At 40.4% G+C, this 72,089-nt stretch overlaps 2 protein-coding genes across 2 annotated transcripts; both read left to right on the plus strand.

Moving 5' to 3' along the window:
* Nucleotides 1–10,983: 10,983 nt before the first annotated feature.
* tp53i11b (tumor protein p53 inducible protein 11b) lies at nucleotides 10,984–23,021 on the plus strand (the record flags this gene model as incomplete). The annotated part of the gene is made up of 6 exons (XM_083893901.1): nucleotides 10,984–11,115; nucleotides 18,254–18,312; nucleotides 18,471–18,519; nucleotides 19,448–19,544; nucleotides 21,333–21,434; nucleotides 22,888–23,021. Exons 1-6 carry the CDS (start codon nucleotides 10,987–10,989, stop codon nucleotides 23,019–23,021), a joined length of 570 nt encoding a protein of 189 aa, XP_083750027.1. The 5' UTR covers nucleotides 10,984–10,986.
* A 6,391-nt stretch (nucleotides 23,022–29,412) lies between these two features.
* Nucleotides 29,413–52,054, plus strand: cd82b (CD82 molecule b). The gene is made up of 9 exons (XM_083893160.1): nucleotides 29,413–29,486; nucleotides 33,765–33,845; nucleotides 36,078–36,150; nucleotides 42,433–42,557; nucleotides 44,112–44,186; nucleotides 45,420–45,518; nucleotides 47,156–47,329; nucleotides 48,631–48,714; nucleotides 50,314–52,054. Exons 2-9 carry the CDS (start codon nucleotides 33,783–33,785, stop codon nucleotides 50,389–50,391), a joined length of 771 nt encoding a protein of 256 aa, XP_083749286.1. The 5' UTR covers nucleotides 29,413–29,486; nucleotides 33,765–33,782; the 3' UTR covers nucleotides 50,392–52,054.
* Nucleotides 52,055–72,089: the final 20,035 nt, after the last annotated feature.

Genomic DNA, 72,089 nt, shown 5'->3' on the forward strand with positions numbered 1-72,089 from the left:
CTTTAAACTTCATCGGCACTAGAAGTTTATTGCTCTGTAAACCAAACCTTGAGTGTGTGTGTGTGTGTGTGTGTGTGTGTGTGTGTGTGTGTGTGCATTACCAAGTTCGCAAACGTCATTCCTGTAATGATTAGCAGAGGATTATATGACGATCTCTGCTGTCCATGTTGATGAGACGAGGGTGACACTGCAGTGGATAAAAATCTAATATTTAATGTCAAAATACGTCATTAGCAACATGATGGATATTTTATGGATCTGTTTTTGACCTTCACTGAGCAATTATTTCTACATTCAGATGACACAGATTGATCCTTCAAATGAGTGGTCCTCATTCATCACTCAGCGGGGGCTGCCTCGCAAACCAGGTAGCTCCTTAGCAAACTCCTCGGGAACGAGTATCGATAATGACGTTGTGGTGATATTATTATTCATACAGTTTTATTTGTTGTGAGCTGGTATTTATTTTACTGCAAATGACATACAGAAGTACTTTCAAATATTCAGTCTGGTATGACTTCAAAATATCAGAGAGATTGCATTTCTGCACCATAACTGCTCGGGGCTGCAGGAGGTGAGGAGACGGAGAGCAGTTTCAGTTGCTGTAACACTTACTCATTGAGATGGGACGAAAGAAAATGTTCCCAGCCTTCTGGTTTTCCCTAGTTACATGAAAGCATGTCTGCTCTACTTTGAGTAATTGTAGATCATCATGCGCCCTTTTAAGATCTGAGAAGCAGAAGACTGTCGGTAGGAAAATTGGAAAGATGACATAGACGTCATGGTTGGTTGGTTAGAAAAAGGGAACACCACAATGTCACCTGCATTTCTTGCTGTAAAACTTACAATAATGATGACGGTATTCTGCAAAAAATGGTCGATCTGGCTTCTGCGACTCCACAAATCTATCGCAGATGATTAGCTACAAAATACTTAACAGACATCTGATATACTATGACATGCAATGTGTTGAAATATAACAATTTCAGGAAATCATTCTTTGTTATTGTCTTATTATTACAGACATAAAAAGGAACAAAGCAGGTTCAGTTGAGAAAAGATCATTTTATGACTCAAATGGACCAGTTGTTGGAGGGTTGGATTATTGTGGCTGCAGCTTTCATTAACATCTAATTGTGGGCATATTCTATACTGTTACAGTCATATACTCGCTGCAAGGCAGTCACATTTACCCATTTAGAAACAATTATATTAACATTTTAAGAAGATTATATGGCATACCACAGCCCAAGACCGCTATTTAAAGGGAAAAAAAAATATTCCTAGATGTATTTATTTGTTCTTTTTCATTTATGATCATCAAACTTGATAATAACGCCTCCAGAGATTCCTTTTTCTTTGGCACAAAAGTTCACTCACTCACAGTCAAAAACTGGTCAAAGGTCGAGGTCACAGTGGGCTTACAAAACAGATATTTGGCCTCTTGACTGTTAAATTCCTTAAGTCAACATGTTAAATTAGTCTGGGGAAAAAAAATGTGTCAACTAAAGCTGCTTTGTTCTCAACAGAGATATACTGCTGAGCTGTAACTCCAGTTAAAAAATGATTTCCCTGCAGGAGGGAAAAAAAACAGAGCAGTTGTTACTCATACTGATCCTTACCAGTTGCACGCCTCCTTTGATGCAGTGATACACATATCTCTTACAGATCAAGATTACATTAATATTTTGGTGTCTGTATGTATGCATGTATTTTTAAAATCTATAACAGATCCATCAAGAGAAAAACTCCAGCAGTGTAATTCACCTTAATCCACAAAGTGCAGCAACAGAACCCTTCTATTATAATTGTTTCTTCTCCACTGAACTGGGTGAAAATGGTTGTGTGTGCGCAGACTTTTATCCACTAACTACTGTTTGTTGTGCGTCATGAGAGCCTGCCTCATTACATCATTTAATTGGTCTTTGGGAACAGTTACCACGGACAACCAGCGTTTGATCTGGTATTTCAAACTTTGACTCTACAATACCAATGTCTTAGATTCTTTGGACTTATCGTAAAGTCAGTCCTGTGATGTCAATTGTCTTGAGATAATGTATGTTGTGATTTGGCCTCATACTGTTCACTAATGGTCTAATGCAGCCATTTCCAAACTTAAGTGTGCCAGTGCCCATTTTGAAATCTGTAAATCATTGAGGCTGACTCAAACCAGTCCAAAAACAATATTGTTGTCTTCCATGGGACCAACAACGATAAAAATACTACACATACTAGTGTATTGCTTTGCCGTTTCCTAATAATAGATGTTCATAGCTTTTTTCAGATTTGGCAGATATTTTGTTCCATTAGCAAGAATGAAATGGAGAATGTGCTCATAACCTGCCCTCCTGAGTGATTGTTCTCATCTCATATCTTTGAATCATAGTGACACCATAATTACATGTCATTGCAGAGATGAGCAAATCCACAACGGCCCTAATAATTATGTAAGTAGTAATAATTACTAGTTGGCTGCTTCTCGCAGAAGTGTAGCGGAGCTGGAGCTTTGTTGGAGTGAAGGCGGGACCTCGGTCACATCTCTTAATCTCAATGTGTGCTGGATCCCTGCTGAACATCGATGGTTTTGCTCCTTGGAGGAGTTCTCTCATCTCCTCACTGTGTGTGTGCATTAACTGTCAGCTCTGCTCTACCTCAACACTACTTTGCTATTTGTGAGTTGGCTTCACAGTGAGCCTGTGATGTCAAGATGACTCGTGAGATTTAAAAAAAAAAAAAAAAACTGTTGCTCCTTGGCAATTACTTTTTACCACTACAGTGCTCCACCCCACCCCTTCTCAAGTTCTTTGCTCCATATGAGCATTTTATGAGTTTCATAACGGTATTTAACAGTCATAATACTCCACCTGTGTGTCTGACACACCATTCAATATATATTGTGCTTGTTTATTGTCCATAAAAAGTGCGAAGCAGTGCCAAGTCATATTGGATATTGACAGCATACATTCTTATTCTTTATTCACAACACCCCTCTTTCACTTTAATTGTACTGGCCCCTTTTTTCGCCAACAGAATGAGCCTGGTAGTTATTTTACGCTGCCAACTACTTATGATATATATGTGTGTGTGTTTGTGTGTTAAGAAAAGTTTACATTAAAGGAGTCAAATGGTTTTTGCATATTTATTTTTGCTGCCACGCAGAAGGAAATACATTCTAGCTCAGTCAGAATAATCAGAAAGTGCTTTATATGTGTATTATTAAATGTACAGTATTGACTGGTTCAGAATGTGAAGTACAAAATGATGTTTTCCAGTATGTTGTTGTCCTCCTTGTAATTGATATATAGAGGAGAAGTAGCGTTAATGTAAGGGGAGAATTGATGGCCTGCCTTCATGATAATGAAGAACCCACAGGGAGTCATCAGAGACGCAGCTGGACTGCTGTCTTGTCAACCCTGTCATTAGCCACTATTCTTACAGTTGAGTGCAGTGGATGAAGCTTGCAAAAATTGTTCAGACATCTGCATTCTGACTACCATTTGGTTGTCATACAGATTGTTTTATAGCATATTTCCATGATTGAAATCCTTGTTTTAATGGACATAGTAGTAACATCTCTGTACATATATTACTAACGGTGATTACTGGTTTTCTTGGCTTTAATTATGACTCCCCAGTGGTCACCACTCTTAACATGCTCACATTATCACGGCGAAGCAATTCAGCCAACATAAGTGTAGATTTCCCTCGCTTCAGTGTGATGCAATAACTGAATATTAGACGGGGAGACTCCGCATCATAGGAATCATTAATATGAGTTCATTCCTTGTGAACGGTCCCCAGATGATTTAATCCGTTTGTCTCGATACAGTAATCCATTGATGGTAACTGAGGAGCAGTTCTCCACGGACGGTCTGCATGTACAGATCGTCTCTGTGTTGTATAGAATACAATTTCCAGAGCATGTATCGGTGGCCTGTTCTGGCTCAAGACAGGAATCCACTGCTGTCTCCATTGCCTGTTGTTTACTGCCAGCTGTGACCATCACTGCCTTCTGTATTCATCCGTTTTCTCTGACCTTTTACCACAACTGAACCTCATTTGTTATTATCATGGCATTAGGGCCAGCAGCAGCAGTCATGATGGGAAGATATAGTGTGAGGATATTATTTATTATATTAGTTTTGCATCAGTTGATTTATGGAAATTTTAGCCACTGGACATCTGACATCAAATGCAACTTGATGATTCCATCATCCATTACTGTGTTTGACTGTCATAACACAATGCTGCCAGTTTAAGTGGACTTAGCCCAACCCTGACTTTAACTAATTCCCATATTTCTGGTTCTGGTTGTGGCAGAACTATGTTGATTCTACATTTGAGGCTACATTTCCTTGCGATGATGTATTGGAGTCATAGGTTGTATATAAAAAAAAATTGGTCTTCTGGTGTGAAAACAAACTCCTGGTGTGAACCCTTTAGATTCACTATTTTGATTGGTACATTTTTGAAAGAGGAAGTTTACAGATCTGTTGTATGATACCAGCTGTCAATTAGGGCTGCCACAAATGATTATTTTGAGTCGACTAATCACTGACTATTTTTTTTTGATTAGTCGACTAATCGGATCATATGTAAATTGAATGTATATCACAGAGTTTATCACACCTGCATGCAGCTGCTCTTATATAACAATCATTAGCTTTCAGGTTGAAGTGTTTAAGGTATATGCTAACTAAAAATGAAGACAATTACAGTTACAGAAAACACATGAAATATGTGTGCGTCATCACTAATGTTAACGTTTACAGCTATCAGTACGAGTAAGTTAGAGCTCTGTTTACGCTAATGTTAGCAGATTTTAATATACATAATAGTGACTAGTCGACTAATCGTGTTAGCCCTACTGTCAATCACACTGGTGTGCTCTCTTATGTCATACTTTGTACATTTTCCTGTTAATGTGGACATCATTTACACAATTGACTTCATATTCTATTGAAGAAGACCTGCAACTTGCGATTAAGACCAGTAACTCCTCAGGTAAATGTTTACTGACATTATAAATCAACTGAGAAGGAGGCACCTTTTCCCTTAGTCCTTAGACATTCAAACAGAGTTCTTTTTGCAACCAGCATAATCACCCCCTGGTGACAAAGTGATATCTCTGTCTTATTGGGCTCCACTTTTCAAACCGAAGAACGTCCAATTTCAATTGAAGTTTATGGCTTTAATTCATTTTATCTTGTCTGCTCTTGTGGGTGGAATAATAAAGAGGAAGAGAGCTGTCACAGGAAATCTTAACATACCATGATGCACAAACTCAAGTGGCGGCAGGATCAGCCCACCTTGTGCATACCTCACTGAGTCATTCAGCTCCTCGTAGCAATGCTTGGGTGGACATGTAATGATTCTGAAGCTATAATAAGGTCATATACCTCGCAGTCTTCATTGAATTTCCCTGCTTTGCAATCCTAATTCTGCCATGCTAAAAGCTTCCCACAAGCTTTTCTTTACACATTTTGTTGTTCTGGAAATGAAGTCTTCATATTTTAATATGGGGTTCAATAAAAGCTGTAGCAATATCGCGCAATTGATTTATACAACAATTACAAAACCCTACAGTACAATGCCAAGACGCGGTCGGTGTCTCACATTAACTTGACGTATTGCAACTTGTTTTTGTGGGATGGATGACTACATTTGTGAACAAAGACTAGACGAGTCTTCATTCTCCACTCTCATTCTCTTCCATGGCTCTCTGCCTCCATACCATCCCTCTATCTTCCAGACACAAAATGAAAGAACTCATAGATCATACATACTTGCCCTTTCATCCAGACCTCTCTCTTGGGTGAGTGCGCGTGTGATGTGTAGGTGAGACATGGGGAATAGGGACAGGGCTTAGAAAGAGAGCACAACAAGTGAAACATTTAGATATTTGGAGTTAACAACAGATAAAGATGCATTAAATGCAAAATGAATGCAACACTGGATCCAATGCATGTCATATCTGGAAGATGTTGTCCATGTTGATGTTTTTGTATATGTCCCACAATAATACTGTAAAAGATTTGCAGTTTGCATTTCATCACCCCAAGTATTTCTGTCAATTAGTTTCCCTTTAAGAAACACTCATGTCTGCCACACTGGATGTGTGTGCAGTGCTCGACAGCTGCATCACAGCTCTGCTGTGTCTCATACACCTCTGTTGTTCACACACGGAGCTTGTCTGCTCTGTACTCGCTGCAGAGCAGCTGCTGTGTTACATAGTTTGCATTTAGAAATTGCCATAATTTATATATTTTTAAAATGCCCCTGTACTCTAGCTAAATGCCAGGACTTTCAGTATAGAGCTGTGCATCTGCAGTCCTGCAAAGGTTTTTCCACATTTTTCACCCACAGCTATGAAGTGGAAAATAAATTTTAAAAAAGCATCATCACAACCTCACATCTTTTCCTTGTTTCCTGATTTAAAGCATCAACCTCAGGGGAAGAGGGGGTGGCTTTAATTTGTTGCACCTGTGACACAAAGAAGCACCTCCTAAGCACTGTAAGGGAATATCGACTCCAACAAGTGTCAACGACTCCTGATCTTGGTTTCCTTGTGCTCCTTTTGTCCTGTTAGTATAGGTACATTCGAAATTTCCTCCTCAAATTACAACATTATCTAATGCATCATTTATTTAAACATACCGTGATGATAGTGATGTAAAGTTGTAACTAAAACAGGCGAATGGAGGTGTGTGGTTACACAGAGAACAGAAAACTTGCGGGAGCATATATTGAAAAGATTGAGTAACTCGAGTGATAGTAAAAATCAGTTGTGCTCAAATGCTGATTCTACTGATCAAAATAAACGGCTCACATTCACACAAGTGTATCGTATCACGCGTTTAATGCGACTGTCTTCTGAAAATGCACACACGTGACCACGTTCCTCCGCTGATGTTCGGCTCTACTGTGCTGTCGGTGTACGTGGATGAGAACACTCATGGCCACATGGATTCCAACATGACCGTTGAACATGACATCGCAAGAGCCTGACATTTCATTCAGGGTTAAGTGGCTGCACTTCATTGGGTAAAGGACGTGTTGTCTTCATAATCCATATTGACCTACCAGAGTGTCAAACACGGTGGCAGAGGGACTTGGAGAAGATTGGTCTTATGCTATTTATGGAAAAAGCGGAGGAGATGAGCAGGCTGTAAAGCCACCTTCTTATTTTGTGTAACACATTTTCTTCACAGTTGATTCTCTACACCCACACATTGCTTTGTTCTTAGATTTGGTGAATTTATCTATACATTTGTCGCCAAACAGATGTATCACAGGGAGTTCTCGCCATTTTCAATATCTTTTTTCCCTATGTTTAGCAACTTCACAACTTCATTTCCACAAAACCTGTGTAAAGAAAGGTATTGTTTGTCACTGGTATTATCACTGATAGTCTCAACTTTCATTACATAATCCACGTGCACTGACCTGTGTTTTCTGTGAACGGTGTCAGGAATGTCCTTGTGTTTACGGGTTCTCTTGCCCCATCCCTTCAGACTCTTTAGGCACTTTGCAAAACTGGCACCTACTGTACATCTTAGGGAAAATCGTTTTTGTTAGAGGGCAGTTTATGGAAAAAAAGAGGCTTTTAAAGCTGTGCTATAGTAACACCTATTTAAATAGCTTGTTTCCATTTGTTAGAATATTGAGCATGTTGTGTTGTTGCCTGGTTGCACCTATTGTTTTTTTCTCTCCCTGTGGAATTGTTTCCTTGTACATAAGACAGTGGTTCAATAATGGCTCCTGTTTAACTACACTAGGGAACTACCCTGTGGAGTAGGGCCAATCAATTTATTGAAATGAATTTGACATCACCATATAGCTGAGTGCAATATTCATATTATCTTCATCATTTGCACATGAAAGGGTGACCTGACATTTGCTATAACCTTTCTTATCCACCCTTGTTAGACGACTCCTATTGTTCTCAACTTGATTCAGCTTGCATAACTGTTGCAATTTTAATCTCACCTGCCAAAAAATGTACTTGTATTTTTGGTATTGTATCTTGTATAGGGACAACATGTTATCCCCACTCTGTATCCACATTTGAAATCTAAATATCAAGACATCTTATGGCAGGAGTGCAAGCATTTTGCCTCTGGGCTAGATGTAACCCATGAGACAGTTTGATCTGACCCACAGGGCTGTTCATACGTACAGAACAGCAAACAGATTCCCATGACAACATCAAAACGTAATTTTTTTTGATAATTTCCAGTTTACGTCTGTTTTGTTCACTGAGTGAACGCCACATTGCACAAAGTGTTTTGTGTCAACACAGAGATGGATTTTGATACAAAATATCACCTTCCAAGAGAAGCAAAAACATTTTGAAAATAAATGTTTTTATGAGGATACATTCACAAAGAAGAAAGTCAATTGTGACTGAGTTTAGACCTTATTTAGAAGGCAAGTGTTTGGAGTGCTTTTCAGTCACGGTTGAGCTGCTTTTTGTCTGAAAAAGAGCCAATGATGAAACAACAATCATAACTAAACAGACTTTTTTTTTTCCCTGCCCATTTTTTTCATGGGTTTTGTAAGAGCAGAATGACTTTGCAAGCCACTCTCACTGCATTCAGTTTCTCATCTTGCACAAATGCCTACTAAAATATATGAACATGTTGGTGTGTTTGTATGAAATCCTTGTATTTGGCATGTTTTCAGGCCATGAGAAACATGCATTTTGCTATGCCTTTAAACAAAGAACCAGAACCAATAACCAAATACTTCCAGTTTCCCATTTTGAGAAGAAACACATTAAGTTTGTGTCTACGTTCAGTAAAACCTTCTGCTGCTAGCCTTTTTCGTTTTTTACTGAAAATGATGTGCACTTTAAAACTCTAATATGCTCAAAATTGACTGATCCTAGAGAAGCTGTGTTCAGCCTGAGGATGAATATCCCCCAGTCTTAAAGTCACACTCTTAAGATGCCACTCGTTTGGGAAAATGTGTCTCTAATCCAGTTGACTGAAAAATATCAAAGTCTCTTAATTTATCCTATAATGTCACTTATTGCAGCATTTAAAAGATCAGCATAGTAGCAGCAGCTCACAGCAGAGACCTCATTACCAAAGGTGGTTTCAATCATGAAAGGTACTTTGCTTTCAATAATGAAGAAGCGAGCAGTCCATTGTCAGTTGCTAGGCAACTGCATCGGAATTACTGACAAGTCAAGGAACACTGGTAGGGAAAGGCAGAAACATGCAAGTATTTTGGAATGAAAGAAATGTGCAGTTTACCAGTGCATTCACTAACGGCTGTTGGTGATTATCACAGACAGGGTTATTGAGGTGGGGCAGATTAGGACAGGAATTTGCAGGACAGGTAAAGAGATTAGTTCCCTCTCTGAGCCTTTGGAGGAAAATTAAAGACATTCGTCATATAATTGTAGGCACAAAACCATTGTTTGGATTGTAAAATTAATGTTGAATTAAAATAACTTTATTATCCTTTTATAGAATATCATTTACTCATCAGTACTATAATTTAAGAGGTTTATTTTGTCCTTCCAAATGTTCCCTAAAAGACATAGGATCGTAGGACTATAATATCAGTGTGAAAACAACCAAGTTACCTGAAACGTTAATAACTTTTACTAATTATAAATCAAATTGTTTGCATTGGAGGACTAACTGTGTTCTGTCAATGTGAAGAGCATTCTGTCTGTTCCCCTCTGTGTGCTTACTTAATGTGGCTTATAACGATGACATGAGACTGCTTCTTAAGCTGCCAAGATGGTGTAGTGCAATCAAATGCTTGTAAGTGTTGATGTATCAACCTCTTACGCCATGATGGAAAATGATAGTTTCATGTGTAGCATGACACCTTCAGAATGGAGTCCTGTTCAGTTACGCTCCATCAGGTTTGCATCCACACTGTGGAGGCATCGACACTTTTGTCTGTATGCACTTTTTAAGGTGGCTGTCTTTTCTCAATTGATATGAATTATGAATTTGTATTATATATTCAGTGTTGAATTATTTGAAGCGTAGGATACACCGCATGCATAATTCGCGGACAGGCAAACGTCAACCACAAGACGATGATTCATGTGACAATTGGGACAGCCCACGTCGTGGGATGCATCTTGACAGCATTTGGACAACGAATGCACACTTGGTGGATGCAGCCTAATGTTTGCACTGCGCTGTGGTTTGCTTGATGCCTGCTGCTGCAAAAACCAGCTCCATGCTGCTGAGGAGACTGAGAAGTTTTAGGAACAACCTCTTCACTGCTTGCTACCACCTTGCTGGTCTCTCTCTCTCTCTGAGGTAATGCTGAGCTACAGTTCTGCACCATTATGAACCACGGAAGCCCAAGCCGTGGTTAAAAATCAACATAAACCATTAATGAATCTATAATTGCAAGGAACATCTGTCTTTTAATCAAACAACGTTTCAATGGTTCGCTTGACCGGCTTCAAACTTGGCAGGTGACTTACAAAAGCCTCCAGGGTGTGCAGTGCAGGCTGATGTGGTTTGGATAAGAACGATAAATAAAACAAAATAATAGCAGGCACACATAAAACGGGTTCTGCACTAGTTCAAATTCATTCATTGAATTGATTTATTGCCCAGCCCTAGTTGGCTTCTCAGCTGACCTGCAGGACATATGGCTCTTGCTTCTTGTCCAACCTGAACGGAATGTTTTATTGGTTAGTTATTTGATCCTTTTTGTGTTATTAAGTTTCATAAGTCCACAAGTCCTCAAAGGGGATTAATAGGTTTTCAAACACTTCTCCCAGTCTACTGTGTGCTGTTGTGGAGTGTCTGCCTTGTAGACCATGAGAAAAATTCACAACAGTAATGGAAAACCTAAAATGATACCATGAGTTTTTAATAATAGCTCCCATTTTTTCCCCCCCATTTCTTTCCCTATTTTCTGATTTCATTTTTGGCCACACAGCTCTTGCCAGTGCACATTCTCTAACCTCTCTTTCCACTTCTTTTTTTAGGTGTGTGCACCATGGTGTCTAAACCTCACCCTCCTCTAATGAAGAAGCACAGTCAGACGGACTTGATAAGTCGCCTGAAGAGTCGGAAGATCCTTGGAGTTGGCGGTGAGGATGATGATGGCGAAGTGCACCGCTCAAAGGTCAGATTAATGCACGTGAATGTATGCCGTTCAATTTCAGTTTGTGAAACAAATGCAGACAACAAAGCAACTGTGTTCTAGTTTTAAAAGTGAGCACCTGTTAAAGTATTGCAATTCAGACGGGGAGGAAAAAATTGCCGCAGTGTAAAAGCAAATCAGCACTCACCCACTGATGCAGTCATTTACCCCGTGAAGAGCTATGGATTACTTTTAAAAGCCACAATGGGCTGCTAATTGGTTCATCACTCTTAGTGTCCCATTGTGTGAATTTGCTCTCTATGCTTCAGTGAATATAGATCACATAGTTTCACAGCTCCAGTGAAATCAGCCCGGCTCCTCTGGGAAGACTCTGTGCCTCTTGCATCTCGTAGAGACCGTATACAGCGATGTGTTTACCAAAGCACAACTGCTTTATCTATGTGAATGCTGGTTGAACTAATTTCATAGTCATGCATTCCGAGCAGCACAGCTGTAGACTGCCACTGATGTTTTTTCTGTTGTTGTTCTCTTTCAAAAGGCAACAACAAACATTTTCCAGATTTATTTTTAAATCTGGTTGGCTAAGAATGAGCATAGAAACACTGAACTATTCCTCACTGAAATATTAATCAGGCAAGTGGGAGCAGATAACTGAACAGAACAGAAGGGAGCAGGCATACGGTGGTGGCTGATAGCCTGTGGTGTGAAGTCAGCCCCCTCTCTCAGACCTCCTGAGTGTTTGTTTTCTCTGGTAACGTTTTAACAAGGAGCTTCACCCAGACATCTGCCACTTTGATCTCTCTCCTAACATTCAGTGTAAGACGGATACAAACTCCGAGAGAAGATTTAAGCATGGGTGGACTCATTGTTTGTGTTGTTGTGAAAACTCGGCTCCTCTGTTTAGCCTTTTTTTTAGAAATCAAGCTGTTGAACAATGTAGCTGTTCACCTGTTCTCAAGCATCGAGAACATAATTACATTTCTGTCACAAGTATTTTCAGTGAAAAGACTGCTGGCATCGAGAAGTGAAGTAAGCTGCATGGAGTTGATTTGTAGGGGAAACACTTGACATTATCCTTGTGGTGCCTGTAAACAAAAGAGGGAAGTGCTGCTGTGGTCCACTGACTGGTTTCTTCCTGCTTCTTTACTGTTTAGAGATAAGAAAGCTGTTCTTTTTTACTTCAGTGCGACAGAGGATTTGTATCAGTGCTATGACTGTATTGGAGCAGCTGTGCCTTCTTCTGACAATGACTGCAACTACTACTGTGTCATAATAGTGAAATAATATCCCTTGCAATATATATGTGCTTTTGTGTATAATTGTTCTGGATTTGCATTAACCCCCAGGACCTACAGTATGTAGTCGCATTTCAACATCTAAATGTAAATATTAAGTCCACTTACGGTAAATATTTTTATTCTATATAATCTTTGTTTTTTCTTAGTATATTGTAACTTTAATATCTTAGTATAGGGCAGGGGTGTCAATCTCATTTTAGTCATGAACGCAATTTGAACTCAAATGGGCCAGACCAGCAAAATAATAGCATAATAACCAATAAACAACAAGATCTGCACATTTTCCCCATTTAATTTAATTTAACGTATTATAAACAACCTGAAACTTGAGAAAAATAAGCGCAATTTCAACAATAATGCAAAAGTTTACCATTTACACAACTTACAGTGGGTCTACAAAGCACAACACATTTAGTCACAGGTATCTGAAACGGACAAATATTTTTTTTATAAATGATATAGTTTACTATGTATAAAACTATAGTTTTTCACATTATGAGCTGACTGTAATCATAATAGCCTTGAAGGTCTGAGGACAGAGGATGTTACCAACCCTGTGAAGTCCCGTGAGACAAACTATGTTTTTTTAAACTGTGGGCTATACAAATACAATTTGATTGATTGATTGATAATTTTAACAAATTCATCCTGCAGGGCCGGATTGGACCCTTGGGTGGGCCGGTTCTGGCCCGTGGGCTGCATGTTCGACACCCTAGTATAGGCTGTGAATCTCTTTGTTGGAGTAGCTGTTAAGAAAGCAATTTCCCCCCAGAATTAATAAAGTATTTCTTATAATTCAGGTTCTTTAACACGCTGTTGCACTACTTTAGTAGCAACATTCAGGCTCCGACAGCTAAATCTCAAGCATTCATATAAATGCATCAATGTCTTGTGATTATATTGTCTCCCAGACAATTACCAGACGGCATTATTTATTCTTGTTGTGACTTTCTTTGACAACATACTCGGATGACATCGAATGACAAATGAGATTTGACTTCGCCTGGGTATTTTTCCTGCCCTCTATCTGAAAATGTTTACTTCGTTGACTGAACGTGGCTGAATGAGTAATTGATGACAAAGCCTGGCCTTGGCTTAGCAGCTGCGATCAGGCATCGCTCTCTCTGCAAACAGCATTGTGTATTTCTTCCTTTTCCTGTTTCTCCTTCTCTCCCCATTTGCCTTCCTCTCTATTCTGCTCTAAGCCAGTCCTTTGCCAGCAAGTTGATGCTCAGTTGCCTTTGAGTATTTCCTATGCCAGTCATTCATATGAATGTGTTCCCATCAAAAATAAAACACTAAAGCTGTTGTATAGGCCAGCTGATTCACATTGTCACATGGTGACGAGGTGATGATCAGATATTGAATAACCGAGAGCTCATATCAGCCCAGAAATCCTGGGCTTTTTACCACATATTTAAAAATAAAATGAATATTAAACACGAGACAAATTGTTCTCTCTGCCACAGTCTTTCACTCGGATGTGTTGGCTGGCTTTTACAACACGGAATCAAAGGAAACCAAATAAGTGCCATCTTCGTTCTCATTTTCTTTGTTATTATATCTATTTTTAGCAGCAGGGGTAGAGCTGTGAGGAGGAAAACAATAATGAAGCAGCCGTATGCTAGATTGAATTCTGTGTAAATGGTCTCTTCAGTTCTGACATTTGACAATAAATAATCATAAATCTCAAAATGATGACACCCCTCATCCCCTCAGCTCCATTCCCTAGTTCTCTTCTGTCTCCACCATGAAAGGAATGCAATTTGTCGATGATTACATCACGAGTGTGTTTTATTTTATTTAGGTTTTATCTATATATTTAATTTACACATAATCTTTGTTTAAAACATACAAATTGTTATCAGATTATTCAAAAGCACTGCTCAGAGGCTTCATCAATGATCAATATTCCATATGGGCTGTCAGTTTAGCTCCACAGCAATCATGCACAGATGTCCACCAATTAGTATTTAATATGTTATTAAATTGTTGCGGCGTAATCAGTGAAGTCATGCTCTGATAACATATATGTTCATTTACATCATCTAACGGAGGAAGGGACGAGGCTTCCTCTGCTTCTCTCAAGTGCATCCACTAACATTGGTCTCTAGCTCTTATGCCACACACACCTTTGGAACTGGTCTCATGTGTGATGGTTTTAGTAAAAATCAACTGTAGACACACTTGTTTTCATGTAAAGACTGTCTTTTGAGAGAGAGGTTTGCCAGACGTCTTCACAGTAGCATGAGCTTGTTGATGATGCAGTGGCACACTCTAATGTTGTGGCTCATCTGCTGCTACAGCGGCAACAGATAACTCTTCATCCACCTCCTCTAGCCTCACCTGTGCCTCATTGCCTTCATCATTTCTTCTTTTTAAAGGTGACATAGAGTGGTCCTGTTGCACATAAATGTTAGTTATGGAGGTCTACTTACATATATTAACTTGTTTTTATGGTCAAAAACCTCCTAGTTGCTGTAAACTAGCCGATAGAAATCCTCTTTTCTGACTGTGTTTTTCTGCTGCGAGATTTCAGAGTGAACTTTCACCCCCAGAAGACAGAGTCTTGTGATTGGCCAGTACTATCCAGCACATCCGTTCTCAGAAGCGCAGCGCCCCCCTCTGGAACGGCGGATGCACTGCTCCTCATTATCAAAACATTGTTTTAACAGTGTTTAAAAATAGCTTCTTCACGACTCCCCGCCACAGTCCCTTTTATGACTTTAAACCTCAGTCAGACCCAGAGTCAGGAGACACTGTTGCTCGTGAAACACCTCCACAACGGACGTTATTCTTCTTCTGCGGTTCAATGTACGTAACCGGATGTGCCCGGACTACCGCCTGCAGCAGGACAATCGGTTGTTCAGGAGAACCGCTGCTTACGTAACTATTACGGGATTTTCAGTGATCTCGTTGAGCCCCGAGATTACAATAAAACACAACGTTCTCAGCAATGGCTGAACTGTTTGTTTAGAACCGTCAGGGCTTCATAAACAAGGTAATGACGCAGATACACACCAAAAAAACAGCGATAATAGGAATTTCCGCTCTAGTTACGCTTTAAAAATGCTTCTTGTGTCCATACAGGCCCCAGCTCTCACCTTGGTGAATTAGCCTGAAAGCTACCACCAGATGTCAACATTGACAAATAATTGGTTGAATCTTTCTATTGTTTATCCTCACTCTTACACAAAAAGCCAATACCTCTGAGAAACCTGTCTTCCTAGTGTTTTGTTAAAATCATGTTGACATCTCTTGTGCTTACCAAGCTGAAGGCTTCACGGTTAAATAATAGTAAGCTCCCTGTAAACACTGCCAACTGCAAAAATATTCATCTTTTCTGCCTTAATGGTTTTCATGCTCAAGTGTTTTGTTTTATCCGGTGTAAGTAGTGGGCTGACTGTGACACAGGAAAGGTTGTTAAATGAAGAGACCGATGAACACAAATAAGCTATACCTAAAGGTTTTTGCCGTACTCCTTTACGCCATTTTCATGGTGAAGCACAGCTTGATACTTTATGGCTATATGAACGGTATTGACAAATATATTGACAAAGCTGCAACTAACAATTATTTTTATAAATGATTAATCTGACTATTATTTTCTCGAATAATCGAGTAATCATTTGGTCCATAAAATATCAGAAAACATTGATAAATGTTGATCAGTCTTTGTCAAACCTGGAAATGATGACGTTCTCAAATGTCTTGTTTTGTCCACAAACCAAAATTATTCAGTTTTAATGATTTCTTAAAAATATTTAAGAAGCTGAAACAATCAGAAATGTTCAAACTGATGAATTGATAGTTGACAATTAATAACCATTTAATCAAGTAATTGTTTCTGTTTCTAAATAGCATTTTCAATGCAGGACTTTTACTTGGAATAGAGTGCTTTTGTGTTTTGGTGTTATTACTCTAACTGCAATTAAAATGTATGAATACCTTGTCTTTCACTGTGACATGTTAACTAGCATATTCAGTGGGATAAAACTCTGAGGTTTCCTTCCTACAGGGTTATTGTTACTGATAATAAGAATTGTGAAAAACCATGTGAACATGATATATGATGTGTCAAAGAACATAATCTTTTCTGAGACTCTTATCGTACCATGAAAGTCTCAGCTGCAGCCCATTCAGAGCCAGTCAACAGTTATAATTTCACTGTGTGTCGCCGTCTATTCAGCACAAAAACGGGTTTATTTTTTCCACTTGTCCTTTGTGTGGTTTGACTGTGACCGTCTGTTTACCTCCTGGTCTTTGAGTCATAGTCTGAAACTAAATGTCTCTTTCTCTGTTTCCTATCTAACGCTCTCTTAACATCCGCAGCAGTACATTCAGAATTCAGCAAATAAAGTAAATTGAGTTTTGTGTGATAAATAAGAGTTTAAAATGTACCTGTTATTATAGTGATTTAACCCCCTGGCTTTTGGATTTTGAGCTGTGGACAAATTCATCTTTTGATTATTCTTATAGCAAATTGTTTCCCATAGCTTTAATTATTATTATTATAGTCAATTATTCAGATAACTTGATCACATGACCTCCAGGTCAGGGTCAACAGGCAACAGTGATACAAAACAGGAACAAGCAGCAAATCCATACATATTAAAGCTTGAACCAGCAAGTTGTTGGTATGGTTTTGATTTTAATTAATTTATCAATTTGAAAAGCTCTTTGAATTACTTCTTATTTTTATTATATCTAATATTTAATATATTTGTATCTGTCTGAAAAGCACTTTGAATCACCATAGGTCTGCAAGGTGTTCTATCAATAAACTTCCTTTGGTAATTGAAGTCTGAAGCATTTGGCTGGTTTATATTTGTTTTTGTGAGACGTCGATGTTAGTCGCTGATAGAGCAGCATACCGACGGAATCAAATTTCTGATTATTAGCATTTAATCTTCTCACGTCTGTGTGAAGAGATGCTTATCTTAACAGAAAGTCTTCCTAATATTGCTTCAAGATTATGTTGAATGCCTGAATGATATTTCACTGAATATTTGCCAGTTTCAGTCTTTGTATTACAGCACGGCACACTTAGCATTTCATTTATCCAAAGGTTCTTTCGCTATTTGCTTTGGGTTTCGGGCTTCGAAATTAAATGTTGTCGTATTAGTGTTGATAAGGTTAAGTTAATTTGTAGTAAATAACTCTGTTCTGACACTGCCTTCGGTCAGTTGGTTATTCTTACCGAATTAATTGCAAACTGTTCATGAAGAATATCCTCTTAATCTCCAGGGCTTCATTAAGGAGCTGACTCTTAGAGTCTCTAATTACCTCTTCAGTTGTATGTTGTAGGTCCTTCTCTGACACTCATCTTTTGTTCCCCCCTCCTCGTGGTGTAATGTGCTTCTTTCCAGTAGCTGGTTAAATATTGTCTGGCATCATTAACACACCTATACATCCAGCACACACATGGAGGTGGACTGTGTGAAATGTAATTCACACCTGCTGTAAATAGTTCTTTGGTTTAGGTGGGGGTTACCTCCGGGGTAGAGCATGCAGATGGCAGGAGGAAAATGGCCACTTATTTTCTGTTTCTAATTCTACACACATTTGACAATAGGCAATTGGGCATCATCACTTTCTGGTTTTCAATGAGCCAATTCAAATCAATTCAATTGCCTACTCTATTCACAGGTTGGCTTAATCAGACATTATGCTCTTTCCTCTGTTCAATTTCCCATTCAGCTGATCTGCCATTTAGGTTCATACATGTACTCTTCCTCTATGTAATATGTGGAAAAGTCTGTGGAAAAGCACATTTCTCTTAAGATGACATGATTCATGTTACCATTCCCTTCTCCTAAGTCATTTCCTTTTTCTTTTGTTGGTTCTTTGTAACCTGACAGATCAGCCAAATGCTTGGAAATGAGCTGAAGTTTGCGGTGCGAGAACCTATCGGCCTGAGGTAAGATTTCAGCTGCTGAGATCATCTCACAGTTAGCACAATAGACTGTGTGTGCGTTCATGTGTGTGTGTGTGGTACAGTTCAACATCTTGGTAAAAGTGCAATCAATACCAGTAGCAGGAAAACTACAGCAGGTCATGTAATGTCTTTCTTATTAGGGTGTGGATACTCTTCTCAGCAGTGGGTTTCACAGTCATGGCCCTGATGGTAAGTGTTGCTTTAATCATTTCACTACACCACTTAGACAAAAAAGTCTTTATTCATTCTAAAAAAAAAAAGACTTGTGTGTTTGAAGGTACAGTGTGTCAAATTTAGCAACATTTATTGATGAAGTTGCAGCTAATTGTCCGTTGACCTTACGCCTTCCCTTTCAAGTGTGCTGTAGAACATAATATCCTTCACACAGCATGAAAACTCAAAGACTTTTAGGCCCCCTTTACACCTGGCATTAAAATGCATTTTTTTGTGATTGAATTGCAATCAGATTGCACCTGACCACTTGTAAGTACAGGTGTAAATACACCCGAGATGCATTGGGAATGGATTATCTGCCGAATCGCTTTGGGAGGGGGTCGGAGACACATTTTGATCCAATCGAACAGAAGTGTAAATGCATCTATTCTCAGATGCATCTCCGAGTACAGCTAACATCAAAACTGCATTGTGATTGGATAGCAATTGGATTTTTATGTGTACACCAGAGACACAGGTCAATAGCAGGTGGAGTGTGCATGTGGTGGAGCGACATTGCTATCTAATCACAGAAAACACATTATAATGCCAGACGTAAAGGGGGCCTCAGTTTGTCCATTGTTAAAAAACGTGGCCTGAAAATGAAATGAAGTCATACAATCAGATCATGGGTACACTTCCATTTGTGCCAAATGAAAATAATGTGACCTACATTTTACACATTGGACCTTTAATTGGTGTAATGAATGACATTTAAAAGAAGAGTTTCTTCTTTGTCAGCTCATTATCCTCAGCGTTCAGGACACGCACAGCCCAGTGGCATTAACTCACAAACAGGAAGACTTTGTCAATGCTGTGGTCATTGTGGGGCTATTATGGGGGATGTTTGAGGAAGACAGAATGTTGCTGTGATGATATGACAGAGCTTCTTTTACCTTCACAGGCCTTGGTATTTCCCAACCAACTATATGAGGTGCTTTTTGAGGAGGAGCTCGTCACAACTAGCATCTCTGTTCGTCTTTATGGAGGAGCGTTGCTCAGTAAGTCTTCACTCCTACAAGGTGGGAAAGAAACACAGGACGTACAGTATTGAAGCTATTCATGCGTCCTCGTGCATAGCTGCTCTACAGTGCAATGATGCTGACGCACAGCATTTTCATCTTTATTGAACCTCCGCCAGGAGGTATATGTTTTTGCCGGAGTTTGTCTGTCTGTCTGTCTGTCTGTCTGTCTTTTAGCAACATAACTCGAAAAGACACAGATGGATTTGGATCGAGGTGTCCGCAATTGGACCAGGAACAATTTCTTACATTTTGGGTGTGATCCGTACACGCTGCGCGCCGGCACGGTGTATTTTGCAGGCACTGAGCTGCCTTGGCGGAGGTCTGCACTCTCCGAGTGCTTTTCTAGTCTACATACTGGCAAATAATAAACTGGTGTTCTGCTAATCTTGTGATAATTTACAGCAATGCATTTATAACAGTTTATACTCAAAACACACACAGATGATTTGAAAAAAAGCTCACATCATGCTGCCAAAACCTCACAACCCTGAATAACTTGATTCAGTTCTGGGCATCAAAAGGTCTCTGTGAGGGCATGACACAGATACAGAGACCAATTCTTGGAAATACTCAAAACAGCAGCAGCTCCAGTCGCCTCTGCTTCTTCTGAGACCACATTTACAGGGAACACAGTGGGAGATGACAGAACAGTGTTTGCACTCTACGTATGCTATGGAGGCTTTCATCTGAGAGGAGGTATCGTCTTCAAATCCGACATTCAAATCTTGCACCCCAGTCATTCAGTCACAAGCCAAGCCTACAGGACACACTGACTGTTCATGAAAGTGCCAGATAATTATGGCATGTGTGCTTTCTGCTCCCCTGTTTTGGAGAAATGACGTTGTAGATGTGGCTGCTTTAATTGCTGTAGCTTGAGAGAAGACTGTCAGGCAAGTCGATGAGTCAGTCTCCCAGTTGGTGATTGCAGGGTTTGTAATGGCTGTGAAGAAGCACACCATCCTGCGACAGAGGGGCAGGTAGATCACTAGTCATTCGTTGATTGGATAAGAAGCTTAGCACACAGATCCCCCCCCCCAAAATAATCTGTTTATTATTTTTCTTCACATCATGTGAATACTAAGGAGTTTCTTAATGGGTTCTTTGTTAGTTTTGTTTTTATCTTAACGAGATAAAATCTTAACAAATCAAAAATAGCCCTCTATAGGATTACTACATTACTGGGAGGGAGATATTAGGAAGATAGATAAGACATTAAACAAAGAGCACTGTAGGGGAAAATATGAATGAGCCAGCCTCCAATCTCATAAAGCCAACAAAAGTCAGCAGGGCTGTGGAGATTAGGAGGAAACAAAGGCGATGTCTTATGAGACAAGTGGTGGTAGACGTGGGAAGGATGCAGTCTCATCTGCCACACAGATGGAACCTGGCAGGGAGAGGATACAGTCCATCAGCACTCCCACCTTTCTGCTCACCCTCCTGCGTGTCCCCCGTAGCCTCACTGCTGTGTGTGTTGGGTTGGTGGGTGGTGTGAAATACACCGATCTGAAAGAATGGCAGGGACCGAAATGATTTAGCACAGGCTTTTATCAGAATCAATGAGTCGTGACGTTCGGCACAATCAGTAGACCGATCATTACCCTGTGTTTGTCACAGTTTGTAGTTTGACCAGAGCTGAAGGTAAACAGCAGTTTTATGGCGCAAGCACAGCTGAACTTGTAGTCCTCTTTACTTTACTCTTTATTTATTTTCATTCCCATGTCCCTGTGTCTTTTAATTCCCCCTTTATCACGTCCTTTTTTGCAGGCCTGGCCCTCATTATGTGGAATGGGCTGTATACTGCAGAGAAGATTGTCATCCAGTGGACTCTGCTCAGTGAAGCGTGCTACTTTGCTGTCCAGTTTCTAGGTAATTACACATGTCCAACACGTCATCGCACGCTATTGTTTGCATTTTTTATCCCCCTGACTCTTCGAATCTCACCCTCAGAGATTCACTATTCTAGTGACCTGAGTGGGGTTGAAACTCAACATGATTTTTTTTGCCCAAGCATGTATGTGTTGATACTGCCCCCCTGTGTTGAGTAAGTGGAGGCACATTCATCTCCAAGAACAATGCACATACACGGATGACCTATGACAGATTTTAACAGATGACATCCCATCACTGAGCTTATAAGAATTGATTTTTAAGATGTTGCTGATCACTTGTATACATTTCTCTCTTGCTTTAACCTATATTGACACTTGGTGTTCTGAATTTTGTGGCTTTGCTTTTGTGTTTACTTGTGTCAATTGCTGTTGAACAATATATCATTTTTGCAGCTTTCAAGAAAGAAAAATAAAAAACAGACAACGAAACGACAACAGTGGAACAATTATTAACAGGGTGTCCACGGGGTCTTAGAAAATATTAAAAGTTGATCAATCAATTTTGGGAAAATTAAGGCCCTTAAAAAGTATTATAAAAGTCTTAATTGTGATTTCATGGGGTATAACATTTTGTCCATAGAATTTGACTGCAAAACGTATGCATGAATGTATTTATTTTCCTTCCTGCGTTTGTTAAAAACAACCATGTGCAGGCATGCTCGCCCTGTGAGATCGTCTCGGGGCCGCACCTGTACATGTGACGTTACTCATCTTGCGACATCGAACGAGTTCCTCCTGGCGCGAAATAAACTCCAAAATCGTGAATACTTGATTCAAAGTGTTACTTGTTGTTTATTTTCTTCTGTTTAATTTATTCTTTCTCACTTTGTTCCTTTTCCAGCATATGCGTTCCTTCCTTTGTGTGGTTGTGCTCTATAGATTTAATTGCAAACTAAAATAAGTATATGTTGCTGATTACAGCTTGAAGTGGCGATAAAATATTTTGAAAAGGTATTGAAATTAACTTCTGGATTGACTGTTCTCCCTGAGCTCACTCAGCTTTTAATTGTTTTTAATATGTTGCTGATCAATTACAGTCAATATATTTCTCCCTTGCCTTTACTTGACACTTGGTGTTCTGAATTTGGTTTTTACTTTGTTTATGTCGTATTTTATTTGACAATTGCTGTGTTTTTTTTTGTTTTTTTTACACAATTATTAATCAAAATACCTTATTCTGTCTTTTTGTAAACATTATTGCATTGGTTGTTTTTAATGTAAAATACTTTTCTTACATCATTGCATTGCATTTTTCCATTTATGCATTGCTGAAATGACTTGTACCGATTGTACAGATTCAGATTCCAATAGTTGTACATAATTGTGCCTTTTACTAATAATTTTTTTTTAACATGTTTTTTTTAAAACATGATTTTTAAATTTTGTATATTTTTTTAACATAATTCCTGTTTGTTGCTTTATGATTACAGTGACATCCATCACTTTAATGGAGATTGGAATCCTGCCCAGTGCTGCCATACTGCTGCTCCTCAGTCGAGTGCTCTTCCTTGTGGTCACCATGGCTTACTACTACCACCTGGGCCGTAAGCCGAAGAAAATCTGAGCCACTTGTGTGGTACTTTTAGGCAGGGTCAGCTGAGCAAAGATTACAAACGTGGGGTCAGGAGGTTTGGATTTAGATTTGACTGGGGCTTGGTGCGTTGCTTTGCTCGTGGATGCCCCCTGTCCCTTTTTCATGGCACCTCACCTATTTTGGCCTCCAATATACAACAGATGAGCACAGTCTTGCATTCCAGACTCGACAACCCTCATGAGAAACCTCATTATGAAAGTGAATCACTCTTTCACTGGACTGTGAGGTCAAGACCCTCTTGACACACATTACGTATGTACAGAAAGAGCTAGGGGTATGTAGTGCAATTACATTCCTGTATTACTAAGTTCTGTTATTTAACATTTACAGTACAAAGTAAGTTCAAATGTCTGTTGTTAATGTCCAGCTTCATTATTTAGCGTTATTTGTTTGATGAAAACGTTTGAATTTGGACACTGCTTCTTAATCACATTCAAGGACCAAGGATTTGTGCTTTACTTTGTTTCCTGGTTGATGTTGTTTATGTGAACACAGACTGTAACGTAGTGAAGCTTAGATGTGTGCGCTCTTGTTTGCTTCTCTGACAGCTGCCCACTGAACACACTAAATGGAAATAGGCTGAGATTAGCGTAAAGATTCAGACACGGTCGTTTAAGTATCACAACGGATGAGTGACAATAAACGTTTCCTTACACTGCTGATTTTTTTGGTCGGCACACTGAGGAAAACTCAGTTTATTTTCTGAATCATACCCATCAATCATTCAGATTTACCCAGAATAAATACTGAATCATCCAAACGTGTTTTCAGGGAAAAAAAAAGTGACTTTTTTTTATTATTATTTTTTGAGCGGTATCTGTTAAGAGGTTCTACCAAAGTGAACAGGAATTGTTTTGTACAGAATATTTACTCCTCTGAGATGAATATATGTAAAGTTGTGAACTTTATGTGAAGCGACTCATAAGAGGGTTGTTCTCTCCTTGTTACGTGTTGCTCTGTTAGACAGGACTCAAGCCCAAGTGATCTTACAAAACAGTATTTAACATTGTGACCTAAACTGTAACGCTAGCGTCACAAGCTGAGCATGTGCAGGGTAAACACACCTGGTTCTTCTTCAGTGATGTAGCACAGTTTTTACATGTACCATTATTTTTTTTTAGTCTTGCCTTAAATCTACTTAATATAACAGTCGTCACTGCGTCCTACTTCTTGTGTATATATTACATGTAAATAAAAGTATTTACTATAGTATGGTGGTGTTGTGAAATGAACAGGGAACTTGATGTTTTCGTTAGTTGATTTTTCCAAAGTGACATTTGTGTTTTGACATGCATGCAGCACAATCCACCAAAAGAAATAGGTCAAACTTTGTAGCAAGCTGCCACCAACTAGAACGCAAAAATGTTAAGGGAGTTCAATGGATGCATCAGCCCAAAAGATGATGTGATGCCATGCTTTGAAGCTGCAGTGTGTAACATTTGTTGATTTTTGTTGTTTGTTTGTTGCCTTTGTTTAGTCTTCTTGAACAGAAAAGGGGTGATACAATTCGTATGCCGCATCTGACGGCAAGCTCTGTCGAGCAATACTACCAGACCTGACTTGAGATGGCGTTTGTGATACACTGGCATCCATCTGGACCAGTTTGTGTTTTTGAGCAGTAGAATTCACTTCTGAATCTTTTGGTGGGCGCTTCTTTGTGTTTCCGGTGCAATGTTGCTTTCTTGTCATCAAACGAGTCACTTCCTGTGTGCAGTGCAGCAATGTCGCCAGGCGATATACAGTAAGAGCTAAGCAATGCTGTGCTGAGAAATACTGAGTTGTGTGTAGCTGAAGGGCTTCATCAGCATTGTGATCTCATTCAACAATAGTTTTATTGGAACTGGCATTTGTTATTATCCTTTCCACACCATTTTAAAATGGACACAAACCATTACCCAAGCAGTTTGTTCAAAATATTGTCTAACAATTGTCTGCCCCTCAGATACATTATGTGACCAGCTTTGTCAGCGATGCTCACTCTGTTTTCTGTCACCATTTATCTTCGGGACCTAAGGTCAGCCATAAAAAGTCAGTCTAAAGATAGTAGACTTCTTTTGTAAATTAACTTGAAACATCTTTTTGGAGTTAAAGAGTGAACGTACAGTAGTGCCGGGCTCCTCCAAAGGTGGTCCATATCACAGCAAATGACCATGTTGAGTTCTGCCGGAGAAGGGAGTGGTCCTGAGGTCGCAGTGATTGCGGGTTTGCAGTTGTGCGTCCAGTGCCTGACTGCAGATGTGCTTGTTGCTCGGGTGAGCTTTCAGCTCAGATGGGGAACGTGAAACTTGGGTGAGGTCTACTACTGTATACATCTGAATGTAGTAATTATCCTTTTTTTCCAGTGTTTAATTAAATGCAACTCTCCTGAGTGACACTATGTGCTCCAACCTTTGGGCTTCTGTCCTGACGAGCATGGTAATTATGGAGTTCGAGAAAATGCGTTCCCTTTCCGTCGATACTGCAGGCCTCAAATCATCAGCCTTGTGAAATGTTCAAAAGTCTTTTAAGTCTCTAAGGTTATTTTCAGAGAGACTGGCAGTTTCAGGGGGCTGGGCAGCAGCAGGGAAGCAAAAGAAATGACTTTCATCCTCCTGGTTCTCTGACTTAAATTAGCGAAGATGTTACATTTGTAAATTGTGTCCTAGAGATATTTTTATGGAATAGTAATTTAAGCTTTTCATTCCTTCTGATGTAGATCCACTATGTACCGTTATGACAAGCATACCAGTCCAAGTTGTAGCATTGTGTTTTTATGTAGCCTATATTATATATGAACTATACTTGTACCTCAAAATGAATTGTCATGGATTTCCACTATTTAGTTTGAATAAAGAATGTTATTGTTTAGTTTTTTTTGAAGACTTCAGTAGTGGTGAGTGCAAATCAACTTTGTTCCTTGTTGTTTTTGAAATCTGAAATATATTGATCTGCGGATAATGTTGATAACTCGGTTGATTGTGTGACCATTGACTGACAGTTATGACTGAAAATGCAGATGATTTATTAGTTAACTTCAAGTCATGCAGCATTGTTCAAGTCATATAATGGCGGTGTAGGGATGATGTCATTTCAACAGTAAATTCTCCCATATATCAAGTCTTAAAATGTACCTTAAAATGATTCTGGAGTGATGTTCGTTACACAAACGTATTTTAAATGGTGTTTTAAAGGTCAAATGTTTAAGATTTAGGAGGATTTATTGGCAGAATGTGAATGTACCACCACTAAAGCAATGTTCAGTGCAAGTGTGTGATGTTATTAATCGTTACCACTGTTCCCTAAAGCACTTGGGATGGAGTCCTCAGTTTGCAACAATCTTGAGTCTTAACTAGATGTTACCAATTCTTACATACTGGACCTTTTTATATATATAGCCTATATACGAAAAAAAAACATAATTATTTGCATTATTTAGTACTTTCTACTCGATCAAAACATCCACTGTATCTCCAATTTATTATACAGTCTGTCTGTTTATTGCACAGCCATCCAACGGTTCACTTGACAGGTGTGTGCAGAGATGACTTCAGCTGTGGTTGAATGAAAAATGCGAGAGATATTGATTAAAAAAAAATCTGTCCCACATAGAAGGTGTACTGCACTAGCTTTAAATGTCCTATTGCATGAAATAAAATAGACAACAGACCGTGCTCTGACATGTTAACAGAGACACTTGAGGCCTGTTGTGTAATGTCGCCCTTTGTTTAGTGTTTTCTGTTTAGAATGTGATGGACCTGTTATAACATGATCATCGTCAGGTCTGACTGGTTTAACGTACCCCGACTTATTCTAGCTCGACTTTTCTCATCATCTGTTTTCCCTGCTCACCAACACACACACACACACACACACACACGCACACACTGGGCAAATGGTGAAAAGAAGGACTGTGTAGCACAGGAATGTATGCTGAAGGTTGTTTATAGGCAAAAACCTCCCCGGTGTCTCTGTGCGTGAGTTCTCCTCATACTTTCCACTTATTATATTGAGTCGTGGATCACTTCTTGGACATGGTGGTAAACAGACTTGACTGTTTAATATTACTATTATATGTTGGGGTTTCTTTTCAACAATATCCATATAACCCATTTAATTTCCATATGTGTTGTGGTTTCATCAATCTGATTTATTTTACAGTGCGTTTTTAACTTTCAGTCTTCTGTTTCATGGATCCTATAGGGTTTTTTTTGTGATTTGTATTCTTGACTGCTTGATAAATGAGGTCTAAGTGATATCTGGATCAAAATAAAAGTTCAACAATAAGGGCATAATGGTCAGTCCCCTGTGTAGGAAACGGAGGAGGAAGTCATTATGTTGTCACATATTCCTCCGTTTAGAGGAAGAGGAAGTATTTAAGCCCTTTGAGTATAGTCATAATACTGTGTTGAAATCTCACTTAAGTAAAACGTGTGTAAGAATTGCAATATTATTTGCATTTTCCCCTTGACATTGGATGTCTTGTGTGTGTGAACTAATCTTAGTAAACTAACTGGTCTAGGTAAGCTCCAAACTCAAAGTGTTGCATCCTTATTGGACATTACCATTCTGTCTGATGTGATTCTTGTTTTGCAGCTTGTCATGGCCCATTTTAAATTCTAAAGTACAAGATTAATAACGTGTGTTTTTTTTCCCAAGTACTCGGGCAGCCCACATGTCAAGAAACCTGCCCAAAATACTATATATTACCATTAATCCTCACACATTCAGTGCCATCCAATCAGCCCTCTTCCACCTCCCAACTCATTAAACAGCCAAGATCTCTCACAAATGCCATGGATCCCATATCATTCCCACCCTCCACACATCCCTCCACTGGCTCTTTTTAAATTCAATATTCATTTTGAATAATGATAATTATGATTCATAATATCCACTGCCCCTACATACTTTTGCACCATCCTATATTTCATCATTATTCCAAACGCACCTCCAGACCAGACGGCTTCAACCACCTTAGAAGTTCTCACAATTCACTGCACCAACCAACAACCAAAGAGAGGTGACATTTTTGCAGTAAGTGCACCATCACTATAGAACAGGGCTCTGGGGCCACTGAGCATTTAGTCTGACCGCTAAAGGGCCAGTCAAGTCAAATGGGGGGAAAAAAGCAACTATTGAGTAATATGAGCTTAAAATGATATCACAATATTGCAATGATAAATATTTAAAAATAGAATTCTGTGTTGAAAAGGAATGGTTTATAGTTCACATTAATGTATTTATGATGCAAAATGTATCTATTTGCTATATGCATATAGCCTTATTGACTTGTCTAACTTCATCAATCACTGTGTTATTGTGATATTGTTCTTTGTCTTTGGTTGTTTCTGTGTTTCAGTTATTGTACTTGAAAGGGAGATCTTTAGCTTAACAGGATTGTTTGAACAAATACACATCAAATTAAAATGACGTTGACAAGTAGTGATGGGTCGTACCGCGTCAATGCTTCGGAGCGTGTGTAGAGAAATCCTGGAAGTCTTTAGTGGATCGTGTATCGACGCTTGTGTTGTTTAGGGCGAGTGACGTCACTGATGACGTTTGAAGCCTCGGGGGTTCCTCGGTACCATGCGAAAGTATTTTTTTTTAGCGTTTGTTGTTTTTAAACAACAACAAATAAAGTCACAAGCGCAATTTATGTCACATCTCTGTCCCATCCTTTGAAAACACTGTAATACTTTCAACAAATATCTCATGTCCTATTGGATTTATTTAATTATTGACTTAATGATACTGGTAAAGTAAGCAATAATAATAAGTATTATTATTATTATTATTATTATTATTAATAATTATAATTAATTATTATTAGTTATTACTAGTACACCACTATTAGCATTACCCACATATTAATCAAAACATAATAGATGAGTGAATGAATGAACCACACAAAATCTATTTTATTTCTGTTGGCAGTGATTATTCCCATGTAAGGAAGAGGATTAGGGCCATGGAGGAAAACAATAATTGAGATTTGACTTTATTCTCAGAATTCAATCAAGAAATGAACCTTTTCACGAACCAGTTGGCTGGAAAGGTTCAAGGCTTCACGGGGCTTCATCTGCCCATCACTATATGACGAAGAAGTGAAGTGAAATATTAGCTACAGATGTAAAGTGACGTCACAGGACATTACAATAGAACACAGGGAATGTAACGAGCACCTCTTTGATGGTCTTTGATGGTCTTTGATGACTTTTATGTTGACAGGAAAGGGTTAACTAAGCAGTTCACCATGGCTGCCGCACGGTGGAGCTGTCAACACTTTCCCTCCCTCCCTCCCTCCCACCCACACACACACACACACACACACACTGACACACACGGAGGTAAACGGACACACGTCCTCACAACAACAGTGAGAGTTCAGTGAAGCAGACAGAACACACGACGGTCCAACTCGCACCAAAGTGAGTCACCATCTCTTCACAAGAGCAGGTTTGTTCCCTTTGTTCATCTTCACTTGTGTTCAACTAACTTTTTAGGAATCGAATGTGACGAAGTGTAAACTTGATGCAGACAGTTCGCTGTTTAGTTTAGTTCGATTTTTCTTGTTTGCGACTGACGTGAACTAGACTCACGTTATGTTTTTTTAGCGCTCGATAACTAAAGTTCACTAACCGAAGAACTTGTGTTTACACTTGTGTTTAAAATAGCGAAGAGAACGAAGACGTTTAGTGTCACTTTCGTTACGGTGGTTGTAAAATAACTGTAGAGACTGAAGAGACGTTCACTGTCTTCACTTCACTGAGACTCCGACTGTATTTTAAAGAGCGTTTAAAAAGAGAAAATACAGCATTTTAATAGTGGAAAACAGTTTTATCACAGTGTTTTCACACAGTAAACTTTAAACATCGTGTTCCATTCGCCTCATTTTAACTTAAGTTTATTATTGTGTGCGACTGCAACAACTTATTGATTAGTCCCCTGAATATTTAGATTATCAATAGGTTTGAGGTATTTTTTTTTAGAAACAAAAATGAGTTGTGTGATATTATTTCACCTTCTTAAATGATATAATCATATGATTTATTCATTATTTCTATACAACTTTATGTATAATGTCGTGGTCAAAACGAGACATTTGGGGTCATTTTGAGGTTTGGGGGGAAAAAACTGTTCTATTATTAAAATAATTAATAAATAAATAATTACAACCCTAATATTTTATAGGCCAGTGTGAACAGGTGCATATATCTATGTGTCTATATGGTAAACTGATGTATAGACCATCTTTAAAGTAAAGCAGATGATCTGTGGCTTCCAAAATTAATACAATTTATTTAAATGGATTAGAGAAATCTTTTGTATTATCTATTTTTTTAATGGTTTTGGCCAAAGTTGGCTGATGCTGTGTGCAGATGGTCAAAACTTTTTTTTTTTTATAAGAACTATTACACTACTCACAAAAAGTTAGGGATGTTTGACTTTTGGATTCAATGACTTAAGTTAACCTTCTCTAAACGTTTGAATGCACATGTCCAATTGTTCAGTGGTAGAAAATCACTGTAGCATGAACTTTTCATATGGATGTTCTTGTTGAATATCCATAGCTTTTTGTGAGTAGTGTGTGTGTCTGCTTGCAGTATTATCAAAAAATGTGTGAGACGTGATCATATATCGCTGTGGTGTCCTGTACTGTGTGTTTCTGTGGCTTCACTGTTAGGATTTGAAGAACATTGACTCGAGACAACATTCAGTTACCGTCGTGAATGTGTCGTCCTCTTCCATATCCACTGTCATAGTTTTTCCAGACAGATGTTGGAAGAAATGATCAGTAGACTCATCAATGACTCAGTAACAGAGTTTCAGAGAGAGTTTGTTATTTATTTGTGTTCAAAGTGTTTGCTTGCTTTGTATAAACTGCAGCATGTTTTATATTATTTGAAAAACGCTTTGGTGTTTGGTTTCTGTTGGTTTATGAGCGGAACATCTGCTTGTATCGGTGCGTAACTTGATGGAGATGTCTGATTGAGCTCTGTTTAGTCACGTTCCTGCCGAATGTGCAGATGCTTCGTCATTTCCCCTAAAACCAGTGGGGGATTTCACCGCTTAATGTCATAAGGTATTAAGAGTCCCATCGATGGGAAAATCCCTTTCATCCCCCATAATTCGTTGGAGCTTATCAGCTCTTCAGGCATTGACGAGGCTACAATTTTTATCTGACCCAGATAAGTGAAAATATTAAAATTAATAATAATCTGATACTAAAAAAATGATCATTTATTCCAGCAGAAATTGCTGTGTCGCTGTATGTGGTGAAACTACTTCCTCATCCTTAAATTCACAATTTCTTAGTGAAAATAATGAGTTACGCAATATCTGATACACAGACGAATGAATGATATGAATACAGACGTCAGGAGGAGGATCCTGGCATGACATCAAGGGCTTTAGTACCAGGACGATGTAGACCGGTTGATGGCAGCATGATGATCTCACAGACATGTAAATCAGTTTTATTATGTGATAATAGCCAGGTTATGCATGGATGTCCACACACAGTACAGCACGGCTGCAGTTCTCGGTCCATTACAGACGCCATCTGCCACTAATCCTGTCTTCATAATCATCGCAGTGCTGCCTTCATTTTGCAGTAATCAAACGCTCAGTTGTGTAATGATATCACACCTTTGTCTAATCACAGTGAGGGAAATGGTTTGTAAGAAGAGGGAAAAAATGGCTCCGTGAGGTCATAGAGTTTGGAAAGTTCAGATGAGTCATCATTTCCACTTTTCTCAGGGCAAGCTGTTGTCTTTTTTTCTGCTCTTTTTTTTTTTTTTTTAAATGTATTTTTGTACCATGACCTCAAGCCTCCACTGGTCTTTTCTTCTCTCGTCCCAATTCAAATAAACTGCATTGTCTCTTGATTTCAGCTGCAGTCTGAATACCACTGTAGCGCAGTTATATGCACAGTTAACAATGGCGCTGTACCTTGGAGCTGCTGTTTGGCTTTGCTTTGAATTTCCAGTGCACTTTTCAGTCTTTATTTTCACGTTGGAAGAGATTTGCCATTAACCTTCAGGGAGTCACAGTTAACTACAGTTAGGCAGAGGTAGCTAAACTTTAAAATAGCCGCACACATCTCTCTGCTCCATGTATGAGCTTGTATGTGCATCCTGCAAAATGTATTACACTCCTGATTTGACTGTAGGCTATTTATGGTTTGGTTCAACTTGTCTCCTATCCTCCCTATCATGCATTAAACAAATAATCCTGGACCTGCTAGCCCGTTTCATTTGCTGTTCAAAAAAAGATCCTGTGAAGCATTGTTAGGAATTGTTTTCATGTGGACAGGGCTTGGTCAACAAACAGTGGTAGTCATAACTAAGCCTTTTTAATCTGCACTGCTGTGCATCCAGACCATCAATCTGTGCTGTGCGGCATGAATTTGCGCTGTGTAAACATGATTTTTATTAGTATATAAAGGTGCATTATGTAATAAATCATAAAATCCTCCTAATATGTCACAGAGACTCAGGAATAATGTTCATATAACAAACTGAACTCACCAACAACAACAGTACAGACAAAATGTTAGCATTAAAAATATATATTTTTGCAGACCACAAATCATGTTTATGTTTTGAAATCGTGTTTTGGCATGTGGCGCCACCTACCACCATCTACCAATCATTGCAATCTCAGCTGACGAGCAACCACGGGTTGCCAGTTACGTCGGAGCCACAATGGCGGAGAAAATTAAACCTAAAAGACTTCGGTATTTTGAATTTGAGTGTAGTAACTGTTTTTGGCCACATTCTTACATATTAATACATGTTTTTTAATCCATGTTTGCATTAACTCTACCACACGCCTCTCTATAATTTAGACAAATAGAATCATGTCTTTGTATTAATAAACTAACAATATATGATTATAACTGCAATATAGTTGTGTGGGGGGAAAAAAGCAAAAGTAAGCATCATGGCAGTAGTTTTTACATGGGTGTTGTTCCTTTTAAATACTCCGCTATGTCATTTCCTGTCCTGATGATGCACATGTAGAAAGGAGATGGCACTTGTGATACTGCTGCTTCACTTTTTAGTTGTGTATGCATGCACACAGACACCCTGCAAAATCTTGCAGTTCAAGTATGACTGAGATACGGCTGCATGCTTTACTCGTAGGTTGTATGATTGCATCTCATTTCAGAGGTTGTTCATTCTTTGATAACAATATAGAGAATACGATGAGCCTACAGTTGAGATGTTCAAAGAAATGGGGAGGAGAGACCAGCTTGTCATCTGGTACACAGGCAGTTGTCTTTGTGGTATATTTTCCGTCTTCTCAAATAACCACAATGGCTGGTTAAATTTCAGTTCTCCTCTGAAGGAAATAGTCTCCATGTGGTAAATATTTCTCTGGCCTTATGGACAACAGTCTGAAACATATTGGAAGAGATTCATATAACGTACCTATTGTGCTGTAATGTGGTTTGATCCTGGCCTGCAGGTGTTTATATATAAATCTTGGGTGGTTCCTCTTTGTCTAGATGTCTAGAGAAGAAATTTGTTTTCAATAGCATAGATTAGAAACTTAATATTAATAAAGAACAAGTCAGTTTCGCTAAGGCTTTTGAGGACTGATGTGATCTTTGAAGATTAAAGTTGTGTTTAAACAACTTAAATCTTCTCTCTTTGTGGCTCATGTACATCGTTATGTTATTAATCTCAAATCCTATGTTGTTAAACTAATGCCTTTTGTTTATATCAGTCTTCTAGAAGCACAACCATGGGGAAAGGATGCATCACGGTCATCAAGTATTTTCTGTTCCTCTTCAACCTCCTCTTCTTTGTAAGTAGTCCAGATTCTTTATCCGTACTCTGCACTCAACATTCTCAACATAACTTTCATGCAACATACATTTACTTTGTCAGCAGCTTTGTGATGTCCAACGTATACTGTAGGTATGTCATGTAGAGTCTGAATTATACTGGCTCGGGAGTAAAATCCATTCTTTTGCATACATCCAGTATAAATGGTAGTCCCCACTGTAAGTATACATACCGACATACAGTATATACATATGAGAGTGTATTAAAAAATGATGTTTTTTTTTTTTTTCACTATTCATCAATGTAATATAAACACATCACTCTGCAGTGCATGTGCAGAGATGGAGTCAGGACACTCCCCTATGTGATGGCACAAATTCTAAATTACACCAAGCAAAAATATTAATGCCACTATATACACACAGTCCTGCAGGACACTCTCACCTTTCAGGTTCTTATTTGAATAAGTCCTTATTTAAACAGCGCCAGAGATTAGATGAGATGCACAGGAAAATGTTGCAGTGAATTTACATGAGGCGAGAGCCTTTACTCATCACATTCAGGTCTAAACAGCAGCAGATGGTTTGTTTATTCCTTGTTCACATTGGCCACAGCATAAAGTCCAACGCTTGATAAAACCCCAGACTACTAAAACTGACCGAGAGGATGTCCAGACCTTTTTCACCGAGTGTGTGGCTGTAAACCTGACGCAGACCCTTTTGATGTAAATGCTCAACTGGTGTCTAAGAGGAAGCATGTGTGTGTGTGTCAGTGTTTGTCCATGTGGACACATTACACCAGGGGAGGCCAGGAAGTGGTGGGTTAATGACGGCTGCCAGGAGTTCAACAGGCTCTCTAAATGAACAGCATTCAGCCAAGGCTCTAATTACTGTTGTTGGGCTGGTGTAGAGGCCATGGAACAAGAGGGAAGTTGTTGAATCAACAAAGCCTCTCATCTATGAATATTAGCCCACCACTATAAGTCCTGGGCTTCATAAACTCATTAAAGCCACACACTCTCAAAACTAACTGAGGTGACGGTGGCCCAGTGAGTCGTCTTTCAACGCGAAGGTCAAGGGCTTGATTTAGTTCAATTGATGCTAATGTGTCCCCATATTGGTCCTAGCAACGTGTGAATAGGTGAATGAATGTGTGAGTGAATGGGCAAGTGGCAAAGTTGTAGGGTAAAGGCCACATTATACTTCTCCGACTGCGTAATGCGTTATCCGTCTGCGTCACCACGTAGACCACTCGAGCCTTTATACTTCTGCGTCGTGGTGACGGACAGGCGCTGCAATTTCCCGCCCGATAAGTAGGGGTCGCTGCGCAAGGTTGTTGTGCTTTTGGCTACAGTGCGCAATGGCGTCCGAGGGAGAAAGACTGTTGTTGTTGAAACAGTGGCCGTTTGTCACTTTTCTGTGTCCCGGAACGCAGTTTTAAGATAATTTGAGGCGAGAAATTGGCCATTTAGAGTCTAAACATGTGCTGTGTGTGTTAAGATATGACGTATTTATAGTTCGACAGCGACGAAGTCGGCGGTGTTCAGCTCCGCCCTCTGTGGACGCTCGCTGCTCACTGTGAGCCGGCACAGAGCAGCGTTGGCTCAGCCTGTCCTGAGGACCAATCGCAGCTCTTGCCGTCTCCGTTGTCCCTTGACGGAGTGACGGACACTTAAAAAATATTCCGTGCACCCGGAGACGACGCAGAGACTCTTCGACAGGTTCTGCGTCGACGCAGAGGACTCTGCGTAGCCTACGCAGAGCACTTTACGCAGGAGTATAAATTGGGCTAACGGCAGCTTAAAGTGGTCATCGTGACTAGAAAAACACTATATAATTATGAACCATTCTCCAGTAAGGTACACAAGATTCAGTTGATCAATTTTAGAAGCTCTCAGATGCTTAAGGCACAATGTTCCAGTGTCGTGATGACTATTCCTCTGATTTTGTATAGTCCTGAGCGATTTAATGCTTAATTAACATGAGTGGATATTCATTCTGATAAAGGTCAGCAAAGTGGGGGAAATTGCCTGTTGTGATCTTATCCACATCCTCTTTCTCTCTGTATCTGCTGTGAGAGAGAGACTTGAAGACAAGAGTTATTATCTGATTAATCCCAGATGTGATAGAACCAAAGAAGCAAAAATATAGCTCACTGTTTAAGGCATATACCAGCACAGCTTCTTTGTTTTACTTTCACATGAGATTGGTTGCCTGAGTCTTGCCTGACTGTGTACATTTCTTTTCCACAGGTCTCTGGAGCGTTGATCATGGGCTTTGGCCTGTGGGTTCTCTTGGATAATCAGAGTTTCATTGCTGTTCTGCGTAAGTACTGTAAAGCCCAATTTATACTCCTGCGTAAAGTGCTCTGCGTAGGTTACGCATAGACTCTGCATCGACGCAGAACCTGTCGAAGAGTCTCTACGTCGTCCCCGACTGCACAAAATATTTTTTAAATGTCCGTCACTCCGTCAAGGGACAACGGAGACGGCAAGAGCTGCGATTGGTCCTCAGGACAGGCCGAGTGAAGCTGCTCTGTGCCGGCTCACAGTGAGCACCGAGCGTCCACAGACGCGGAGCTGATCCCCGCGATAACGCCGCTGCCAAACTATAAATACGTCATATCTTAACACACACAGCACATGTTTAGACTCTAAATGTCCAATTTCTGGCCTCAAATTATCTTAAAACTGAGTTCCGGGACACAGAAAAGTGAGAAACGGCCACTGTTTCAACAACAACAGTCTCTCTCTCTCGACACCATTGCTCACTGTAGCCAGAAGCACAACAACCTTGCGCAGCGACCCCTACTGATCGGGCGGGAAATTGCAGCGCGTGTCCGTCACCACGACGCAGAAGTATAAAGGCTCGAGGCGTCTCCGTGGTGACGCAGTCGGATAACGCATATGCAGTCGGAGAAGTATAATGTGGCCTTAACACTCACACACTCCCGCTGTCCTGCTGTCACGTCCTTTACAGATAACGTTAATCTGTTATCGCTTGTGCTGAACGTAAACAGACACTCAGCACTTTTGACCCAGTTATTTTCAGCTAGCAGAGGAAGGAAAAAAAGGACAGTGTCTGTGCTTTTCAAATCCTTAAAAACCACACACACACACACCCCTGTGCAGTTAAGGTGTATTTTATACCCAAGACATTTTACAAAGGAACCAAGAAAGGTTATTTGCAACAAATGAAAACTATGACTCAGAGAAATTTTTACGACTTCCCTAGCCACTCAAACATTGCCCCGTAGACAAACGATGCATGCGCAGGTGTGTGGCAGAGGTGGCGAGCTGTTGATTATTGAGGCATTCGAGTTGTTTCATCTAATGCTGGACGACAGGAGCTTTATTTCCCCACAGTTTGCACAGAGTTGTACTTTGAACTTGCCTTTTCTCTCAGTTCTCCAGATGGTAGAGTCGCACAGATAGACTCTCCCTCCCTCACAGATGTTGTCACAGGGATAATGCATAGTGAGAGAGACGCTAAGCATCTAAACAGCAAGGCTTTAAATTATCATTTTTGTCATCTACGACAAGGTGTGTCACTGAGGTTATTAACCTAAAGAAGCTTACGACAGTGTTATGAAACCCAGATCAAGCCTCTCCCTCAAAAGAAGAGAGAACGAAGGATGGAAACTCTTTGTTGCCATAAATCTTGTTATAAATTCTTTCGGTGTATTCGTCCCAGATGTAGAAGTGCTGAGTAGAGCCGTGAAGTTTCTCCAAGTTTGGAGAAAAATATTTCCTTTAGTTTATTTTACTTTTACTTTATCAACTTCGTACTTGATGGAAGTCAAATGTTTTTGCCTTGCTTTGTGTTCCCCACTCCTGTGGGAGATATACTTAATGAAGTGGACCACAGAGCTAAGAGCACTGTTTTCCATTCACATCAACCTCATACTTGTTTATAACCTGCACCACTATGCCAGTATTACTATCAGGTTCAGATTTAGACTGATCATGGAACAAGGAAGCCCCATGTGTTAGGGAAAAGCAGGACTAAAGATATATAGAAAAAATATATTTAGGCTAGAGGTATCTGCTGCTTTGAATAGTGAGTCTGGAAATCTGGAGTTATGACTAAGACCAAAACTGACCTTGTGTCCATAACAGGTCAGGGTGAGTCCTATTTTCCTATTTCAGCTCTCGAGGTCACTGGTTCGAGACGAATCGCTCCAAGGTCATCTTTGAGCTGAGCTTGCTTATCTCCAGACAGGCATTCAAAACATAAAGACAGTACAGTATCCATCTTCCCTGCCAGCTCCAGTCTATTGTTACAATAATCCAGCTGTTACTCCACAGATACCAGAGATTCTCATTCACTGATACCCTGAGGATATCCCTTCCTACTGTATGTGGGCTGTGATGACCTTCTCTTCTCCATGTCTTTGTGTTCTCTGGCCTTTGGATGGGTCAACCTCAAGCCTCCCTCCTCCTCTTGTGTCCATAGATTTCTAACCTTGGTGGAAATATCTTACCACTGTGTAAAAGAGCAGAAATCAAAGCTGCTCACAGCGCCTGTTTATTGTGTCAGTCGTCTTCATGGGAAATTTAACCGTTGCCTGACCATAAACAGTCTCTGTGCTTTTGCTTACCATTATTTTTGAGTTATATTGTTGGATGCCTCTGCAGCGATCTTAAAGGTCACATAGAGTGGTCCTGTTGCACATAAATGTTAGTTATGGAGGTCTACTTACATATATTAACTTGTTTTTATGGTCAAAAACCTCCTAGTTGCTGTAAACAAGCCGATAGAAATCCTCTTTTCTGACAGTGTTTTTCTGCTGCGAGATTTCAGAGTGAACTTTCACCCCCAGAAGACAGAGTCTTGTGATTGGCCAGTACTATCCAGCACATCCGTTCTCAGAAGCGCAGCGCCCCCCTCTGGAACGGTGGATGCACTGCTCCTCATTATCAAAACATTGTTTTAACAGTGTTTAAAAATAGCTTCGTCACGACTCCCCGCCGCAGTCCCTTTATGACTTTAAACCGGAGTCAGACCCAGAGTCAGAAGACACTGTTGCTCGTGAAACACCTCCACAACAGACGTTATTCTTCTTCTGCGGTTCAATGTACGCAACCGGATGTGCCCGGACTAGTGCCCGGAGCAGGACGATCGGTTGTTCAGGAGAACCGCTGCTTACGTAACTATTACGGGATTTTCAGTGATCTCGTTGAGCCCCGAGATTACAATAAAACACAACGTTCTCAGCAATGGCTGAACTGTTTGTTTCCAACCGTCAGGGCTTCATAAACAAGGTAATGACGCAGATACACACCAAAAAAAACAGCGATAATAGGAACTTCCGGTCTAGTTCCGCTTTAATGACTCCACGCAGGGGAACCTTAATACTGTATAAACAGTACATACTCCTTCATATCACTTAATTTATGTTACACCAGTGACATGATGTCTTTAGTCTATCTCACTGGTACGTTCCAAAACACTTAGAGCGAAAGCCTTGGATAGTTGGTATGTAGCGTCTGCGGCGTGTGCTGAAGCACAGCTTAGGAAATATACTGCGGATTAATTCAGAAACTTTTACATGGACTTGAGTTTCTTTAAATCAGTCATAACATCAACCATGGCCTTTCTCTAGCTGTATATACGTGCTACATGATTATCTTTGCATGTTTATGGACAGCAAGCATCTCTCCACTCGCAGCACTTTTCTCAAAGGCCTCTTTAAATGGAAAGTTCCATGGAAACCACCCCGGGACCCTTTTTTTAGAAAGAGACCTTCATGGAAACGTGCCATAGTACATGACAGAGCAGCACCACATGCTGACTTGAGGAGAAGTGTATGTTTTCGTACAACCACAGAAGAACACAGATGTTAGCATTACAGCTGGGAACATGTCGAGGACAGTATATCTACGGCTCTACAACTTAAGTCCACCTGGGAGCAGGCTTGAGAGGAAACACTTTTTTGAGTTTTTTAAGATTTTAATTTCAAGAGTGTAGGCTACAAAAAGCGCTCCCAGGATGTACGTCTAGCACATTATGTGTTTTACTATCAATCCAAAGAGTTGACATATTGTTAAATATAACACGTTGCGATATTAGAAAAGCTGCTCGGAGAATTTGTTGCAGCAGAGAATTGTTTTCAGGCCACGTGAGTGTTGCAAAACATTCTGTCTTGTTCCAGGGTGTATGTTTTTCCTGGAACAAGTGCTTATTGGGTTACAGGCTAACCAAACAGAAACATTTATCTCACTTTTAGTTCCCACATGTGATTATCATAGAATACTAGTTTATCATCATCATGGAATATTTCACAGGTGCGGTGATTTTTTTTAAAATCTTTTCACCCTTTATTAAGACTGACTATCATGAAACTCAAAATGAACAATCTATAATCTATAATCTAATTTTCTTTTTGTCGCAGCTATATATAATGGTCTTGGTGCCTCAAACCACACCACAGTAATCTCTTGCAGAAAGTTGGTTTGCTTTGGTTTGGCAGCAGTCAACAAGAATGACGTGCAGTTCAAATTTATCGCTCAGGCTCTAGATTGTTGCCAGTTACTGATTTGTGCATCTTATGCATCACCCAAAATGTGATTTGTTGCTTTATTATTTTTTTTAAACTCTAGACAATAACACACACCATCTTTACATTCATCTGCTGCTTTTTCAGACACCGCTTGAACATGTAGGTGTGTGTGTGAGTGTGTGTGTGAGTGACCGAAATAACATGCTTTAACAGAGTGCTGGATATAGAACATACAGTGTGCTTGTCTTGCCTCCCTTTAAATAATACCCTGTAGCCACATAAACACTCTACATATGTTGACCTAAGGACTTTTAGCTTTCAGCTACTCCCAAACCACCACAGCTCTGGTAACCCATGTAAAGTCAGCCATGTACATGCATGCAATGACTTCTTTCTCCAGGCCTTTGTGCTAGTGTATGTCAAGCTCATATGTTTCAAAAAGGAGTAAATACAATCAAATTTACTGACATGAAACAGAAAACCACTGAATCTATTCAAAATCTTAAGAATGTGTAGCTATTTGCACAAAAAAATACTGAAACAATGTGTAAAAAGCCCAAATCCAATTGTGTGGGAGTGTGGTCGACCTAACAATGACCTATAACAGCAGCTCTATAGCTGTTCTTAGCAACTACTCTCCATTGTTAAAACCACCTTCCACTGCATTGAGTTTTTAGGTTTTTTCTCATGTTTCCTGAGACTGTCCTCCAATGAAACATTACTTTTGGTTATATGCAGGAATTACAATCCATAGATACGTTTGAAAAAATAGGGGCCTCTAGCGGTAGCGTAAATAACAGCAAACTGGTACATTTGGTGTATCGTCATCAAGTAGCTTTGATGTGGTTTCCACCGGCAGTTCACTTAGTGGTTAAAGCATTGTACGTTGGTGTCATCAACACGGGTTTGACTCCCACACTAGACTTTTGTATGTCTTGTATTAAGTCTGTAACTTTCTGCCTTGCCCTGTCTATTTTTAGCCCCTTGAGTTGAAAAATACTGGTGTGCAGCACGAAAAATGCCAAAACCACCCATAGTTGCATTTCAGTCAGAGGACAGGTTAATTTTCCCTGCACAAGGGTTTTGTGGATTTTTTCCTCCCTCAGTGTGAGGGTCTGAGGATAGAGGACGTTACTTGCTGTGTAGAATGTAAAGCCCTTAGAAGCAATACAATACCTTGGGCTATACAAATAAACTTTAAGTTTGTTAATATGCAGGCAGAAGGTTGAATATACAGTAGAAAACATGTTAACTAACTTTTGTGGTGAATATAATGTAGTGTTTTTTCCATCCATAGATTTCCTGTTGAAAAATGAAACTGACATATACAGTTTGTAGACAAAAAAATAGATTTATTTCAGCATAATCAACAGCTTATGTGAGACTGGAATTTTGATTGATAACATTATTTGGCTCCTAAGCCAAGAAGCAACATTGCATTATGTTGGCAGAGCAGTGATGGAGGAGCTGCTGTGTCTGCCAACCTTTTCACAACATGGATGGGACAGAGTTTTCTGAAGGATCTGGCTGGTTTGGTTCACTTGGCACAGACATCTTTGGGAACTGTAGCCATTTCACAGTGCTAATATTCTGTCTTTTTCTGCATTCTGAGCTCAGACTCTTTGGAGTTTCTCCAGAGCCAGATAACGCAGCCATGTTATGGCTCCAGTTTATCTCCTTTCCAAACTCATTTCTAAAGCAGCCCCTCCTCCTGCATCTCTCCCGCTCTACATACCAGAGAGGGGAACTCAATTAATCTTGCCACACATTGAATTGTCTTGGTCCAACTCTCTCTGGTGGCCTAATAAATAACGTGTTGGAAAAAAAAGCATGAGAATACACTGAATTCATGGGAGTAAACCGTTTTGGTTTGTGAAGAATGTGTGGCCTGCTCTAAACATCAGTGTTAAAATAGACTTTCATGTGCTGCTTTTATGAAGAAAAAAAACATTTGACTTGTGTTTTGTCGTCAGCAATTTGTTGAATTGAACTAAAAACACTTTTGTAGCAAGTGTGCACATATTGGTGTCCACATATGTTTCAGTGTAGAGTGAAACTCTTCCTGTGTTTTTATTATTGTCTGTGTGTGTGTTTGTTTTCACCAGAGGAATCATCGGACACTGTGAAGGTGGCTTCATACATCCTTATCGGAGTGGGTGCACTGTCAATGGCAATGGGCTTCTTCGGCTGCATAGGAGCCATCTATGAAATCCGATGTCTGCTGGGTCTGGTGAGAAATCACATTAACATGCTACAGTTTGGTTTCATTCTCTTAAAATTACAAAATGCAGTTAACATTCTTCCATACTAGCTTTAAACTAAAGCCCAATTTTTTAACTCCTGCGTAAAGTGCTCCACGTAGGTTACGCAGAGCCTCTGCGTCGTCTCCGGCTGCACAAAATATTGTGTCCGTCGCTCCGTCAAGGGACAACGGAGACGGCAAGGGCTGCGATTGGTCCTCAGGACAGGCCTAGCTAACGCTGCTCTGTGCCGGCTCACAGTGAGCATCGAGCGTCCACAGAGGCGGAGCTGATCACCGCCGACAACATCGCTGCCTTAATCTTAACACACACAGCACATGTTTAGACTCTAAATGGCTAATTTCTCGCCTCAAATTATCTTAAAACTGCGTTCCGTGACACAGAAAAGTGACAAACGGCCACTGTTTCAATGTTATTTTGCTGCAACAACAACAGTCTTTCTCTCTCGAACGCCATTGCTCACTGTAGCCAAAAGCACAACAACATTGTGTAGCGGCCCCTACTGATCGGGGCGGGAAATTGCAGTGCGTATCCGTCAACACGACAGAGAAGTATAAAGGCTCGAGGGGTTTCTGTGGTGACGCAGTCGGATAACGCATTACGCAGTCGGAGAAGTATAATGTGGCCTTAAGTGTGCATCAGGAACTTTTGTCATTTATGATCACATAGGAAACTCTATGGCAGAAAGAAAAACTGTTTTTAAAGCTAAGTCAATAATGGAGAAAAAAATCCCAAAAAATAATATAGCTTTGTTTTTCCATCCATCTTAATTACAGGACCTACCAACTGCAAATAAGTAATGTAATTAATTTACTGATGTCTTACTCAGGTTAAATGCACCTGCTCAAAATGCCAACTTTGACTAAGAACAAACTGATTATTGCTGACAGCAAAGCCCCTCAGTGTTTCTGTGTATGTGTGGACTGAGTGTTCACAGCATGTGAGACATGACGAGAATAAAGCCGCTACTGAGATGTGGGGGTACAACAAGAGAGGGGGGGGTTTGCATGAACTCTACAGTGTTAAAGCTGAAGAAGTGCTGTGACCTACTTCTCTCAGTGACAGTGGTGACCAGCTGGCAGTAAACTGCCCGTCAGGCGTGCACACAAACACACAAAGTGAGGACACACATATAATACTGTGAAAGCATGCAATCCTTTACATAACAAGGACTTTACCACCGTGATACCAAGATGAAGATTACCGTTATTTTGGGGTTTAAATGTTTTTGGCTTCCTGAAAATTACATTTTGTTCATTCTTGGCCTTTTTTTGCTGCTATATAATTTAAACTATGAACTATGTTCACTAGCTAATTGGGCTAACTAAGTTTGTGTGCAGTTTGGGAAGGGTAAGGGTGGTTTGGTATGAAAGGAGTACAAGGAAATACAAAACAGCTGATTAACACAAAAATGATTACACCTTTTCCTTTGCTTTTTAAATGTTTCCATAATTGACTATGCTAAATAATATCCTGCGGTGTTGTTATTTTTTACAACTTTGCAATCTCTCTCTCCTACACAGTACTTCACCTGCCTCCTGCTCATCCTCGTCGCCCAAGTCACTGCTGGAGTCCTCATTTACTTCCAAAGAGAGCCGGTAAACACCAGTGTGCTTTATCAACCTCATATTCTCTCTGTTCCACCCTCTCTCACTTTCACTGTGTTATAATGTGCGTTCCTGTTTCTACAGTATGTTAGTTATTTCCTTTTTGTTCTTTCTCCTAATCTGGCCGCCCTGCAGCCTTCTTACCCTTTCACCACCACCCTTCCTCTCACTGGTACAGCTGGAGCCTAATGGGTGTTTGTGCCCCCCCCCCCCCCATCCTAGCTGTGTCTCCCTGCATGTAGGTCATAGCTAAATCTTTTAGTCAGCCCCTGCATCCTGTGGTGAAACCATTTCACAGCTCCACAAATGGAAAATGGATAGGTGCAGGTTTGTGAATGATGAGACTTGAGGTGGTGGTAGCTAGTGAGATGAAGGAGGAGGCTCTAACACTTTGTTGTTGTCGTTTGTTTTAGATACTGAATGTTTTTTTTTTTTGCATCTAGTGTTGGAGAAAGAGTGTGCCAGAAAATATAATGAACGGGACTTTGCTGACATTTATCAACTTGTTCAAAACAGTGATTAAACTAGTGCTAATTCAAGCCTTCAGTGATGTGTGTTTGTGACTGTGCATTTAGGAATGTGGAGTTCAAACACACACACGCACACAGACACACACAACCCCTGTGTCTGGTGTCATACTGGCTGACTTTTGCCTCCCCTGACATAATAACAATAAAAAAACCTCTTCATGGATGAAACCCCTTTTCGGATAGATTGAAGTTGTTGTTGCTGTTTCAACTGTTCGACGTGCTGCATGTGTTTGTGTGTATACACGTGTATGTGTGTGTTGGTCTTTAGCCTCTGACAGCCGTAGTGCTCCCTGTGCTTAAGCCTCACCACAGTACAGGGTGGTGCCCTTTTCCAGAAGAGGGTGAGGCTCTCGCTCGTCTCGAGCTCTGAAGCTACAGCGCCACTGCTGTTTTGTGGTCTGGTTCACATAAACAGAGTCATGCTCCTGCTAAGCTATATTTGTGCCATGTTTCAGTACAGCACAGTTTTTTCACAGGGCCAAACCACCCAAGGTGTTGCCCTAACACACTTGAGATGTGGAAGTTGCAAGTGTACTGTGGAAAACATTTTTGTTTTTCTTTCTTTCTTCCATGCACCATTGATTGATTTTAGTGTGAATTGTAATAATGCTCACACACATTGTTTATTAACATGTATGAAGCATGTGTGCGACTTGCAAACTTGAGTGTTGATATGTTTTCTTCTCATTTCTAGTTAAAACATGAGATGTCCAACATCATAAAAGTGATGATGATCAACTACACCGGCGTGAACAAGACCACGGAGCACACTTGGGACTTCATTCAGAGAAGTGTAAGTCACTGCACTCAGTGCTGAACATGAACTGTTTTATTAGTCAAATTGCTTTAAAATAAATTAAAATAAGGGGAAATTCCTTCTCTGCATATAACTCATCCTCTACTAGAAACCTTCCTCGAATTAGTAGCAGTGAGCAGCCACTGAGCAGCCACTGAGCAGCTCCCTGGGGGTTGGGTACCTTGCTCAGGGGTACCCCAGTCCTTTTTTTGACCCAGTGGGGACTCAAACCGGCAACCTTCCGGTTACAAGCAAAGTTACGTTGTTGGGTTAAAAGAAATTGACTTTCCAAATCCTGTCAATTTTTATTTTGCAAGATCCTATTTCCTTTCATGAAATCCTTATGTTCTTTTTAATGTTTACCATTTCCTGTATCCGCTCCACAAGTTTCACAAGGGCGGGGAGAGAGAGCGCGAGCGAGTGAGGTCTGCGCTCTTGGTCATTAGTTCATTTACTTATTTTTGTGTAGGTAATATATGTTGTGAAATATGTCTACACTTAGAAAAACTACATCTACAGGTAGTTATGTCTCGTTGTATTAGTTTATCCTGTTATTGACGTCATGCTGTCATCACCTGACAGTCTGGTTCATTGAAAGCCCCGAGATGCGCGATGCAAATACTATGAGAATATATTCAAATATCTGTGTTTTTTTAAGAGGGAGTATTCGAATATAATAAGTAATTTTGACAGCCCTAGTAAGCATGTCTTTGAATATCAAGAATGCATGAAGTTAAGTCAGCACCCTCCACATCAGCAGGTAACAGGGAATTTTTATAAAAGATGTTGATTTGCACAAAGTTGTGTATTTTGACTGCAATTTTCTTTGCATTCCGATTCCTCACTTCATTAGAATCATGAGCTCTTATTTGTAAACAGCATCATTTTCTGGGGCCAAGTGAACCTGTACTAGTGTTGAGTTATTCTACAGTATTCATGACAGTAAAATAGACCATCATAAATTAATCTACTGCAGTAATTCTGTTCTCAACCAGTAGAAAATACTGTGAACACCTGATTATGCATGAAAAAAACAACAACTACATTACAGTGAGAATAATCTAGATTAGAAAAATTAATCTATGCCCACCACTAGTTAATAGTCAGTTTTTGTTTGATGAAGAGCTGAAATTATTGGCTGAATGCAGAGTTCATCCATTTCAAATGAAAATGTAGTCGTGCAAACTGGTTCACAGCAATTATATCAACAAAAGCATGTAACTTTTGGGTTTTTTTTAATTAAAACTTTATTGATACAAATAAAATCTATTTACTTCCACCTTTTTGCTCTGGTTTATCTCATCATGATTAGAGATTAAATGAGGTAACTTTGGGATTAAGTGCCCCATTAAATTTAAGTGCCTTGTGCAAATTAAAAGATCTGAAGCAAGCAGGAGTCAGTTTGATCCACAGTCTGACGGGAGTTTTCTTCCTCTTTTCCGCCAAACCACTGATCTTTCTGGAAACAGCAGCAAATAAAAGACTGGTTTCAGACATCACAATGGAAATAAACACTGTCTTTGGCACATTTCTACATTTGCCCTCGTGTTATTTATTATATCATCTCATCTTTCACTTTGTGCTGTTTCCCTGTGACCTTTTTTTTCACCGTTGTCTCTCTTTCCTATCACCAGATGAAGTGTTGTGGATGGACTGGTCCAGGAAACTGGTCTGAGAACGTTGTGATCAGAAACAGTTCTAAGAACCTCTACCCGTGTTCCTGTCGTGATGCAGAGCTGCCCGGCACAGAGATAGAGGAGGTCGGCCTGTGTGAGCACACGTCCACACAGCTACCGGTCTATGAAACGGTACAGAACACTTCTGAAAATCAGATGAATATTATTTTGAAAATCGAAAAAATGTACTTAAGGCTGTTTGTCCACGTCACTTCATTACACTTATCTCAGTATCAAGGTCTGTGTGACTACATGAGAGCATGCGGTGTGTTTATGAGCAGGTGTAAAAGCCTGTAGAATGATGCCTCCTCGCTTCATAAAGTGTTAGTCACTAACTCATTCAGATAAAACATATGAATCTGCTGAATGAACCTTTTCCTTCAGTTTAGGATTTGACACTTAAGCAAGTGTTTGAATTGCAATTGCTCAGCCTGGATGTTATAATTCAAACATGTTGCAAGTACTTTTGCTTTTATTAATCACTAAAAAGTGGAAAGCACAGTGCCTTTTAATCGTGTTTTGACTTATTTACTGTTATGTTGAGATTTGTACTGCCTGTATGTGAATGCTGCAGTGCCAAATAGAGAGTATGGTAACACATATTCATCATTAACCAGGTGCTTCCTAACATATAAGTAGCATACTAGCCCTTTATTAGTAATCATGAAGCACGTATCGACACCTTATTCTACCTCTATTACAGCATGGATTAAGATTTTTCCTACATAAGGTGTTAATACTTGCTAATAAAGGCCTAGTATGTTATTTATATGCATGTTAGCACCTAGCTAATGGTGAGTGTGTTCCATAATCATAAGTGTTACCGAAAGTATTTACAGTAAATGCACTTGGACACAGTTCCCATTATAAATCCCACCTGAGAGTCTGTATTAAATGCTTTCCAGCTTCTCTGAGGTCAGATTTAAACGTAGACGTTTTATCTTTACGCCCAGAACAAAGTCGTTGTTCCTTGAGCAGCGTGAACAATGCTGCGGCACGCCTGCTTTGTTCTGATCGACCTCACACTGTTACTCATTACATCAGTCAGACTGCTGTTGTGTAACATGGTGTCAGCTCAGTGTGCGACTGCAGCTAATCAGCACGCTGAATACTGACAGCTGAGGTGCGTTGTTGTTATTCTTTGTGATTTATCAAATAAAGGAAACCGCTACCATTTTGTTGTTTGGTCTACGTGGATTCAGGAACTTTACTCAGTCCACTGTTTTCCCCTCGGTTCAGCTAAGCCCGTGTTATTCTTCTCCTCACCGACTCGGTCCAAAGCCAACAGTTGTGTTTTGAAAGGCCTATGTTCACGTCCGGCTGGGATCACGTAGTCATTCATGTCTCCTCACATTGCTTCCTCCCCTCCTTTCCATGTCTTCCTCAGGCTTATGTTCTCTCTTTTTCTCCATCTCTTGTTTTCTTTCCTTCAGGGCTGTGTAACCAGTGTGGAGAAGTGGCTCGTGGACAACTGTGGGGTTATTTTGGGAATGTGCGTCTCTGTGGCAGTCGTGGAGGTACAGCATTCATCCCTCTCTTTTGCACGTCTCTAACATCAGATATGTGTCTTGATATTGTACTGATCGTCCGTACTCTGCATGAATAATTTAAAGCGGAACTAGACCGGAAGTTCCTATTATCGCTGTTTTTTTGGTGTGTATCTGCGTCATTACCTTGTTTATGAAGCCCTGACGGTTCGAAACAAACAGTTCAGCCATTGCTGAGAACGTTGTGTTTTATTGTAATCTCGGGGCTCAACGAGATCACTGAAAATCCCGTAATAGTTACGTAAGCAGCGGTTCTCCTGAACAACCGATCCTCCTGCTCCGGGGGCGGTAGTCCGGGCACATCCGGTTACGTATATTGAACTGTAGAAGAAGAATAACGTCCGTTGTGGAGGTGTTTCACGAGCAACAGTGTCTTCTGACTCTGGGTCTGACTCCGGTTTAAAGTCATAAAGGGACTGCGGCGGGGAGTCGTGAAGAAGCTATTTTTAAACACTGTTAAAACAATGTTTTGATAATGAGGAGCAGTGCATCCACCGTTCCAGAGGGGGGCGCTGCGCTTCTGAGAACGGATGTGCTGGATAGTACTGGCCAATCACAAGACTCTGTCTTCTAGGGGTGAAAGTTCACTCTGAAATCACGCAGCAGAAAAACACTGTCAGAAAAGAGGATTTCTATCAGCTAGTTTACAGCAACTAGGAGGTTTTTGACCATAAAAACAAGTTAATATATGTAAGTAGACCTCCATAACTAACATATATGTGCAACAGGACCACTCTATGTGACCTTTAATATCCAATCCAACTTTATTTGTCAAGCACTTTAAAACAAACCAAAGTGCTGATATCTGATATGACGAAAACATACATTTGACAAATCTGGGGCAAAACATTCATAGAAATTATGTGTTGTCTAAACATTATACTGATGTGTATTGAAACATATTGTCATACACATAACAGGGCGTCCGCGGGGTCTTAGAAAGTGTTATTAAATAATGCATGAATGTATTATTTGTTAAAAACAACGATGAGCAGGCATGCTCGTCCTGCAAGATCGGCCTCATACACGCGATGTTATGCATTTTGCGACAGTGAAAGTGCTCGTCCTGACGCGACATAACATCCGAAATCGCACAAAATAAACTCCAAAATCATCACACATGGGAAAAGTAATAACTAAGTCAGTTTATTGCAAACTAAAACTGTTGTGTAAGTTAAATATGTGTTGCTGATTACAGCTTGAAGTGGCGATAAGGTCTTAAAATATTTTGAGAAGGTCTTGAAAAGTATTGAAATTAACTTCAGGATTCCTGCATATACCCTGATATTGTCGTACACACAAACACACTTTTGTGTCAGTTTGACAAACAAGCTTCACCCAGAGTTTTGGGGAATTGTAAGTGCTTTTTTTTTATCTTTGTTTCATTTAATAGACCAAGGACATTTGTTGTGTTAGAGAATAGGAATTGTTTGTTTCCGTACAAGACCTTGTGATGCAGTGCAGATGCTTTTGTTGTAAATGTGTTATTTTTTTTGTACTTTGAGTAATTGCTGCTCTGGTCAAGTTGAAACTCTTGATAACTAAAGTTATGACTCCTTTTTCCTCCAGCTCCTCGGGATGATTCTCTCCATGTGTCTGTGCAAGAGTGTGGTCCAGGAGGATTATACCAAAGTACCAAAATACTGAGCTGAAGACAAATCCAGCTTCACACCATGCACAGATGGACAGACTCTTTCCCTCTCTCCCTGTTTCACATTCTTATGCACACACACACACACACACACACACACACACACACACACACACACACACACACACACACACACACACACAAAAGAAGACAGCTGTCTCTACCATTTGAGCTTCTCCTGCCTTGACATTTGTGCATTTTTCTCACGCGTCTCGCGTCAGACACAAATTCACACATGTATCAATCGGACTTCACACACTTGTTGGACACGAGCTGTTGTCTTTATCAATTGTGCGTTCGAAGGAAACATTTGTAGAAGCCTGAGAATTTTACAGTTTCATACTATGCTATGTGTTCATTGGTGTTTTGTTTTGTTCTTCCCCTCCGCTGACCTCATAGAAGCACTTCATGTAGTAGTAGAAAGAGCACTTTAGTGTCATGTAGTGGGGGCTGAGAGCTGAAGTATCCTCTGACTCCACGGCAGGGGGAGAAGAAGGAGAAGGAGAGGGAGGTGGGGCTTAAGGGTGTATATGTGGTAGATGCTCTTTAGGATTAATGCCACTCTGTGATCCTGCAGCTGGTTTTTCCTGGAGCAGAGGGTGGAGAAGAGGCCCAGGGCAGGGCTGCTGTGGTGGAGGGTTTTTGGCTTCTCTCATCAGGTCCTTGTACCCAGTAGCCTTAATATTAACCTTCGCTCCCTCCTCCCTCCCTCCCTCCTGGTATCCATCATCTGTTATCGTCCCTAACCACATCTCTTGTCTTCCTCTCGGGTGTGTCTGACAGCCAGCAGCTTTCCAAAAATGACTAGTTTTGCATGAAGTAAGTGAAGTGTGTGTACGATGTGCTGAGTGAGTATTTTTATTTCCTTTTTTATATTCTCGTGTCATCAGATTTTTTTTAATTTTACGACTGTATGTGTGACATTTGGTAAAGGATTACGTGCACTTCAGTGCTCGGTCAGTGTTTTCTACGGGAAGGTTGTCACACACATGCTCTTGTTTTAAGAGTCGTATTGTTCTCGGTTTCCTCTTGATTGCTGACGATGTGCAGAATGAGGCTGCTGCAGCAGCTCGTCAGCGATATTTGGCCTGATTCTGATACATTTGAAGCCTAAGAGTGAATCTGTCTTCACCTGCAACAATATTTCCATTTCTTTAAATGTGACATTAGTTTGGAAACAATCTCTCAGACGCTGCTACAAGCAGAATATCGCAGTTCGTCAGCTCTTCTTCTCGCTGAAAATGTTTTACGTGTTTTACGTACGTATTCTCCGTCTCATCGTCTTGAGTCATTCCATTTCATTTTGAACACACTACAGTGGCTGAAGTTGTGTTTTTCCCATCTCGCAGTTTGTGAGAAGACATTTCAAATCACGTTCCCGACGCTGAAAGAACACACAACACGAGAGAAAGACAAAAGTGGAGTCGTTCTCCGCTGATAAAATGACCCTCCTTTATGTGACCTGCCAAAATGAAAGATTAATTTAACTTAATAAGAGATGAAGGTTGTTGTTTTTTTATTGTGTGTTAAAAATTTTCTACACTTTTACATAAAATAAATTATCTTTGTTGAGTAGAAGAAAAAACATATTTGTAGATCTGTAAGCCATGATCAAAACATTGTGTTCTTGTATTTACTATTGAGAACTATTAAAGTTAAATCTAGTTGACACAGTTGAATGCCTCTTAAATTTCCCAACTTTATCCCATAATACTGTACATATTTGACTGTTTGTGCTGATCCTGTCTGTCTCTTGTCGGGTTTTGTACCTAAAGCATCCAGAAGATGGCGGTATATGCTCATCAGTGTTCCTGGCTGAGGCAGATGCACATTTTGAATGAGATGAACTTAATCAGTGTGTTCATGCTTCAAACGGAAGATGTGTGTTGATTTGCAAAAGCTGCAGGTTTAATTATCATCTTTATGCAGATTCTCCAGACATTAGTTCTTTTGCTCTGAGCTAAATTATATTTTTCGTGTGATTACAGACATTATCTAATTCTGTCTTTGTATTCTCTTGTTAATTCACTCTGAATACCCTGTGGCAAAAAGCTTCACATCCACTCTTTTCACTGCGGTAACAACATTTATCCACTGCTATAAACAAAAATAGCTCCTCTCATAAGATTTAAGTGAAATGACTTTTTTGTCAAAGAGAGGGAGCCTCATGATGTCATGATGCCAGAGGCGAGTACCTTAAAAGTGACTCACCAACAAACGCAGAACAATACAATCGCAGCACGGACCTTCCTGCTCTAATCCACTCGTGTCCGACTAACTTAACCTCAGAGAGGTGAGAGAACAGCTCAGTGTGTTCTCTCAGGAGACCGTTTGTAACTTGAACAATGCCACATCACATCAGGGAGGCTCCGTCCACGCTCAGGGCTTCCAGCGGCAAACATTTAATGTCTCGTTTCACATGCAATATTTTAGAAGACTGAAGAATAACATCTGCAGCTGACGTCATTCTTAAAAGTTCAATGTGGCATTGTACTCCCCTCATGCCCTCATGTAGCCTGCAGAGATCATGCAGGAGAGAGTATTCACCCACACGTTGGATTAGAGCTCCCAAAACCACTGCGCTGAAGAAAGGATTCAACTATACTGGATATTCATCAGTAAAATGTATATTAAAAGTACACGACGACACCTGTGTTGCTTGTTGTGGGACGTTGTTCCCCAATTCACATGGCTTAGATCTGCAATTACTAAAATATCTTATTTAATCTATTGTAACTGTATGTGTGTATATATACCCTACCGTTCAAAAGTTTGGGGTCACCTATACAATTTTATTTGTTTTCTATTAAAACTCACATTTTTATTCATCAAAATAGTTGCGAAATGAATAGAAAATAAAGTCAAGACATTGACAAGATTAGAAATTATGATTTTTATTCAATACTAGAATGCATTTCCGGGGGAACTGCAGAGTGAGCTTGCCCGGGTGCATTTCACTAATGCAAGCAGCTAGTGGAACAGGGTGTGTTGTGCTTCCTCATATTGGAGTCCCGAGTTCATGTACAAAGTTTGGTTTCGATACGTGAAAGCGTTCCTGATATGTGACCCAACTTCCTGTTTGCTGGCTACACTGTTGATTTCATCTAGCTGTGACGGGCAAATGCTTCAGAAAATCAAAAATCCTTTTGGTAACTTTTGCGAGGCTTGGTCCAAGGATCATCTACGTCAAGTTTTGTGAAGATTGGACAAAATTTGTGACCGGTGAAAGTTTAGTTTCGCTTTCTATTCAATCCAATATGGCGGAAGAACGGCAAGGGTCAGTAACACTATCTTCAATTTCCACACTACACCGGTTCCGGCCGGACGTTCCAGAGTTGGACCGGTGGAGATATCTCAAAAGATTTAGGAGCAGGAGCTGACCAAACATCTGGCTGACGGGTATAAGAAAACTTAAGAAGGACAATCGTGTGCTGCCTTTCAGAAAACACTAATAATGGTTTTTACCTTCAAACTTTAATCATCCAATAGCCTTCTAATGCGATTAGCAAACACAATGTACCATTAGAACACTGGAAATGGGCCTCTATACACCTATGTACATATTCCATTAAATACCAGACCACAATAACAATGTACAGAGTGTATTTCTGATTCATTAAATGTTATATTCATTGAAAAAAAGTGCTTTTCTTTCAAAAATAAGGACATTCCTAAGTGACCCCAAACTTTTGAACGGTAGTGTACATATACATATCCAGCTTCTCATTTATGAGGATGCAGGTTTTACAGTATTACGCTGATGATCATCTTCTATATAGTTCTGACGATTGATCGAGAAACAATGATCAAGGTAGTTGATCACGGAAATGATATGTAGTTGTAGCCCAGAAATCACCAGATTGATTTATGATGTAATGAATAGAAAATTGTAGCAACTCTCCTGCACATGGATGTATTCTTGCAGGCTGTGGAAAAGTAAATGATCTTTGAGTCAGAATGGTCTGCTGTTTAACTTAGCAGACAGAGAGAGAGAGAGAGAGAGAGAGGAAACTGACCAAGTTGTCATTGGTCAGTTATGTGGATTTCACATAGACTCGTGTTTATTTCCTGGATACTTGCCAAAAACTATAACCACGACTTGATAAATCATAATCCTTATTCTAACACTAGCCAGAGTTTGCTTTTGCTGCCATTTGGAGAATCCTTCCCCTGTTGAATGAAATATGTCCCTCACTCTATCACACACACACACACACACACACACACATTCTTGTACTTGCTGCATACTGAGGACTGGGTTGCTGACAAAGTGAGGACCAGCATTTCCACTTTATAAATCAACACAATTACAAATATCTACTTCATGAATGACATATATATAGAACTACTGGGTGCAGTACCATACAATGTCTGCAGGTGGAGCCCCAGAGCAAAAAGGGCTGGAAAACTTTTTCGATTTTTTTTAAATTTTTGGTACAAAATGTAACAAAAACATCATATGTTGTCTAAAATTTGAAAAAAAAAATGTACCCAAAATTTTTGGTCCAAATTTGACAAAGATGTCATACTATACTATGTCGTCCAAAATTTGAAAAACAAATTTACCCAAAATTTGAAAAACAAATTTACCCAAAATTTGAAAAACAAATTGAAACCTTTTGGTCCAAAATTTGACAAAAACATCATACTATACTATGTTGTCCAAAATTTGAAAAAAATTTGACCAAAAATTTGAAAAAAAAAATTACTCAAAATTTGAAGAAAAAAATTGACCCAAAATGTAAAAAAAAATTTGACCCAAAATTTGAAAAAAAAAATTGACCCAAAATTTGAAAAAAAATATTTGACCCAAAATTTGAAAAAAAAATTGACTCAAAATTTAAAGAAAAAAAATTGACCCAAAATTTGAAAAAAAAAACTTAACCCTAAATTTTTAGCAACTTAAGGAAGTGATTTCAATGAAAACAAAGTGAGGACCGGCTAAAATGTCCTCACTTAGTAAAAATGACCTCACTTTGTTGGTTAAAAACCCTCACTGGTCCTTAGTATGCTGCAAGTACAAGAACACACACACACACACACACACACACACACACACACACACACGGTCCAGGCCAGAGACAAAGAGAAAGGAAGTATTCCTTCCTGTGCTTTTTTTTTTTTCAAACATATCTGTCAGTCAGTGAGTCCATGGCAGAGGAAATGGGACAGAAAATGACTCCACTGAGACCAAATGAAGAAGAAAAAAAAAAGATAAATACTGAAGAAGCTGTTGAGTTCATGTTTTCATCAGTATCAACAATTTGGACTGATGTAAAATAATGTGCTTATCTGAGAATAAGTTAATAATTCGGACCAGAGTGTATGTGTATGTGTATGTGTATGTGTATGTGTACTGAGATGTATATGCAACAGTGCACATGGAGGTAGAGCCTGTATTCTCTGATCATTTCTCTATGGTCAATCACCTGTTTATTTACCAGAAAATCCCCTCTGTGTTTGTCTTTGTCTCTCTGTCACAGTGTTATTATTCACTCTGCCCACAGTTCCTCTTCCTCTCCCTCAGGATCCTCTTCACACCCTGTCATGGACATGTTCCAGTGACACCCCCCCACAGTGGACCCCACCCTCCACCTGTGGACTGCCCCCCCCCCCCCCCCCCCCCACACACTCTTGCCTGGTCCCTTCCTGCTCTGGCTTTCCTGCCTTTTAATCTCTCTGAGGGATCACGCATAAACAAACAGTGTGCAGCACTCAGTCTGTTCCACATATCCGTCTGATAGATATGTATAATAACATAACTCGTTAGGTCAATCCCTCGTCTGGTGCACATTACTTTAATGCCCGAGGACCTCTAATCAGAAATGAGTAGTATGAGTCACGTTGTCCCTTTTGTACAGAGACACAGAAGAGGATCAGCCTTCTTCCATTAGCTGTTTAAATTGTTTCAGTGATAAGCTGAGAGCCAGTGAGTGGCTGCAGGTCAGTGAGTGTCTTCCGCCTCATTTCCTGCTCAATGCTTTGTTAGAGCCAACGCTGGGGAAAGAAATGAGACTCTGACTCAAACATGGAGTCACCTTCCTTTTCCTTTTCCTCTTTATAACTCACTCTTTTTCCCTGTTTTGGACTAATCCAGTTTGATGAGGTCTCTTTTGAGAGAAAACACCTCCGACTTGTGACATTTCTATTTAAAGGGACAATGTGTAGTATTTATGGGTTTATATGACCCAAAATCCACTCTTTTATACATATTATGTGCTCCTGCATTGTCTAGTCACTGTATAATAGTTTTTGTTTCATTTTCGTAGTGTTTCAAAAAGTCATGTAAAATAACATGGTCGCGGGCCGTGGTTGCATAGCCACTGTTAGCAGAGAGACGCCATGTTTCTACCGGAGCCTGTAAGGACAAACGCGAGAGAACAAATCAAGCGTCTCTTTACTTGTAGCTGAAGTCCCGCCTCCTCTCTCTCTCCGCTTCGTCTGCTACGGCCGCGGTAGCTCCGCCCTCTCCCTCGCCTCACGAACCTCATCTGCTGACACGGAGAAAGACGACGAGGACGACATTTGACCAGCTGAGGATACCGTAGCGCTCAGGGAAGGGAGGGGGTGAGCAGAGGAGCAGGTCTTTGTTGTAAATTTCAGCCTCTCCTCTAGATGGCACTATATACTACTTACTTCACCTTTAAGTGGCAAAACACTTCCAAACACACTTTATTTGTCTCGACCCATGGTTCTCAAACTGTGGTACGTGTGCCACCAGCGATACACAAGCTTCCTCTGGTGGTGCTTGGAGGAAAATCTGCGTATAATAGTGCGTATAATAATAATAATAATAATTAGAATAGATTAGAACTTTATCTCTCGCTCCATCTTCATTATTCACTAATTGTGTTATGCCGGTGTGTGAAGTATCTTGTTGGGAATAAATCTGCCTCATGTGGTATAAATACCTCATAATACCATTGTTGTATCACTGAACGCAAACTATAATTGTCTTTCTCTGCATTGATGAATGTGTGTGTGTGTGTGTGTGTGTGTGTGTGTGTGTGTGTTTGTGTACAGTACGTGTGTTTGTGTTTGTGTTTGTGTGCTCGGTGCTTGAGTTAATGTCGGAGCTGATTGATGGAGGTGCTGGTGGAGACACCACTCCCCTGATTGCAGCTACAGGGCGGAACTAGTCTTCTCATTAACCTCTGATAATGCACCTGTCACCCCCATATGAAAGCCGCGCACATGCGTCTGTGTGCGGACGGTTGTTGTCGCTTCTTGTTGTTTTCCTTTTTCCTCAGCTTTGCTCTCCGTTCCATTCGTCTCCTTCGTGCTCAATTTATTCTGCGATCGTTTACATTCACACACACACACACACACACACAAAGGAAGCTCTGCCGTTTGGAAAGACTTGCTGACTCTGTGCCAAACCTGACCACTCGCAGATGGGAGGTTATACCGTGCACATGTATCCCACATCCGACCCCCTCCCCCTCCCCCCCCCCCCCCTCGCTGAATGCAGCAGTTTTTTTTTTTTAATTAATTTTTTAGTCAGACAAATACAAAAATGTACACTATTACAGTTACATGAATTCAATTATATTTCAAAAAATAAATAAATAGATAAATTGTCTTTTATCAGTATTCGCACAGTCTGTTTTTCTTACTTTTTTTTCTTCTTCACAAACATCAATGAAAAATGAGAAAAACTGCAGTCAGGCAACAACATACACATCAAGCCAGACCAACATCACAAAACAATAACACACAACAAAAAACAAAACAAAAACACCCTAGGAAATCAAGTAGCACACACATTCTGTACCTGGACCAATTAACAAAATAATAATAGATCAATTATACAGAGGTGGGTAACGTCAACCTTTCATATCCAACAATTGAGCTAGGAATGGGCCCCATACATCATTAAATAGATCTTCCCTCCCGGCAACTCTGTAGGTGACCCGCTCATAGCTTGCCATTGAGCTCAATACCTCGATCCATTCCTTAAAAGTGGAGCGAGAAGCGGATTTCCAGTGGCGCAAAGTTATCCTGCACCCTGTTATCATAGCTAAACGACACCACGATTTTCGGCTTTTTGGCAATTGAATATTATCTGGTAGTAATCCCAAGAGACACAATGAGGGGTTTTTGACCAAGTGTGTACCTAACATCTTATTCAAAAACAAAATGATTGCATTCCACATGTCGTTAGTTTTATCACACTCGTATAACATGTGCACCAGAGATCCCACCTTCCTATCACATCTCCAACATAAATCACTGTTTCTGAGTTTCAGTCTTGCCAATTTGGAAGGAGTCCAGTAGGATCTATTTAATATCTTATAATAAATAAGTTGTGTCTGTGATTCCCGTGAGTAACAGAACCAAGATGCACATAGTTCCTTCCAAACATTCTCTGGAATCTCCTGTGCCAGGTCTGAATGCAGCAGTTTAATAGAATCTGTGTTCACTAACACACTGGGTCCAGGGTTTATATAGGATCAACTGTTCCAGCGTCCACGACTGGACTTGTGTACGGACTCTATAGGTCTCTTTGAAACGGCTCGTATGTGCCGTCTTACAACATAAGGCCCTCGAGATGACTCATTTTGTTGCTAACAGAAATGTCATCTCTCCCTCTGGTCACGGGGTTTTTTTTATTTCATCCCACAATAAGAACAATTTCAGTTTTCTGCCGGCTTCAACACGAGGATTGAATTGAACCAGCTTTCAGTGATTTTGGTTTATTTTTACCAGCCTGTCTTTTCATAATAATGTCTCGAAGGTGTCCTGGAAAAATCAATGTAGTTTATTATTGAATTCCAGATGAATTTCCATAAAACAATTGCAGTGAATATTTATTTTCCATCATCTTTTCTAGGAAACAGTATCTTGCAACATACCTTCTGTACTAGAGCTGCAACTAATGATTATTTCTGTAATCGATGAATCGTTTGGGCCATAAAATGTCAGAAAATGTTACAAAACATTGATCAGTGTTTGTCAAACCTGGTCATTACAATGTTCTCTAATGTCGTGTTTTGTCCACAAACCAAAATGATTCAGTTTGAATGATTTCTTTGTTTATGTGGAGCAAAGGAACAAAGAAAATTTAAGAAGCTGAAACAATCAGAAATCTGGTTTTAATCATGAAACTTCAGACCGATTAATCAATTATAAAAATAGTTGACAATTAATTTAGTAATTGATTAATTGATTAATTGTTTCAGCTCTATTCTGTACTTGTATACTTACCTTATGCTGAATGAATGCCTGTGGTTGCTCAGCATTTTGAAGCAAATAGAAATGGACCAGTATTTTGCCTTTAATTTCTTATTATTTCTAGGAAAATTAGTTTAAAGGTGCAGGGAAATAAACTGGAATTATCTCAATGTGTTATACTGGCTAAAACATATAACTTAAGACTTTAAAATCATAACTTTTGTTTATAACAGTAATCCAGAGTAAGTTTTGACCCTAAAATAACCGTAGTAATGCAAAAGTACAGATTCATAGCAGTAATTCTGTAACGTAAGAAGCTACTTTTGAAAAGTAACTTCCCCCAACACTACACATACAGTATTATTGGATTGAAAGTATAGCATTTCAGTGGAGTACATGAGTAAAAGTACTCTGCTGGGAGTGGTGTTTCAAAATAAAAGCTGGTATTAGTAACATCTTATCTTAGCAAATATAATATAAAATAATAACAGCTCACATATGTGGAGCCTGTGGAGCCAGTTAACGTCTTTCCATAAGTAAATTGTTCTCTCCTCCACCAGGTGTCTTCCTCATTCACCGTAACCTGCTCCAGTTAGTTTCCCTGTTCTCCAGGGAGCCTGTTTATGATTTATTTATCCTATCTGCACATTCAGTGACAGGAACACACCCCGTGCACACATGGAACTATGGGGGGAAACTGCCTTGAGCCACTGGAGAGTGTCGGGGGGGGGAAAAAAAGGGAAAGGACTTGGAGGACAGATAGTAAATCATTCTGGACATAAAGATGTGTGTCAGGACTGTTAGAGTTGAGGCTGCGAGTGTGTTTAGGTTTGGGGTTTTGGCTGAGCACGGCTTCAGTAGCTCCCATTATTCACTCTGTCAGACAGACAAGGCTGCGCTGATCCCATTTTTTATGCCGTGCAGCTTTTCAGAATTTCAGATTTTTCCAATTTTGGCAAGACTTGGTCATGATTTAGGAATGAGCATGTGTGGTGTTGGGAATGTTTGTGGCGTGACTCTTGGCGCTCCGATCTCATCTGTATTCATCACATGCAAGGCCGCTCTCTGCACAGAGTCAGGAATCAAGTGTTATATTATCAATAATATTGCTTTCATGTCTCTGGATGATAGCTGGACTTTGTTTTTTTTGCGCTGGAGACCAGCTGCTCTCTCATTAAGGAGAATCACAGGCACTTCCTGTGTAACAAGCAGTCTGCTTCCTGTAGGGAGCGTCATGTCAGACACATGACGGACAGATCGGTGACATCTCTTTGTTCAAGCTTGACTTTCACAGGTGAAATGACTGTTAATATCTTATCTGGCTGTATTTATCTAGTACGTCGTCATCTTTGTTTTATTTCCACTGCCTCTTGGAGGAAATGAAGCCTCTTACGTGACGAGGGCAGAGTGGATATCTTCAACATGACAACCTGCTGCGTTTCACATGTAAACAGAGACCACTGAAGAGAACGCCGGAGGCCATTTTCTTAGTAAATCAGACCCTTTCATGTAAAAAAAAAAAAAAAAAAAAAGTGATAAATTTATGCATCAGCGTAATCAAACCGAGAGGAAGGAGGTGGAGAGCAGAGCGGATGGCCTTCAGTGGAATATACTCGGCTGCTGATTAAAGAAACCATGTTAATGAGATTCACTGACAGTCTGATGCGGAGAACAGAAATGCCCCCCCGCACACACAGGGAGATGTATACGTACACAGCAGGGACCTGGCCTCGTGTGCAGAACTCTCAAATGATCACAGAAAGGGAGTCCATACCTTCAACATCACGCTTTCTCAAAACCCTCCTGTCTCCTCTTCCTCCTGAGGGGCTTTAAGGAGGAGGAGCACACACACACACACACACACACACACACACACACACACACACACACACACACACACACACACACACACACACACACACACACATACAGGCAGCGACTGGGGATCTGGGTACGGGTGGCGCCATGTGACAGACAGGCAGCTGTGGCACATTAACAGGAGTAATGACAAACGGGCGACTGCTGTTGGTTTTGTTCACCTTTAAGTATTTCACCACCACGGCCTCTCAGGTGCTGTCACTCAACAGGCTGCTACATCTGTGCATGCATGTGTGTGTGCGTATTCTTGCGGCATACTGAGGACCAGTGAGGGTTTTTTAACCAACAAAGTGAGGTCATTTTTACGAAGTGAGTACATTTTGGCCGGTCCTCACTTTGTTTTCATTGTAATCACTTCCTTAGGTTGTTATAAAATGCTATACTTGGTTTTTAACAGTGGTCCTCAATTTGGTACAAAAATCCGTTTTTCAGCCCTGGTGTTTCACACACGTTTTGCTCTGTGGCTCCACCTGCAGACATGTTATGGTACTGCACCCAGTAGTTTTTATATATGTCATTCAAGAAGTAGATATTCGTAATTGTGTTGATTTATAAAGTGGAAATGCTGGTCCTCACTTTGGCAGCCATTTGACCTGGTCCTCAGTATGCAGCAAGTACAAGAATGTGTGTGTGTGTGTGTGTGTGTGTGTGTGTGTGTTCTTGTACTTGCGGCATACTGAGGACCAGTGAGGGTTTTTAATCAACAGTGAGGTCATTCTTACAGAGTGATGACATTTTGGCCGGTCCTCACTTTGTTTTCATTGAAATCACTTCCTGAGGTTGCTATAACATGATATGGTCAATTTGTCAAAAAAAAAAAAAACATTCAAATTTTGTATGACGTTTTAGTCAAATTTTGGACCAAAACATTTTAGTCAAAGATTTTTTCAAATTTTGGACGACTTAGTATAGTATAACCTTTTTGTCAAATTTAGGACCAAAAATTTTGGGTACATTTTTTTTCAAATTTTGGACGACGTAGCATAGTCTGACTTCTTTGTCAAATTTTGGAACAAACAATTTTGGGTCAAATTATTATTTTTTTAATTTTGGTCGACAGAGTATAGTATGACGTTTTTGCAAAATGTTGGCCCAAAAAAAAAAAAAAAAAAAATTGGAAAAGTTTTCCAGCCCTTTTTGCTCTGTGGCTCCACCTGCAGAAATGTTATGGTACTGCAACCAGTAGTTCTTTATAGATGTCATTCATGAAGTGGATATTTGTAATTGTGGTGATGTATAAAGTGGAAATGCTGGTCCTCACGTTGTCAGCAACCCAGTCCTCAGTATGTAGCAAGTGCAAGAATTTATGTGTGTGTGTGTGTGTGTGTGGGGGGGGGGGGGGGGGGTGTGTGTGTGTGTGTGCTGTCCTGAAGGATCCTCCTCCTGTAGAACCCTGTGAGGAGGCGGCAGATGTTTAAGCTTCAGAATGAGTTCATTCATTGGTGGAACATTTGAGGCTTTCAGGCTCTGTTGACCCCTGAAAAGAAAGACTTAATCCAGTTTTGAGGACAGATGTCTACATATTATCGCATTCATGACAAAAAAGAACTGGAGATGCTTTTATTGTGCAAATATTTCTGTTCGGATAAACTGTGACCTAATGACTTTTTTGGCCAAAGAAAGACGCAAGATGAACCCATTTGGCCAGATGTAGAGACAAGAAAGAAAATGTGTTTGTAGCTAGAGTGCAGTACCTCCAATTAAAGTCTAAGTGTGTCTGTGGGTTTCAGTAAAAAAAAAAAAGGCTTCTACTGGCCTCCCTCAGGCCACACACTTCCTCAGCCATGATAGTTCAGCAGTTACAGCCTCATCCACATGACACAAAGGATGAGGTCAGGTGGACGAGGCGTCTGGTCTGTGATCTGGTCACAACATTTGAACCTCCCTCAGCGGAGGAAAAACAACACATACAGACCACAGAGGGAAAAAGGTCCAACTACGTCTCTATGTCCACTGTTTCTGTCCACTGTCATGAAGCGGTGTGTCACTTTCACTGTGTAAACACAAGGAAAACAGAACAGTTTATCAAGTATTAAACTAAAAAAAAATGATCTGCAACCTCTGGAATAGTTCAGACATCACCGTTGATTCTTTTTATATGAATTCCCAAAATCAAGAATGAAGACCCATGCTCAAGTTCATGTCTTCTTTCTTTGTTGCTCGGTTTATTCATTCATGTCCTTGTGTATTTCTTTTATTTCTTTCTTTTATTGTCCACGAACATCTGTGTCTGTTTAGACGTTCCTGCTTTTGCAATACCTCTTTCTCATTCTCGTTGAGTAACTCCAGGTTTTTCCCTCACATGAGAGTTTTTCCCCCCCAAAAAAAGGAGTCAGAACATATGAGCCAACAAATTTCCCTCATGAATATCTTATGTTAATGCTGCGGGGCATAACTTTGAATTATAAATGGCTGTTCAGTGGTGTTCACACACATGCTGATTAAGGGTGCTTTCACACCTAGCTTGTTGTTCCCAAACCGGGGGGCGTTTCTCTCTTAGATCGGATCTAATTTGTTTGTGTGAACACAGCAATCACACGCCTGAAGAGGGCGACCTCAGCTCGGTTGCAGTCGCTCCACGGAGCAGTTTGTTTTCAGTGTGTACACAATTTTACGAGTAGCATCCAGCTACATTTTCCCACTACCTGGTACGACCAAAAGCGCCACTGCCAGAAACTACTTTGGTGAGCAGAGTTCAAACTACACAATGGAAAGAGTCTAGGCTCATAAACAGGCTATGATATAACCAAGCAGCTTACCTGATGCACAATACAAACTCTCTGGTCATTGTATGTTTCCAGAACTTGTCTTGAAGCAACAGTGCATCGTCTTATCGTTATCATATACGTAAATGGAATTGTTTTCCTCGGCGTAGCCCGTAGTTACTCGCTCAAATTGGAAATGCTCATATACAGAAGAACATTTGATGTATCATCGTCCAGAGAACGACAAATTCCCCCACAAAATTCTGACCAATCACAAAACAGTTTAGAGTCGAGACAGCAGTGTGAAAATGAATCACGCTAAGGTTAACTACAGTTCAAAAGTTTGTGGTCACTTAGAAATGTCCTTATTTTTGAAGGAAAAGCACTTTTATTTCAATGAATACAACATTAAATGAATCATAAACACACTCTATACATTGTTAATGTGGTAAACGACTATTCTAGCTGCAAACGTCTGGTTTTTAATGGAATATGTACATATGTGTATAGAGGCACATTTCCAGTGTTCTAATGGTACATTGTGTTTGCTAATCGTGTTAGAAGACTATTGATGATTAGAAAACCCTTGAAAACCCTTGTGATAATCAATGAAAAGAGTTTTGCTGGTTCTTTGACGAAAGCAAACTTTGAAGGACAAAATTATTAGGTAACGCTTTCTTTTACAGTCCCCTAATTACCTGGTATTTAGCTGGTAAATTCATGGTAACACTAAAGTGTTACTAGGTAATTACCAAGGGTAATAAGATAAGTAAATACAGTGAAACCGTTGCCAAAATACTGGGTAATGCACGGTAATGTACTCGGTAAGTACAGTAAAACTGTACTGTAAAAGAAAGCCAAGCTTGTTTCCATGTAATTACACACATTTTTAGGGTTAGGTTTGTTAGATTACCCCTTGGGTAAATAGCTAGTAATTAGGGGACTGTAGGTACCAGTTTATAACCCAATAATACACTTACATTTACCATAGTTTTGCCATAGTTTAGCTGTACATACCTTCTTATTAACAGCAGTAATAACACGCTATAATTAACTATATAGTTACCAGGTAAATGCCCAGTATTTTGGCAACAGTTTCACTGTATTTACTTTCTTATTACCATTGGTAATTACCTAGTAACACTTTGGTGTTACCATGAATTTACCAGATAAATACCTGGTAATTAGGGGACTGTAAAAGAAAGCGTTACCAATTATTATTTTGAATAAAAGTCATTATTTCTAACCCTTGTCAATGTCTATACTATAGACCGTATGTTCTATTCAATTTTGCAACTCTTTTGATGAAAAAAGTTTGACTTTTAATGAAAACACAAAAAAAACTGTATAGGTGACCCCAAACTTTTGAACGGTAGTGTATCACTGCCTGAATCTGAACAAAACACAGGTATGAAAGCACCCTAAGCTCCACGTGACCACGTGTTTTTCTCGCTATAGCAGTGTTCGGATGACCTCGTGACATTTCTGCGCTGCACACAGGAAGTGATTAATTTTGTGTCAAGGCTGACACATAAAAGTAAAGGAAGCCCGACAGCAGCATAGTTCTAATAAAACAAGGTGACTACAACAGACTAAATAATATTTCAGAAGTGGATTCTAGTGCAGCAAATCCCCAGATGTTGTGCAGTTTGATGGGTTAAACAGGAGCTGCAGAGGGATGCAGGTGTTGCATGGTACACATCATGTACAGGCACACACAGTGTTTTGGTAATTACTCAGATTTCCACAGATTTCCACTCCTCACGTCTCAATCTTTGTCTTCCAATCTTCAGGGTGAGCTGATGCGAACAGGTAGCAGAACATGAAGAGCTTCGCCTCTGAGGCACTGACCCACTTTGTCCTTTTACACGATCAAGCTGTCCACTCACATCTATTGCTGCCGGTGGACAGAGGAGGTCATGTGAGACCAGTTAAGTTTTTTTTTTATGAGGCCATACCAGACAGATGGGGGGAATAAGAGAAACCAAGAACATCAACTTTTATGGACTATTGGGGATATTGTGCTCACATGTCAAGGCTGTTAAAGGTCACAACCTGAGGGACAGGACATGGTGCACCTGGGCACTGGTTTTCCCTATTCCTTACGTTTATTTATCTTCACTTTGGTACATTAAGTATTTTTCAATGCACGTCAGACACATCTTGACTCTTTTAATGGAGTGTGATAATAATATGAAGTAGGAGAGATTAATGTGCATGGAAGGCTGAGGAACAGGTGAGACGCAGACACAGTTGGAGTCATCTGGACACACAGGTATAATGCTAATAGTTGTGGATTCAGTATGAACGCTGCCTCCCATGTGTATCACTTACTCTGCCATCCATCATGAATACAAGTGCGCAAATCTGCTTTGAATTCATAAAAGCTCTCCAGAACTCTGGCCTCAGACTAATCCCATTTTTATTTACTTGTCTGTACATGGAGATGTGCGCGACCAGCAGGAACTGCCAATTGCCAGTTTGGCTTTTAATTGCGCACACATTTGCTCACATGTGAAGCATTTAAAATAAAACAAGGCTCAGCTGCAGGTCACAGCTTCAGTAACTATAGTTTCTCTCAGCTTTGTCTAAGATTGCACAGTGTTTGCATGTCATGGTTTTGCTTCGCTCTTTTTTTTTTTGCTTTAATATACATATAGAGCATGTTGTACCCTCTCGGGGTCACTTTGTGCTTCTGTATACATTTATTGTGAATAGGCCACTGCAGGAATAAATTAACTCACTTGACTTTTAACCGACCCTCCTCGTCTGCGCTGTGACACGCCTTTATGATGCATCCCCGTAAAGTAAAGTGCATATCGCTGGGAGGAATACTAGTCCCATAAAAACAGGATGTGATTAACTCTGCTGGCAGAGGTGCAGCTGTAGCAGCTGAACACCTAACCGCATTTTTAGTTTTTTTAAATTTACTCACAATTTCCCCAGCCTGTGCTCTTGTATTCATCCATCCAGAGAGTGGAGCTGCTCACAGGCAGCAGGAGAGAATTTGTTGCTAGATTGGCTTTGTCAGTTTGATTCATGTGGGGCTCACTGTCGAGTGTGTTATTGCGTGATCCTTGAGTCCATTCTCCTGCTGCACTGCACTAGCGCACCGGTGTTATTATTTTAGCATTTCAGATGTACCATGTAAGAGAGCTGTAGGATGATGAAGTGTTAGAGGAATGTTTGTTGTTGTTTTGACCTTGCTGCTGATGGAAATCTCACCATCATCATTTTTTTTTCTTTCAACCCTCTGCTTTGAGCACGTGGGCAAGTGAGTGAAGAGGGTAACGTGAGGAGGAAAGATGTTGCTGTCGCGCTCCTGCACCACTGTGAGGGTGTTAAACCCAAACTGCTCAGTCATTTATCTCAGTCATCCAGGTCATGGTTATCCACTGTGAGTGAAGACATGAGGGAGAACATATTTTAGGAAAAACGGCTACGTGGTGTATGACATTTAGAAGTGTACCTTTTCTGACATTAGTGCGTTTCTCACCCAGCCTCAAAAATGCTCTCACAAATTCAAGTGGAGATTCATCACTTTAGTTTCTCTGTTGAACCGAATGACTTTCAAAATGTGTTGAATCTGCATTTTTTTGGGGAAAATGTGGTTCTGGTGAAATGAGGCTGAATGTTAAAGTTAGTCTGGGCAACTTTGAAAAGAGACAATAATATGCTACGTAATGAACATTTTTAGTCACTTTGGTCACTTCAAAAAGTTTCTTTCTTCCTCTCTGTCTTTCTTTCTTTCTTTCTTTCTTTCTTCCTGTCTTCCTTCCTCTGCTTTGCATCACTACAGTCTGGACGCCGTGTGCCACGTGCTTCACGGCCTGTAGATACCAGAGTGAAAGTGACAGTCCGGGACAGCGTCCGTCCCCAGAGGGACGATGTGTCCTCTTGTCTCAGCGGTGAGCGAGAGTCAGTCGGTCCGACGTTGAAAGCCTCAGCTCAAACTCACCGTGACAGAGAGGACGCAGCGGAGCCTCGGCTCAGACGTTGGCGGTGACTGGACGCTCAGTCTGGTTTTGCTCCGCAGCCGCATTCACATGCAACGCTGCGTTCCTCGGGTTCTGCAAAAGTATATATTGGAAATTCAAATGCTTCCATTAAGAGGGAACATTATGTAAAATGGCCGTGACGCTGCAGTATTCTCAACAGGTGGCTGGATGTTTGGCTCCGAGCCACTGCCCGACAGTCTGGGGTAGAAAATGGCAGCAGCGAAGCCATCGAGTGTCATTATAAATCACTCACGGTGGAGTTTTACTGGCTCATCTGTTTTAGTGCATATGCAGACGTGCTGGTGAACCTCAGAAGTCTGCCCTGTGATTGGAGACAGAAATGATGGGCCTCTTGGTTAATGGGGAAAGCAACCGGCGGAGGAAGCCTGTGTTTTCCTTGCTCATCTGGCTTAGATTAGAGCACGAGTGTACTCCTCTGTCATAGTGAGAGTGGAGAGGAGATAGAGGCATAAAGAGATGAAGAGAGTGCAGGGGGAGGAGGGGGGGAGAAGATAAGGGAGGAGGAGGAGGAGGAGGAGGGTAAAAACAATAATAAAAACAGAGACAGTTAGAAAGGAGAAAAGATATTTGGAGAAGGTTGTTGAATTTGGGATGAGCTCATGGCTCTGGGCCCCTGAGTGCTTAACACAACTCATGTATAAAGGCCCTGTGTAACAATGGAGGAGGAGAAAAGCGTGGATAAGAGGAGGGAGGAGGGTTTGTTCAAACGTGACTGCTTACCCCTGGCACGTCCTTGCCTCTAACTGAGAGCACATGCCTGGCAAAAGAGAACAACATTTACCCTCTTCACCTTCAGAACATCCTTCTGTGTCATCTGTCGCTCCTCCTCCTCCTCCTCCTCCTCCTCCTCCTCCTCCTCCTCCTCCTTCTCCACTAATTCTCTCAACATGGCACCACAGATGAAGAAAAGACTTCCTTGTTTACATGCATCATACTGTACCCGCACAGTCACAGAGTTACTTTACTTTACCTTTGAAAATGACATTTGCAGATACAAGTTGTGCATCCAGAGCATTTCAGCTTTGTATCAGAGAAAATTTGCATCCATACTAACACGCCCTAGAGAGGTCAATTACATGCACTTTTGCTTAAAGCGGAACTAGACCGGAAGTTCCTATTATCGCTGTTCTTTTTGGTGTGTATCTGTGTCATTACCTTGTTTATGAAGCCCTGACGGTTCGAAACAAACAGTTCAGCCATCGCTGAGAACATTGTGTTTTATTGTAATCTCGGGGCTCAACGAGATCACTGAAAATCCCGTAATAGTTACGTAAGCAGTGGTTCTCCTGAACAACGGATAGTCCTGCTCCGGGCGGTAGTCCGGGCACATCCGGTTACGTACATTGAACCGCAGAAGAAGAATAACGTCCGTTGTGGAGGTGTTTCACGAGCAACAGTGTCTTCTGACTCTGGGTCTGACTCCGGTTTAAAGTCATAAAAGGGACTGAGGCGGGGAGTCGTGACGAAGCTATTTTTAAACACTGTTAAAACAATGTTTTGATAATGAGTAGCAGTGCATCCGCCGTTCCAGAGGGGGGCGCTGCGCTTCTGAGAACGGATGTGCTGGATAGTACTGGCCAATCACAAGACTCTGTCTTCTGGGGGTGAAAGTTCACTCTGAAATCTCGCAGCAGAAAAACACTGTCAGAAAAGAGGATTTCTATCGGCTAGTTTACAGCAACTAGGAGGTTTTTGAGCATAAAAACAAGTTAATGTATGTAAGTAGACCTCCATAACTAACATATATGTGCAACAGGACCACTCTATGTGAGCTTTAATTTCAGAAAATAATTCTAAAGTGGGAAAACATGAGACCGACAACGAAGTGAAACTGAAACCAAAAGTAAGTATTAACAAATTAAATAAGGTGTTTTTATTTGTTGCTTACTGCTGATAGTTGATCTGTGTCGTAAGTTACTGTATGTGTACGAATGTCTGCATTTTAAAATTGAAACAGTGTGGGTTTGGGTGTTGCCTCACTGTAACTTCACAAGAACACATTTTCAAAGGCTTCAAAGTATAGTTTCAGACAAGACATTCCTCATGTAACTGCATCTATCAGCCATATGTGTGCACATACTGTATGTGTGTGTGTGTTCAAAAAGTTTTTGTTTGTTTGCGTGTTAATCCATGCTTTCAGAGAGAGAGAGAGAGAGAGAGAGCTGAGTGGAGTGATTTGTGTGTGTGTGTGTGTGTGTGTGTGTGTGTGTGTGTGTGTGTGTGTGTGTGTGTGTGTGTGTGTGTGTGTGTGTGTGTGTGTGTGTGTGGAGCGTGTCTGTCTCAGTTTGTTATGTAGCCTTCGTGCAGACAGGCTTTCTAGGTCAGGCCTAATTGATGACCTGTGTTAATAATAATAGTGAGTGGCATGTGTGCGTGTGTGTGTGCGTGCGTGCGTGTGTGTGTGTGTGTGCATGCCATGAATTGTGCTGTCTCACTACCCTGCTGAGACCCCATTCCAACCACTCACCCTGTGTGTGTGTGTGGGAATATCCTGCTGTACTGTCTCAACATGGGGTCTCTTTGTACATATTGGGGTTTTTACAGTCTGGACAAATAACGTCATGTGCAATAATAATAATAATAAGTAATTACACGTCTTTTCAAAGAATTGTGTTTATCTCTGCCAGGATACAACACAGACAGTTTAACGGACATATTTGTAGCTTTTGGACATCATAACGACTGACTGTACTCTGGTCTAAGGTCCAATAAGCAAGAATTAGTGACCTCTATTGGTGAGATTGGAGACAGTAAAGGCCACATTATACTTCTCCGACTGCGTATGCGTTATCCGTCTGCGTCACCACGGAGACGCCTCGAGCCTTTATACTTCTGCGTCGTGGTGACGGACATGCGCTGCAATTTCCCGCCCGATCAGTAGGGGTCGCTGCGCAAGGTTGTTGTGCTTCTGGCTACAGTGAGCAATGGCGTCGAGAGAGAAAGACTGTTGTTGTTGAAACAGTGGCCGTTTCTCACTTTTCTGTGTGACGGAACGCTAATCAAACGATAATTTGAGGCGAGAAATTGGCCATTTAGAGTCTAAACATGTGCTGTGTGTGTTAAGATATGACGTATTTATAGTTTGGCAGCAGCGTTATCGGCGGGGATCAGCTCCGCCCTCTGTGGACGCTCTGTGCTCACTGTGAGCCGGCACAGAGCAGCTTAGCTCGGCCTGTCCTGAGGACCAATCACAGCTCTTGCCGTCTCCGTTGTCCCTTGACGGAGTGACGGACACTTAAAAAATATTTCGTGTCGGAGACTACGTAGAGGCTCTTCGACAGGTTCTGCGTCGACGCAGAGTCTCTGCGTAACCTACGCAGAGCACTTTACGCAAAAGTATAAATTGGGCTTAACCCACATCAGGCAGCTGTGTTGAAAAGCACCTGAGTTTGAGACTTTCTTCACAAACCTTGCTTTAATGAGGTCGTCTCTCGGCCTGGAAAGTGAAAGTCTTTGAGGGAAAAGATCCTTGTTATTACAGAGGAACTCTGTCGTCATACGGAAATGATGAACTATATGATGTAAACCTTCAATTTATTCTCACCTGGAAAGAACTAAAAGCTCCATTCTTCAGTGAAGGATATTTTTTTTTTGTTGCTGTTTTCTTCAGTAATGAGAAACCTTTTCTTGTTAATCCTGCTCGGGGAACTTGAGGCCAAACGTGTGCATGCATGCTGTGTGTGAAAGCGTGTGTTACCTTGAAAGCATGAAGTCAGTGTATAAGCTCTGCTCTCTGGAGCAAGTTGCTCCTGCTGCTCGTCCTTGTAATTCCTCACGGAGCTGCTGTCTTCAGCACACACTCTGCCTCTGTTTGCTGACACATGCCCAAGCCTCATCTATGCCTCCTGTTTTTTATTTGTTTTTCATCCAGCCCAGACTCCATCCATCTTCCATCCCAGAGCTGATGGCGCTGCTAAT

Source organism: Microchirus variegatus (genome assembly GCF_963457635.1).
Source record: "Microchirus variegatus genome assembly, chromosome: 8".
NCBI lineage: Eukaryota > Metazoa > Chordata > Actinopteri > Pleuronectiformes > Soleidae > Microchirus > Microchirus variegatus.

Bases quoted from the DNA above. Each gene is read 5' to 3' on its own strand.
- cd82b (XM_083893160.1), top strand. From the start codon at position 33,783: ATGGGGAAAGGATGCATCACGGTCATCAAGTATTTTCTGTTCCTCTTC. The intron at 47,330-48,630 runs GTACAGAACACT...TCTTTCCTTCAG, and splicing joins AGCTACCGGTCTATGAAACG to GGCTGTGTAACCAGTGTGGA. The intron at 48,715-50,313 runs GTACAGCATTCA...TTTTTCCTCCAG, and splicing joins TCTCTGTGGCAGTCGTGGAG to CTCCTCGGGATGATTCTCTC.